General features: G+C 42.0%; 5 protein-coding genes across 5 annotated transcripts; all 5 read left to right on the top strand.

Moving 5' to 3' along the window:
- Positions 1-2,059: 2,059 nt before the first annotated feature.
- Positions 2,060-3,281, top strand: LOC149982733 (uncharacterized). Its single transcript, XM_090236910.1, has 2 exons — positions 2,060-2,142; positions 2,468-3,281. Exons 1-2 carry the CDS (start codon positions 2,060-2,062, stop codon positions 3,279-3,281), a joined length of 897 nt encoding a protein of 298 aa, XP_090093036.1.
- Positions 3,282-3,730: 449 nt separating this feature from the next.
- Positions 3,731-8,013, top strand: LOC110525206 (uncharacterized). The gene is made up of 3 exons (XM_090236909.1): positions 3,731-6,658; positions 7,242-7,523; positions 7,560-8,013. Exons 1-3 carry the CDS (start codon positions 3,772-3,774, stop codon positions 7,790-7,792), a joined length of 3,402 nt encoding a protein of 1,133 aa, XP_090093035.1. The 5' UTR covers positions 3,731-3,771; the 3' UTR covers positions 7,793-8,013.
- A 12,951-nt stretch (positions 8,014-20,964) lies between these two features.
- Positions 20,965-23,125, top strand: LOC149982732 (uncharacterized). The gene has a single exon (XM_090236908.1). It carries the CDS (start codon positions 20,977-20,979, stop codon positions 21,646-21,648), a length of 672 nt encoding a protein of 223 aa, XP_090093034.1. The 5' UTR covers positions 20,965-20,976; the 3' UTR covers positions 21,649-23,125.
- Positions 22,263-26,455, top strand: LOC149982731 (uncharacterized). Its single transcript, XM_090239242.1, has 4 exons — positions 22,263-23,250; positions 24,241-25,320; positions 25,905-26,186; positions 26,223-26,455. The coding sequence occupies exons 1-4, from the start codon at positions 22,263-22,265 to the stop codon at positions 26,453-26,455; spliced, it is 2,583 nt and encodes an 860-aa protein (XP_090095368.1).
- A 19,030-nt stretch (positions 26,456-45,485) lies between these two features.
- Positions 45,486-46,749, top strand: LOC149982730 (uncharacterized). Its single transcript, XM_090236904.1, has 2 exons — positions 45,486-45,568; positions 45,864-46,749. The coding sequence occupies exons 1-2, from the start codon at positions 45,486-45,488 to the stop codon at positions 46,747-46,749; spliced, it is 969 nt and encodes a 322-aa protein (XP_090093030.1).
- Positions 46,750-60,948: the final 14,199 nt, after the last annotated feature.

Raw genomic sequence — 60,948 nt, 5'->3', positions numbered from 1 at the left:
AGAAAAGTCCATTTAGTCTTTCCCTTCTCAAACCTGTCCTCCCCCTAACCAGCTCATATCATGTATTCCACCACCAGCACACCTGATTCACTAATCAGAGGTTTGGATGATTAGTTGACCAGTGGTACAAAGTGGACTGGATCTAGGTGAACTATGTGGAGAGTCTTCCAGGGACAGTACAGTACAGACTGAGAAGCTAACAACAGTGTAGTTTACTCAACTCATTCAAACTATCATGACTATTGTTTAGAGAGAAGATCTGCACAAGGGCATAAAGTTTAAGATATAGCAAGAGAGGACAATATGGTGCAAGGTAGCCAAAGTGGAATCAAAAGTTATAGGCCTAATCATCAATCAAATATGAAATATAAAACCAAAATATAATCTACATATAAAGACAACATGTCATCTACATGTGTTATAGAATAGCTCCCTTCTCACATCCCAGGTCATGTTTGGACTGGAACGTGACAACTCAACGGGCTATGCGCATCTCCCCAATAGCCTACAGAAAACTTTCCTGAGTGCAATGTCATTAATGTGACCGATATGTACAGTATAATAAGCATAGTGAAGAAGGAAAAGATCCCACCTCTGACGCACAGCAGAGACATCACTGCTGAGATTTCCCCTGGAGCAAGAGTCCCTGAAGAATTTAAAAACAGTCATTGCGTTACAATGAATGTCCTCCCCAAACGCTTGTTGCATCGTAAACTATCCTCCCAGTCCCTTGGGAGTTCATCGGATGGATGATGCGCCGCTGCCATTTACTTGGATGAGAAGTTGGACGAACGCTCCTCCAGCTCACGATACGAAATGGTGGAGAACTACAGTGTGGTGATGTGTCGTTCACGAACGAACGGCTCTTTTTGAACGGATCTTTTTGTTGATCCTCGGGAACCGAATGGCATCGGTGAAAGAGCTATTCATCTGGCTCTATGATTTGCAAACTGCTACTACTGCTTGTTGAGATCAGAACAACGTTTTTCTGTAGATAAATTACAACATCATTATCTAAAGGGGGTGAATCCTCACTGCAGAAACAATAAATAGTGGGGAGAGAGTTGTGATTGTATGTTTGTTTGTACAGTTATGGCTGTAATGTTATTATTTTGTGTTCTCACTAAACACCCACATTTGTATTTGTGTGGGAAATGTTTGTAGGCTATGGTTGCTGTTTGTATTTCATTGAACTTTAGGCCCATACAAAGACAAATCACACAACATAGAATTCAAAACAACCTTAGGCAAAAATACACGAAATAAAAGTCAAGTGAAAATAGTTATAAATGTCTTCATAATTATGAGTAGCTAAACATTATCGACCTTTGGACACTGATGCGCAGGAGAACCCCTAGCTGTCAATCAAGCAGGCGCGGTGAACGGATTATGACGCTCAAGCGTTCCAAATGACGCAACAATACAGCTCCAGACCAGAGAAAGTTAATGCCGAGGATATTATTCGGTTCAACACTAAAACTGAGGTTTGACACGTGTGATTTGAGGTGAGTCAAATATTTACAAAAGTTTACAATACATTAACCATCCGCTTCGTTATTTCTGTTGCTATCAATCACTCCATCTGTATCTACTCTTCTTTCTGTCTGTCGGACTATCTGAATTGTCTGTGTACTGTCTAGCCAGCATATGCCAGAAAGGTTCTTTCACATAGGCTCATATTCACAAAGTCTCATAGAAGGAGTGCTGATCAATAATCAGTTTGGTCTTTTAAATTAAACTGAATACATTTTGATGGACAGGAGGCGACCTGATCCTAGATCAGCACTCCTACCCTGAAACACTTTGTGAACACAATCCAGGTGTACTGTGATGAGATATTATTATATTAGTTGTGCTGATGCATGATGGGTTGTAGGCTAGAGCTTGAGGACTCAACTCTGAAGACTGTTTCTGAATTCACTGACCTGGTGAGTAAATGTTGTGTACAATGGCACCATCTAGTGACAGAAACATAGAAACACACATTGTTGCTGAACGAAGGCATCTCTTTATTTTCCAGAAATAAAACGTGTAGACCTTTCCTGCAGTCTCTGACGAGATGGACACCTCTTCTTCTTCTGGACGATCTCCGTCTCCTACTGGGACTGTCTTCTTACCCCCTCCTATCATGTGGAACAGTCTGTAAGTCATTCATCACATAACCTAGCTCTGGTCCAGGGCATTATGTGCGGCTTGCTGAAGGAAGGCTCAGTGTCTGCAAGCTGTACGTAACGCCCTGGACCAGAGTGACACATTACCCACCTCTGGCCATCATGGACAGTCAACTCATCACATTCACGTACTGTAAGTCACAGTTGTGTGATTTGTGTTATTAAAGTATTAATTGATTATTATTAAAGTATTAAAGTATTATTAATTGAGCAGAAGTTAAATTATTATTTTAATATTGTAGTAAATTGTCTGAGTTCACTTCCTAAATAATGTGTTGACATTCCTTTGCTCCCAGCTACAAGCAGGCAGAGATGGAGGTTTACTTCCCGAGAGAAGAGAAGAAGACCTGTACAGAGAAGGAAGCCCACATGCTTGAGTTGATGGGGAAGGATCGAACGATCCGAAATCAGAAGAAGGAGATGGGCAGACTTCAAGTGTGCCTCTGGGAGGAGGAAAAGAAGAAGAGGAATGGTGAAACGGAGAAGGACAAGATCATTGAACAATTACAGTCTGAGACAGACCATCTCCAAGCCCTTTTAAAAGATGAAAGGAGGAGAAGAAGAGCAGAAAGGGGTATCATGAAAGAGTGGAAGGCTGAGATCCTGAGACTGAGGGAGGCAGAGAGCCAGAGGGAGGCAGAGAGCCAGAGGGAGGCAGAGAGTCAGAGAGAGGCGGAGAGCCAGAGAGAGGCAGAGAGCCAGAGAGAGGCAGAGAGCCAGAGGGAGGCAGAGAGACAGAGAGAAGCAGAGAGACAGAGAGAAGCAGAGAGACAGAGAGAAGCAGAGAGAGCCACAGAAGCAATGGAGCACCAGAGAAAACTGCAGGAGATCCACAGACTCAAACGACTGCTGGATCTACTGATGGTGGACCTACAACTGGCCCACGTAAGACATGTCATTGTTATTATTAAAAGGCAGTGTATATTTACCCAGCTGAAAATGAATAGTGGCAGACAGCGGTACGCTAACCCAATGTTAACTTTTATTCCTTTCCTTAACCCTTACCTTAACCTCACTGAAACTATACCTAACCTTTACCTTAACCCAACCCTAGGTCCTGAACCTAACCTTCATTTATCTCAACCCCTATGCCTTTCTTCTGCCGGTTGAATATCCACTTCCTTATTAACGTCATTACTGTTGTTGTTGATAACTGTATCTGTGTAGGTTGTAAATAGTTGCATTAGTGAAACATCATTTGTAGGAGTAATTTCTACAAGCATAAACATCAGAGGCAACATTGTTGTAACATCACACAAATTGTAACAGGAATTTCTCAAACCCCTAACTGAATGGGCAAGAAGGTTGTGTGTTTGTATTTGAACACATTTTGGACATAATTGATTCCATAAAATGTCTCATAATTCTTTCAAACCATGATAATACATTAATTGACAATGACTTGTCCAGATGAATTGATCAACATGACCCTGCTATTGATGTTGTCCAGTGTTTGATTCAATTACCTAGCTCTAGGTTGTATTTCTGTGTATCGTTCTCTGCAAATCCTTTGAAAGTATGTCTTGGTAATAGATTATCACTAATTTAACCTTTTAAAATGAAGCAAGAGATTGAGAGATTGAGGCTATGGCAGAAAGTCATGGAGGATCAGCGACCAAGACTGGCCTGGAACAACAAACCTATTGAAACAGGAAGAGAGAGGGAAAGAGAGAGGGAAAAAGAGAGAGAAAGGGAGATGGAAAGGAAGAGAAAAGCAGAATTGGAAAGACAAGAAATGAAGAAGAAAGTGGAACAGGCAGAAGAAACGATAAAAGCGTTAGAACGAGAGATTGAGAGATTGAAAGAGATTGAGAAGGAAATCATATTTGAAAGAGAAAGAGACATGCGTATTGCAGAGAATGAGAAAGTCAAACTGGTTAACGAAAAGGTAAAAGAGTTAGAGAGAGAGGTTGAGAAACTGAAAGAAGATATGACAACAAAAGAGATTCAATACAAAATCAAATTTGAAAGAGCGAAAGAAGCGTTTAGAAGACAGAATGAGAGAGTGAAACAGGTTAACCAAAATGTACTAGTGTTAGACAGAGAGGTTGTGAGAATGAAAGAAGAGATTAGATTGAAAGACGAGACTGAACCAGAGAGAACATTTGATAGAGACAGAGAGAGAGAAAATGATTGGAGACGAAGTGAAGAGGAGTTGAAAAATAGAGTGGAGAGAGAGATGGAGATGGAGACAGCCCTCATCAATGACAAAAAGACGTCTGAATTGGAGGAAGTCTTCAAGAAAATCAAGGAACAGCAGATAGAATTAGAAAATATGGAAACAGACAAATATAAATGGAAAGAGAACCAAATGGACATGGAGGAGAAGATGGAGGGTGAGCACAACAAACAGAAAGAGGTAGAAAGAAAGAGAATGGAGAAAATACCAAAACAGAGACAAGAAGAAGATGAGAAGAAGAAGGAGATGGAGAGAGAAGAAGAAGAGGAGAGACGCAAACAGAAGCACATAGAGATGGAAGAGGAAGAAAGAGAGAGGGAGAAAGAGAGACAGAGACAGATCAAAAGGAAGAGAATGGAGAAGAGACAGAAAATTATGGAAAGAGAAGAAGAGAGACAGAGAGAGATTGAAAGAGAGATTGAAGAAGAAAGATGTAAACAGAAGCAAATAGAGATGGAAGAGGAAGAACGAGAAAGGGAGAAAGAGAGACAGAGAGAGATCAAAAGGAAGAGAATGGAGAAGAGACAGAAAATTATGGAAAGAGAAGAAGAGAGACAGAGAGAGATTGAAAGAGAGATTGAAGAAGAAAGATGTAAACAGAAGCAAATAGAGATGGAAGAGGAAGAACGAGAGAGGGAGAAAGAGAGACAGAGAGAGATCAAAAGAAAGAGAATGGAGAAGAGACAGAAAAACATGGAAAGAGAAGTGAGACAGAAAGAGATTGAAAGAGAGAATGAAGAACAACTATTTAAACAGAAGCAAATAGAGATGGAAGTGGAAGAAAGAGAAGAAGAGAGACAGAGAGAGATTGAAAGAGAGAATGATGAAGAAATATGTAAACAGAAGCAAATAGAGATGGAAGAGGAAGTACAAGAGAAGGAGAAAGAGAGACAGAGAGAGATCAAAAGAAAGAGAATGGAGAAGAGACAAAAACATATCGAAAGAGAAGAAGAGAGACAGAAAGAGATTGAAAGAGAGAATGAAGAAGAAAGATGTAAACAGAAGAAAATAGAGATGGAAGAGAAAGAAAGAGAAGAAGAGAGACAGAAAGAGATTGAAAGAGAGAATGAAGAACAACTATTTAAACAGAAGCAAATAGAGATGGAAGAGGAAGAAAGAGAAGAAGAGAGACAGAGAGAGATCAAAAGAGAGAATGATGAAGAAAGATGTCAACAGAAGCAAATAGAGATGGAAGAGGAAGAAAGAGAAGAAGAGAGACAGAGAGCGATCGAAGAGAAAGAGAGACAGAGAGAGATTGGAGAGAAAGAAAGACGACAACAACAAGTGGAGAGAAAGATAATGTTTGAGAGAGATCAAGAAGAAGAAAATATATGGAAACAGAAGCAAATTGACATGGAGGAGGGAAGAGAGAGGGAGAACAAGAGACAGAGAGAGATAGAAGAGATACACAGACGACAACAACAAGAGGAGAGACAGAAACAAAAGGAGAAGGAGAAAGAAAGGGAGAAAGACAATGACAATCAGAGAGAGATGGAATTAAAAGATCAGCAACAGAAAGAGATGGAGAAAGAAAAGATGATTATGAGAGAAAGGGAGGAAGCAGGAAGAAGAAAGGAAGGGCAGAAAAATATTTTGGGGGAAATTGAGGGACAGAATGAACTGGAGATAGAACAGGAGAGAGAGATGGAAGAAAAGCAGGAAGTGATTAAGGAAGCAGAGGAAGAGTACAGGGAAAGAGAAGAGAGAGGAAAGGAAGTAAGCATGAAGAAACATGTAGTAGTTAATGTTAAAGCAAAAGCACGGGAAGTCTTCAATAGGCGTAAAGAGAGGAGGTTAGAAGTGTTGAAGGGGGAACGAGAACACATAGAAAGAGGACAACAAATCAGGAGGGAGAAGGAGGAAAGACGGCTGGAGATGGAAAGAAAACAGGAGAGGGCAAGACAACAAGAGGAGCAGGATAAAAAACAAGAGATTGAAATTGCTAGACAGAAAGAAATGTTGAGACTAAGAGAGGAGGAGAGGCAGAGAGAGGAAGAGAGAGAGGAGGAGAGAAAGAAAGCCATTAAATGCCTTTTATCTTTAATCAGAGAGAGAGAAGAAATAATACAGGCAAAAAAAAGAGAGGAGATGGTGGAAGAGGAAAGAAGGGAGATCCTTGAGTACAAGAGGGGTGACTTAGAGGAGGAGGAGAAGGAAGATGACAAGGAGGACATTCTCTCACCCGATAAAAGTATCCGAAGGAGAGCCGTGGGCTGGGTAAACAAGAAGTGGGAGAAGAGGAACCTCAGAAAGATAGAGAGAACGTATCAGAGAGAGGCTGAGGAGGGCCATAAGATCGTCCACATAGGTAAGACCTGTTTTCCCTCTACTTATGACATTATCCTCTTTAGTCTCCTCTACACACATACGTTCCACACCAGTCATCATGTTGCATCATTGTTTCAATATAAAACTACTGTCCAAAGAATATGTTAGCTGACATGGCTCATTGAGTGACTGACTGACATAACAAGAAAAATACTGCTGATAACAACCACGTTTTTAAATGGTACCTTGTGTCATCTACTAGTCTAACTCTCAAGACTAAGTAGAGACCCAGAAAGAGTTCGTAAAAAACACACACAAAAACGTGTTTTGGGGGGATCCGGGGGCTACTAGTGGCCATGGGGCCCTAAGCGATCACATATGCCCTGGCACTATACAAAGAATAGGTGCCATTCTGGACTCATGTTCAACTTAGGGCCAGGTCAATTCGGGATGGGAATTATTGCACTTTATTGACAAATTCCATGCCTTGCTCAACTGAAAAGAGTAAAGAATCATTGAGATCCAATTGTGTTTTCTATTCTTCATTCCCTGTGTCCATTACATTTAAGTTGATACCAGATCCACTAAGATGAATGTGAACTCTACTTCTTCTCCCCTCCCAGCCATCCCTGGACACACAAGGCTAACATCCACCATGACCCGGGCAGAGAGAGAGAGGGAGAAGAGGAAGGAGCTGCTGAAGGCTGAGGAGAGAAGGAAGAAGATGGAGGATTTCAATAAGCAGTGGAGAGAGCGGTCCCTGCTTAAAAAACAGACTCATCAACAACTGAAGGAGGAGAGGGAGAGGATGAAGGAAAACTACCTGGATCAGATGAATCTGGAGGCTGATGCTCAAATCAACACCCGGTGTCTAACCACCCAACACAGCCACGATTACAACCACGGTCAAGAGTTGCCCGGGTGGGCCAATGGCCAACAAGTAAGCCAAGAGCCCACTGGATCTGCTGATGGCCACCAGGAAAGGCCAAGGAGACAACAGGCATGGGCAGAGAACCAGGAGGGGAGTTCAGAGAACCAGCAGGAGGGGCCAGAGAACCATCAGGGGGGGCCAGACAGCCAGCAGCTAGAAGCTCCAGAAGAGGTTGAAAAATCAGAGCGAATCTCCAAGACAAAGAAAAAGCCAAGCATCTGGAAGAAAATTAGGATGAGGTAAAGAATGTTTAAATATCTATTCATGTTTTACACTGTTAATATACATGTCATCACTTTAAAAAGTGACATTATCCAAATGTGAGGGTTTAGTGTACATGCAACACACATGTAAATATATAGATACTTACCTGTCTCTGTGATGTCTTACAGCATTCTGCCTAGAGCTGGAACTCGATGAAGCCACAGTTCCACTGAGGTTACGTTGGTAATTAAAAGTGTCGCCCAATAATTCCTCCTCCTCTTTAAGTCATCGAGCCACATTTCTTCCTCAAAACATTATAGTCTCCTCAAGCCAGCAAGTATCCTCTTTATCAGGCAACAAACCATCGAAGGTCAGTGACCCTCCTCCCAAGAACAGAGACTCTCATCTGTATCCTAGTTAAATTAATCTCTGCTTACCACCTCTACAGTCCTAGAAAATATCCCAAAAATGGAAATGGTTTCAACAGAAGTCCTCCCCTCAGACCAGTGGCTCCACAGACCAGAGTTTCTCATCTTTATTCAAGTTGAATGCAACTCTGATCATTTCCACCACCTCTCCTGTTAAGGGGAGGTGCTGAAAAGGAGGTCTGGGAGGAGGTCTGCAGGTAGCCTGGACCAGACCGGTAGCAGCTAAGTTGCTGGCTCCATCCCCGGGCAGAGCTGCTCAAGTCAGGCCAGTGATGTTTGATGATGTCATTTTTGTTAGCAAAGTTTTACTCTTTAATAAAAACATTTAGTAAAAAAGCAATATTGTTGTTACGGTGTGGATTGTTTTGTTATTTATTAGAATTGAAACATCCAGTAGTCATGGTAGATGTTAGACTTTCAATGAGACACCTAACATTCCATCAGTTTGATACAATGTGTGACATGTTATATTAGAGAGGAGTCCTCTATACACATCTATTTTAGACCATAAGAGAAATATCAGATTGAAATAGCTTCTCTAAGAATCTGAGGAGAGAGCAACAGTAGATGCATCGTTAGCTCTCCCACCTCCAGTTCAGTACTCGGGTCATTCCACCAATTGAGTACCTTTTGGGGGATGTAACTTTATATTTCACCTAATTCTAACATTCTGTCATAAGGAGCACATGTTCAACTTAATATAAAACATGTTTTCCATCTCAAAGTAACAAATACATACTATAGTAAGTGCCTATTAAGTGCCAAATAAAGTGACAGGGTTGACTGTAACAGAGTTGACTATTTCATCTAGAATCAACCATAGATCCCCATGTGACAGGGGGAATGGAATGCAAGCTTACCAAACACATGTAAATAGTTTCAACATGTCTAGACTGTCTATCTATAGGTAACAGGGTTGGTGTGTTATAATTCACCCACCCAGTGGTGATTGCAGCATGTACATCTTGGTGGGGAAAACTCCCCCAAAATGTTTTAGATGAATGCCAGCAAAGCCACTACACAACACAACACTAAACAATACATTAATTGCACTATAAATTTAACAAACGGTGCCCACAAACTGTTAGGGTCGACATAAAGCTGTCCCAACAGCAGAGCTATCTTTTCAGCACCATGGAGAGAATCATTTTTAAAAAACATAGCTGATATGGCTGACTTGTTTCAACAAATGTGGTTTCTACTGACAATTGAGATGTACAAACTATGGCATAAGGGGACAACGAGTGGACTACAGGATATCTGTAATTTAGATTAAGACAATGAGAGACCTAGGATGAACGTCGTCAATATAACCATTTGTTCAGCACTTTTGAAATGTACAGCGACAGAATTTTGAACATGGGCCATTCTTACAGTATTCTCCCTGTACACCAAGTCATAACTGCATATAAGCAGACAATGAAAGCTCGTACAATATTCGATGATTACATTTCTCTAAAACAGGCTATAGTCTACATGTGCACCACCAAGTCAGAGCAGTAGGCTAAGTTATGAGAGGGGAAAGGGACAAAGTTATTAGGGTGAGGCACATGGGCTACTAACAGCTTACTACACAACATACACTTAGTATTACTTTCTTATCTACAGTATACATGTCTCCCTGTAACGATATTCGTCTTCCTCTGACGAGGAGTATGAAGGATCGGACCAATATGCAGCGTGATACGTGTCCATGTGATCATTTATTAACATTGAACACAAAAAACAAAATAACAAGGACAACGAACGAAAACAAAACAGATCTGTCTGGTGAAGACACAGAGACAGAAAACAATCACCCACCTCTAAAATGGGAATAACAGGCTACCTAAGTATGATTCTCAATCAGAGACAACGAACGACATCTGCCTCTGATTGAGAACCATACCAGGCCAAACACATAAATACTACATAGAAAAAATAACATAGACTACCCACCCCAACTCACGCCCTGACCAAACTAACACAAAGACATAATAAAGGAACTAAGGTCAGAACATGACACTCCCAGGCATATTACATCATTTATAGAGAAGCTTCCAACCACTCAGGAGTCATGCTGAATAGCAGGCTAGTGATTGCTTTGTTAAGCTTTAGCTTAGCTTGCAGTTAGCCACTGATTCCTTCCAAACCACTCATTGTTGAATTTGCGATTTCAACTTTTTGTGTTTATTTGGAAAGGTTGATGAGCACTGATACTTTTTATCTATAATTTCTCTTCATATGACAAGGATTGAAAAGGATTTGCCAGTAGATTGTTGACTGGATGCATGATGATGACTGCTAGCTTGGTAGCTATGATTTTGAAAACATGATGTTGAACCAATCACGGCGCAACCAGAGAACATTACCAACCCCTACGCTCCGTATTTCTCACTGGCTGCCCCACCACCACAGAAAGCACTAAGCTGGGCTGAAACACCTGCATTTATGAGCTGCCTTCCTCAAGAAAGCAAAAAAGAGAAGGTGTCTGTATGCAGATTTATTAACTCAATGATTTTTTAAAAAAGTAGACATTGTTTGCAAACTGATATGTGACACTTATTAATGCCAAAATAACATGCAAAGCAGGCAACATATATATATATATATATTGTTGTTAAACACGTAGGGCTCAAAACGGGTGTGGCTCCGCCCCACCTGCCCTAAATGACGGCTCGCCACTGACAACACTATAATCAAAGATGATTCTATGATGAATACATTATTATTAAAAGATGAGCTCAACGTTTTTATTGGTCAATCAATATTGAATGATTTAATCATACAGTGTTTTACAGTGGTGAAGTTAGCTTTATATTAAAGATTCAGACTTTGCTCTTCAAACCTCTTCAACGGAACATGCAAGGTTGACTAGGCTACCGGGGGCGGCAGGTATCCTAGTGGTTAGAGTGTTGGGTCAGTAACCGAAAGGTTGCTGGATTGAATCCCCGAGCTGACAAGGTAAAAATCTGTCATTCCTCCCCTGAACACGGCAGTTAACCTACTGTTCGTAGGCCGTCGTTGTAAATACGAATTTGTTCTTAACTGAATTGCCTAGTTAAATAAAGGTTAAATGAAAAATATATATATATTAATGTAATATTTTAAATTGGCTGATGATAGTGAATAAGTTAAACCCCTTGTTTTTACCATTCGGTGTCATATTCACTTTTTGGAGGTGAAATGTAGCTAAAAATGTGCCATTCTCTGCTCAGAGGGTTAAGGAACCGTCTTAAAACTGCATCGCATACAATTGCCTGTAAATGAAAAATATCAATACCTTCTCAACGACATGACATAGAGATCTCAAACAAATTTGACACTGATAAGAGACCTCTTTTCTCGAATGCAATTAGTTACATTATTTTAAAGTTCTATAAAATCTACTAAAAGTAAAACAAGTTACTTTACATAAAAATACTTTTAAAAAATCAATATCTTCCACCCCATTAGGCTTTCATGAAAACAACCAACTGTTATTGGTTGAGGGACGTCATCCCTCCAATCAACAGCAATTTGTGTTTGTATTTGTTGGCTTTGGATACTTTTTGACAAACATTCATTACATTTGCATGAATAATACTTTAACATGTCAATAGATTCCAACCCATGTGACATTCATGACTGTGATTGGTTCAGGGACGTCATCCCTGTAATCAATAGCAATTACTTTTGTATTTCTTGACTTTGGTGATATTCTACCAACTTAAATTGACTTTACAGTAAAGATACTTTCTTAAAACGCCAATAGCTTCCACCCCATATTACTTTAATGAATACAAACAACTATCATTGGTTCAGGAACCTCATCCCACTAATAAATATAAATAACTTTTTGTATTTTTAATGAATTTGAATGGACTTTACCTGAAAAATGCTTCCCTAAAACTTCAGTAGCTTCCACGTTTATGAATACAACAAACTGATATTGGTTCACAGACATCTTCCCTCCAATCCACGGTAATTACGTTTGGACTTTTGGACATTACAAATGAAGTCAAATTGAAAACATTATTGGTGTTGTTGAATTAGGTTTTCATAATAGCAAGCTAGGACTGATGGTTTGGTTATCTAAACTAGCAAGTATGTTGGTTTGTTACCAAGGCAACTACTGTTGCTATCTAGTAAACTTGCTAGCTACTTCAATGGATGTTGAACACATTTCTACCGGCAAATGTGTTAAATTATAGCCATGGTATAAAAGGGATAATCAACTCAGGGCTTTATGGTTCTCTGGAAAATAATGCAAGTCCATGTAAGGTCAGTTCCACAGTGTTCATTATTTACCATAGAACTCATAGTCCCTCGTTGATTATCCCTTACATCACTTTATGAGCTGGATTTGCCTTTCTTTGCAACAGTGGAAGCTGCTGAGGAGACGACGGCTCATAATAATGGTTGGAATGGAGTCAATGGAGTGGTATCAACCACATTAAAGATGTTTCCATGTGTTTGATACCACTCAATTGACTTCATTCCAGACATTATTATGAGCTGTCTTCCCCTCAGCAGCCTCCACTGCTTTGCAATTAGTTTGTTCGTTTTCAGTTGTTAGCATTTAGCTAACAGTGTCTTTGGGAATTTACTATCAGTTTGTGCTAATTTGTTAGCATTCAGGAAATAGAGGGCAATAGGTTTTTCTTGTGTTTTTAGCACCCCCTCATGTGCTATGCCGGTAATACTGTAAATCTCGGTATGAGAGAAGGATGGTATGACAATATGAAAATATGGATACCTCCCAACCCTAATCACCACAACTACCACAGCTACCTACCACAACTACCACACCTACTTATCCCAACTACCACATCTACCTACCACAACTACCACCCCTATGTACCACAACCACCACACCAACCTACCAAAACTAACACAACTGCCACACCTATCATCACCACAACTACAAAACCTACCATCACCAAACCTACCTAACACAACCACCACACATATGTACCACAACTACCAAAACTGCCACACCTACCAAACACAACTACCAAACCTACCTACCACAACTACCACATCGACCTACCACAACTATCACACCTAACATTAACACATCTACAATCCACCAATACTACAACTATCACATCTATTATCATCAAACTGACCATCACCACACCTACCCACCACACCTACCACAACTACCTACCCAAACTACCACACCTATAATCACCATACCTACCATATCTATCATCACCAAACCTACCAAACTTACCTACCATCACCACTTCTCTCACACCTACATCACAAAACCTAACACACCTACCATACCTACCTTCACCAAACCATCCATCACCCCACCTACCATCACCACACCTACCATAACCACAGCTACCTCATGTACCATCACCAAACCTACCTACCTACCAAAACTATCACACCTAACATAAATACCCTTACCATCACCATACCTACCATTACACCTACCATCACCACACCCACCATACCTACCATCCATACACCTACCATCACCACACCTATCTCACCACAAAAACCATACCATAATTACTTCACCACACCTACCATCATCACATCTACCATAACCACACCTACCATACCTACCTTCACAACACCTACCGTCACCACACCTACAATCACCACACCTACCATCACTACACTTACCATCACCTCACCTACCATCATCACATCTACCATAATCACACCTCCCATACCTACCGTCACCACACCTACCATCACCACACCTACAACCACTCCACTTACCATTACACCTACCATCGCTACCATCCCCACACCTATCACACCTACCATCCCTACCACCACCACACCTCCTTCATTCATTGAATACTGGATGTCTTTCTATCTCTGGGAGTATGTTAATGAAGGCTTTTCAGCTGTTGAACTATGGCAATGTCCAACAAATGTCTAAATCTTTCTTTCTTTTAGTCAACAAGTGATGAGCCAGAACAACCAATCAACGTCACTACAGTTGTTCTACCCACCACCCCCACTGCTCTTCCTCCACCACCAACCTCATCCTCTTCTCCTGTTCAACTCATTTGCCGCCACACTAGAAAGGACTGGACATACAGTTGAAGTCGCAAGTTTACATACACTTAGGTTGGAGTCATTAAAACAAATTTTTCAACCACTCCACACATTTCTTGTTAACAAACTATAGGTTTGGCAAGTCGTTTAGGACATCTACTTTGTGCATGAAACAAGTTATTTTTCCCTAAAAATTATTTCACTTATGATTAACTGTTTCACAATTTCAGTGGGTCAGAAGTTTACATAAACTAAGTTGAATGTGTATTTAGACAGCTTGGAAAATTCCAGAAAAAGATGTCATGGCTTTAGAAGCTTCCGATAGGCTAATTGACATAATTTGAGGCAATTGGATGTGTACCTGTGGATGTATTTCAAGGCCTACCTTAAAACTCAGTGCCTCTTTGCTTGACGTCATGGGAAAATCAAATTAAATCAGCCAAGACCTCAGAAAAAAATTGTAGACCTCCACAAGTCTGGTTCATCCTTGGGAGCAAGTTCCAAACGCCTGAAGGTACCACAATCATCTGTACAAACAATAGTACACAAGTATAAACACCATGGCACCACGCAGCTGTCATACCGCTCAGGAAGGAGACGTGCTCTGTCTCCTAGAGATGAACGTACTTTGGTGCAAAAAGTGCAAATCAATCCCAGAACAACAGCAAAGGACCTTGTGAAGTAGCTGGAGGAACCAGGTACAACAATATCTTTATCCACAGTAAAACGAGTCGAGATAACCTGAAAGGCCCTCAGCAAGGAAGAAGCCACTGCTCCAAAACCACCATAGAAAAGCCAGACAACGGTTTGCAACTGCACATGTAGACAAAGATCGTACTTTTTGGAGAAATGTCCTCTGGTCTGATGAAACAAACATTGTTCTAAAATTCACCAAATTTATTGCGGGAAGCTTGTGGAAGGCTACCCGAAACGTTTGACCCAAGTTAAACAATTTAAAGGGAATGCTACCAAATACTAATTGAGTGTATTTAAACTTATGACCCACTAGGAATGTGATGAAAGAAATAAAAGCTGAAATAAATCATTCTCTGTCCTATTATTCTGACAATTCACATTCTTAAAAGAAAGATCTTAACTGACCTAAGACAGGGAAATCTTTACTTGGATGAAATGTCAGGAATTGTGAAAAACTCTGTTTAAATGTATTTGGCTAAGGTGTGTGTAAACTCCCGTCATCAACTGTACATACCCCTGTGCCCATCTCATTGCAAGATGGTCCATCCAGGGCCTCAGCTGGACGCCTACAATGTGAGAAATGTAAACAAGATGCTATAATAGTGTGTGTGTGTGTGTGTGTGGTTTGAGTTCCAAAAAAAGACATGAGTGTGATGTGCCCCTCTGTTTTAATGTTGAAATGCCATGAATGGAAGATGACAAAGGAGATAGTGATGAGGTTGAGAACATCCAGTATGAAAATAAAGACCCCTTGGGATCTAAAATGAGTGTGGGGGCCTCTTGTGTCTCCTTTCTGTCCGTTTGAGGATACTACAGTCACCCCTGGTGGAGGATCTTGGAACACTGCTATTTAAGAGGTTGATGAAAACCTTCAACGGTGGTGGTGCTATGTTGCATGTTATCTTGAATACCAATCAGCAGTTTGAGGACAGAATGAAATGGTGTAAACTTAACAGGTTGAACTTGTTGAGGACACTCTTCTAAAAAGGGGTTCCAACAGGGTTCTTGGCTGTCACCGAAGGAACATCCTTTTTGGTTCCAGGTAGAACACTCTGTGGAATGGTGCCCAAAAGTGTTCTACCTCGGCACAGAAGGGGTTCTACCTGGAACCAAAAAGGGTTCTCCTATGGGGACAGCGGAATAATCCTTTTAGGTTGTAGAAAGCACCTTGTTCTTAGTGTAGGTCTATATTGCAGTGGTGGTTCAGTGGTTTTCTGTAATAAAATAAATGGTTCATTGGTGGTGGGGAGTTAAGATGATCTGAAATAATATGAAACACTTTTAGCACTGCCTCTGATCTGGCGGACTCACTAAACACAGAAGCTTCGTTTGTAAATTATATCTGAGTGTTGGAGTGTGCCTCTGGCTATCAGCAAATACATTTTAAAAAAAGAAAATTGTACCGTCTGGTTTGATTAATATAAGGATTTTTAAATGTACTTTTACTTTTGATACTTCAGTATATTTAAAATGAAATACTTTTAGACTTTTACTCAAGTAGTATTTCACTGGGGGACTCTCACTTTTACTTGGGTCATTTTCTATTAAGGTATCTTTACTTTTACTCAAGTAGTATTTCACTGGGTGACTCTCACTTTTACTTGGGTCATTTTCTATTAAGGTATCTTTACTTTTACTCAAGTATGACAATTGAGTACTTTTTCCACCACTGAGGCAAGCAGATCAGAGATGTCAAGGTGGCACCCAAGCATATGCCATGTGTATATGTGCCACACACAAATATGTACGGTCATATTCTTTATGTTTTACTTCATTTGTTATCTGATGGATCCATCCCTTGTATCATTTTCTAGGCCTCCCAGGTATTTTCATTTAAAGTAATGTATATGATTACTGCTGCTAGGGGGAGCTGTGACGTCAATGGGGGGCGTTAGTGAGATCGTGAGGTCTTAGAGGTTTCTTCTTCAATCTTGGAGAATGCCTACTACTGAAAACTAATAACATTTCTCCGTCTCATCATTTTACCCTATTAATTCAGTTACGAAATGTGCAAAAGTCCAATATGACTATCAGTACATTGAGGTAACATGGTTAACTACATAGTCCATGAGTTTGGTCACATTTGAAGGCAATTGAAGGGAGTTTTAACAGAGTGATAAACCGGTTGGTATTTCCCCATTGTAAGTAATGGAGGTTGGCTAGGTTGCTAATGGTTTACATGTAAGAGAAGGGAACAAGATGGCGTCTGAACTTTCTGTACTTTGTTTCAACAAAGTTTTAGATCCTATTTGTTTTATTTTCTATCAAAGACTCAGTTTAGTTCAGGTAATATATGTAAATATGTGATGTCTCGATAAAATGTGTTGATATTTCTACAAAAATAGCATTTAACAGTTCTCTAGCTTGATGCTAACCATATTTAGCGTGGCTAAGCGCTAGCTAGCTCTAGGTTAGTTGATTTCAGTCAACATCAGCTTACATGTTAGTGGTTTATAATATAATGGTTGTATCACCGTTTAGCACAGGTCTCCAGTAATGTATAGCTTTTTCCAAATTGACACTGATAGTACAGTGAGTTATATATAATGTCAATGTGTAGATGTGTGGTGATAGTATTTTAACCTCAGACCTTTTATTTTTTTGATACTGGAATATGAAATGTGGAGATGTAATGCAACAATAGAGTTGTAATGGATACTTGGTTTTGATGCAGCGACCAATTTGGCAACGGAATTATGAGTTGTAATCACTTAATAATTCACAAACAAAATACACATCAGAAAAATCACTAGAACTAATTATTAGCTCCACCACTACTTGTTACTTCTGTGAACTTTCATTATCCCCCCTCCTCACAAAGACAAATGTGAAAATATCTTGAAGTTATGTGGGGTTTTGGTAACAGAATTACAAGGCACAAGACAATATTACCAAAACGATTTCTCCAAACCCAAATGTAAGTGTTGATATTAGTAGTCAGGGGTCTTTATGTCAACATGATTCTGTTTTTATGTAGTTCTGATATTGGACCTCTTAAGACTTTTTCTGCTAATCTTTTCTAAGATCCCTTTTCCATCTGTTGACCCAGAAATCAAAGCCTTCACTGGTTGAAAAATGTTTCTAGAATTACATTTACCAAAAATATACACTCTTAGATTTAATTTCACACCCAATTACACATGCTCTTATGAACATTATAATTGGTGCTTAAATCAAATCAAATTTTACTCGTCACAACACATGGTTAGTAGATGTTATTGTGACTGTAGCGAAATGCTTGTGCTTCTAGTTCCGACAGTGCAGTATTATCTAACAAGTAATATCTAACCATTTCACAACAAATACCTAATAGACAATCCTTTTACATGGAAATGCCCTACTGTACCTCTAGAGATACTATCCATCCCCAACTAGTAATAAAGTGGTCGGGCTGGTTGCTACTGGCCTCTCCAGCTTCAGGCTGAATCACACCCATGATGAGAGGAGGTTTACTGGACACACAGGGAGAAACTACAGTCTGAATCCCACCCATGATGAGAGGAGGTTTACTGGACATACAGGGAGAAACTACAGTCTGAATCCCACCCATGATGAGAGGAGGTTTACTGGACATACAGGGAGAAACTACAGTCTGAATCCCACCCATGATGAGAGGAGGTTTACTGGACATACAGGGAGAAACTACAGTCTGAATCCCACCCATGATGAGAGGAGGTTTACTGGACACACAGGGAGAAACTACAGTCTGAATCACACCCATGATGAGATTACCTTTAAGGCATAAGGGTTTGGTTATTGTTAGGGTTAATGTTAGGGTTAAGGTTAGGGTTAGGGTTAAGGTTAGAGTCCGTTTTATGTTTTGGCCAGACGGGCTGTCAATGGGATGTTGGTCAGAAAAGTCCATTTAAAAACAGTCATTGCGTCATGTTTATAGAGAAGATCTGCACAAGGGCATAAAGTTTAAGATATAGCAAGAGAGGACAATATGGTGCAAGGTTGCCAAAGTGGAATCAAAAGTCATAGGCCTAATCATCAATCAAATATGAAATATAAAACCAAAATATAATCTACATATAAAGACAACATGTCATCTACATGTGTTATAGAATAGCTCCCTTCTCACATCCCAGGTCATGTTTGGACTGGAACGTGACAACTCAACGGGCTATGCGCATCTCCCCAATAGCCTACAGACAACTTTCCTGAGTGCAATGTCATTAATGTGACCGATATGTACAGTAAAATAAGCATAGTGAAGAAGGAAAAGATCCCACCTCTGACGCACAGCAGAGACATCACTGCTGAGATTTCCCCTGGAGCAAGAGTCCCTCAAGAATTTAAAAACAGTCATTGCGTTACAATGAATGTCCTCCCCAAACGCTTGTTGCATCGTGAACTATCCTTCCAGTCCCTTGGGAGTTCATCGGATGGATGATGCGCCGCTGCCATTTACTTGGATGAGAAGTTGGACGAACGCTCCTCCAGCTCACGATACGAAATGGTGGAGAACTACAGTGTGGTGATGTGTCGTTCACGAACGAACGGCTCTTTTTGAACGGATCTTTTTGTTGAACCTCGGGAACCGAATTGCATCGGTGAAAGAGCCATTCATCTGGCTCTATGATTTGCAAACTGCTACTACTGCTTGTTGAGCTCAGAACAACGTTTTTCTGTAGATAAATTACAACATCATTATCTAAAGGGGGTGAATTCTCACTGCAGAAACAATAAATAGTGGGGAGAGAGTTGTGATTGTATGTTTGTTTGTACAGTTATGGCTGTAATGTTATTATTTTGTGTTCTCACTAAACACCCACATTTGTATTTGTGTGGGAAATGTTTGTAGGCTATGGTTGCTGTTTGTATTTCATTGAACTTTAGGCCCATACAAAGACAAATCACACAACATAGAATTCCAAATAACTTTTGGCAAAAATACACGAAATAAAAGTCAAGTGAAAATAGTTATAAATGTCTTCATAATTATGAGTAGCTAAACATTATCGACCTTTGGACACTGATGCGCAGGAGAACCCCTAGCTGTCAATCAAGCAGGCGCGGTGAACGGATTATGACGCTCAAGCGTTCCAAATGACGCAACAATACAGCTCCAGACCAGAGAAAGTTAATGCCGAGGATATTATTCGGTTCAACACTAAAACTGAGGTTTGACACGTGTGATTTGAGGTGAGTCAAATATTTACAAAAGTTTACAATACATTAACCATCCGCTTCGTTATTTCTGTTGCTATCAATCACTCCATCTGTATCTACTCTTCTTTCTGTCTGTCGGACTATCTGAATTGTCTGTGTACTGTCTAGCCAGCATATGCCAGAAAGGTTCTTTCACAAAGGCTCATATTCACAAAGTCTCATAGAAGGAGTGCTGATCAATAATCAGTTAGGTCTTTTAAATTAAACTGAATACGTTTTGATGGACAGGAGGTCGACCTGATCCTAGATCAGCACTCCTACCCTGAAACACTTTGTGAACACAATCCAGGTGTACTGTGATTATGAAGTTGTGATGAGGTATTATTATATTAGTTGTGCTGATGCATGATGGGTTGTAGGCTAGAGCTTGAGGACTCAACTCTGAAGACTGTTTCTGAATTCACTGACCTGGTGAGTAAATGTTGTGTACAATGGCATCATCTAGTGACAGAAACATAGAAACACAGATTGTTGCTAAATGAAGGCATCTCTTTATTTTCCAGAAATAAAACTTGTAGACCTTTCCTGCAGTCTCTGAGGAGATGGACACCTCTTCTTCTTCTGGACGATCTCCGTCTCCTACTGGGACTGTCTTCTTACCCCCTCCTATCATGTGGAACAGTCTGTAAGTCATTCATCACATAACCTAGCTCTGGTCCAGGGCATTATGTGCGGCTTGCTGAAGGAAGGCTCAGTGTCTGCAAGCTGTACGTAACGCCCTGGACCAGAGTGACACATTACCCACCTCTGGCCATCATGGACAGTCAACTCATCACATTCACGTACTGTAAGTCACAGTTGTGTGATTTGTGTTATTAAAGACAGTTAAATTGAGCAGAAGTTGAATTATTATTTTAATATTGTAGTAAATTGTCTGAGTTCACTTCCTAAATAATGTGTTGACATTCCTTTGCTCCCAGCTACAAGCAGGCAGAGATGGAGGTTCACTTCCCGAGAGAAGAGAAGAAGACCTATACAGAGAAGGAAGCCCACATGCTTGAGTTGAGGGGGAAGAATCGAACAATCCGAAATCAGAAGAAGGAGATGGACAGACTCCAAGTGTGCCTCTGGGAGGAGGAAAAGAAGAAGAGGAATGGTGCAACGGAGAAGGACAAGATCATTGAACAATTACAGTTTGAGACAGACCATCTCCGAGCCCTTTTAAAAGATGAAAGGAGGAGAAGTAGAGTAGAAAGGGGTATCATGGAAGAGTGGAAGGCTGAGATCCTGAGACTGAGGGAGGCAGAGAGCCAGAGGGAGGCAGAGAGCCAGAGGGAGGCAGAGAGTCAGAGGGAGGCAGAGAGCCAGAGAGATGCAGAAAGACAGAGAGAAGCAGAGAGACAGAGAGAAGCAGAGAGACAGAGAGAAGCAGAGAGACAGAGAGAAGCAGAGAGACAGAGGGAGGCAGAGAGAGAGAGGGAAGCAGCGAGACAGAGGGAAGCAGAGAGAGCCACAGAAGCAATGGAGCACCAGAGAAAACTGCAGGAGATCCACAGACTCAAACAACTGCTGGATCTACTGATGGTGGACCTACAACTGGCCCACGTAAGACATGTCATTGTTATTAGTTATAAGGCAGTGTATATTTACCCAGCTGAAAATGAATAGTGGCAGACAGCGGTACGCTAACCCAGTGTTAACTTTTATTCCTTTCCTTAACCCTTACCTTAACCTCACTGAAACTATACCTAACCTTTACCTTAACCCAACCCTAGGTCCTGAACCTAACCTTCATTTATCTCAACCCCTATGCCTTTCTTCTGCCGGTTGAATATCCACTTCCTTATTAACGTCATTACTGTTGTTGTTGTTGATAACTGTATCTGTGAAGGTTGTAAATAGCTGCATTAGTGAAGCATCATTTGTAGGAGTAATTTCTACAAGCATAAACATCAGAGGCAACATCGTTGTAACATCACACAAATTGTAACAGGAATTTCTCAAACCCCTAACTGAATGGGCAAGAAGGTTGTGTGTTTGTATTTGAACACATTTTGGACATTATTGATTCCATAAAATGTCTCATAATTTTTTCAAACCATGATAATACATTAATTGACAATGAATTGTCCAGATGAATTGATCAAAATGACCCTGCTATTGATGTTGTCCAGTGTTTGATTCAATTACCTAGCTCTAGGTTGTATTTCTGTGTATCATTCTCTGCAAATCCTTTGAAAGTATGTCTTGGTAATAGATTATCACTAATTTAACCTTTTAAAATGAAGCAAGAGATTGAGAGATTGAGGCTATGGCAGAAAGTCATGGAGGATCAGCGACCAAGACTGGCCTGGAAGAACAAACCTATTGAAACAGGAAGAGAGAGGGAAAGAGAGAGGGAAAAAGAGAGAGAAAGGGAGATGGAAAGGAAGAGAAAAGCAGAATTGGAAAGTCAAGAAATGAAGAAGAAAGTGGAACAGGCAGAAGAAACGATAAAAGCGTTAGAACGAGAGATTGAGAGATTGAAAGAGATTGAGAAGGAAATCATATTTGAAAGAGAAAGAGACATGCGTATTGCAGAGAATGAGAAAGTCAAACTGGTCAACGAAAAGGTAAAAGAGTTGGAGAGAGAGGTTGAGAGACTGAAAGAAGATATGACAACAAAAGAGATTCAATACAAAATCAAATTTGAAAGAGCGAAAGAAGCGTTTAGAAGACAGAATGAGAGAGTGAAACAGGTTAACCAAAATGTACTAGTGTTAGACAGAGAGGTTGTGAGAATGAAAGAAGAGATTAGATTGAAAGACGAGACTGAACCAGAGAGAACATTTGATAGAGACAGAGAGAGAGAAAATGATTGGAGACGAAGTGAAGAGGAGTTGAAAAATAGAGTGGAGAGAGAGATGGAGATGGAGACAGCCCTCATCAATGACAAAAATACGTCTGAATTGGAGGAAGTCTTCAAGAAAATCAAGGAACAGCAGATAGAATTAGAAAATATGGAAACAGACAAATATAAATGGAAACAGAACCAAATGGACATGGAGGAGAAGATGGAGGGTGAGCACAACAAACAGAAAGAGGTAGAAAGAAAGAGAATGGAGAAAATACCAAAACAGAGACAAGAAGAAGATGAGAAGAAGAAGGAGATGGAGAGAGAAGAAGAAGAGGAGAGACGCAAACAGAAGCACATAGAGATGGAAGAGGAAGAAAGAGAGAGGGAGAAAGAGAGACAGAGACAGATCAAAAGGAAGAGAATGGAGAAGAGACAGAAAATTATGGAAAGAGAAGAAGAGAGACAGAGAGAGATTGAAAGAGAGATTGAAGAAGAAAGATGTAAACAGAAGCAAATAGAGATGGAAGAGGAAGAACGAGAAAGGGAGAAAGAGAGACAGAGAGAGATCAAAAGGAAGAGAATGGAGAAGAGACAGAAAATTATGGAAAGAGAAGAAGAGAGACAGAGAGAGATTGAAGAAGAAAGATGTAAACAGAAGCAAATAGAGATGGAAGAGGAAGAAAGAGAGAGGGAGAAAGAGAGACAGAGAGAGATCAAAAGGAAGAGAATGGAGAAGAGACAGAAAATTATGGAAAGAGAAGAAGAGAGACAGAGAGAGATTGAAAGAGAGCACGAAGAAGAAAGATGTAAACAGAAGCAAATAGAGATGGAAGAGGAAGAACGAGAGAGGGAGAAAGAGAGACAGAGAGAGATCAAAAGAAAGATAATGGAAAGGAGACAAAAACATATCGAAAGAGAAGAAGAGAGACAGAAAGAGATTGAAAGAGAGCATGAAGAAGAAAGATGTAAACAGAAGAAAATAGAGATGGAAGAGAAAGAAAGAGAAGAAGAGAGACAGAGAGAGATTGAAAGAAAGAGAATGGAGAAGAGACAGAAAAACATGGAAAGAGAAGTGAGACAGAAAGAAATTGAAAGAGAGAATGAAGAACAACTATTTAAACAGAAGCAAATAGAGATGGAAGAGGAAGAAAGAGAAGAAGAGAGACAGAGAGAGATCAAAAGAGAGAATGATGAAGAAATATGTAAACAGAAGCAAAAAGAGATGGAAGAGGAAGTACAAGAGAAGGAGAAAGAGAGACAGAGAGAGATCAAAAGAAAGATAATGGAAAAGAGACAAAAACATATCGGAAGAGAAGAAGAGAGACAGAAAGAGATTGAAAGAGAGAATGAAGAAGAAAGATGTCAACAGAAGCAAATAGAGATGGAAGAGGAAGAAAGAGAAGAAGAGAGACAGAGAGCGATCGAAGAGAAAGAGAGACAGAGAGAGATGGGAGAGAAAGAAAGACGACAACAACAAGAGGAGAGAAAGATAATGTTTGAGAGAGATCAAGAAGAAGAAAATATATGGAAACAGAAGCAAATTGACATGGAGAAGGAGGGAAGAGAGAGGGAGAACAAGAGACAGAGAGAGATAGAAGAGATACACAGACGACAACAACAAGAGGAGAGACAGAAACAAATGGAGAAGGAGAAAGAAAGGGAGAAAGACAATGACAATCAGAGAGAGATGGAATTAAAAGATCTGCAACAGAAAGAGATGGAGAAAGAAAAGATGATTATGAGAGAAAGGGAGGAAGCAGGAAGAAGAAAGGAAGGGCAGAAAAATATTTTGGGGGAAATTGAGGGACAGAATGAACTGGAGATAGAACAGGAGAGAGAGATGGAAGAAAAGCAGGAAGTGATTAAGGAAGCAGAGGAAGAGTACAGGGAAAGAGAAGAGAGAGGAAAGGAAGTAAGCATGAAGAAACATGTAGTAGTTAATGTTAAAGCAAAAGCACGGGAAGTCTTCAATAGGCGTAAAGAGAGGAGGTTAGAAGTGTTGAAGGGGGAGCGAGAACACATAGAAAGAGGACAACAAATCAGGAGGGAGAAGGAGGAAAGACGGCTGGAGATGGAAAGAAAACAGGAGAGGGCAAGACAACAAGAGGAGCAGGATAAAAAACGAGAGATTGAAATTGCTAGACAGAAAGAAATGTTGAGACTAAGAGAGGAGGAGAGGCAGAGAGAGGAAGAGAGAGAGGAGGAGAGAAAGAAAGCCATTAAATGCCTTTTATCTTTAATCAGAGAGAGAGAAGAAATAATACAGGCAAAAAAAAGAGAGGAGATGGTGGAAGAGGAAAGAAGGGAGATCCTTGAGTACAAGAGGGGTGACTTAGAGGAGGAGGAAAAAGAAGATGACAAGGAGGACATGCTCTCACCTGATAAAAGTATCCGAAGGAGAGCTGTGGGCTGGGTAAACAAGAAGTGGGAGAAGAGGAACCTCAGAAAGATAGAGAGAACGTATCAGAGAGAGGCTGAGGAGGGCCATAAGATCGTCCACATAGGTAAGACCTGTTTTCCCTCTACTTATGACATTATCCTCTTTAGTCTCCTCTACACACATTTGTTCCACACCAGTCATCATGTTGCATCATTGTTTCAATATAAAACTACTGTCCAAAGAATATGTTAGCTGACATGGCTCATTGAGTGACTGACTGACATAACAAGAAAAATACTGCTGATAACAACCACGTTTTTAAATGGTACCTTGTGTCATCTACTAGTCTAACTCTCAAGACTAAGTAGAGACCCAGAAAGAGTTCCTAAAAACACACACACAAAAACGTGTTTTGGGGGGATCCGGGGGCTACTAGTGGCCATGCGGCGCTAAGCGATCACATATGCCCTGGCACTATACAAAGAATAGGTGCCATTCTGGACTCATGTTCAACTTAGGGCCAGGTCAATTCGGGATGGGAATTATGGCACTTTATTGACAAATTCCATGCCTTGCTCAACTGAAAAGAGTAAAGAATCATTGAGATCCAATTGTGTTTTCTATTCTTCATTCCCTGTGTCCATTACATTTAAGTTGATACCAGATCCACTAAGTTGAATGTAAACTCTACTTCTTCTCCCCTCCCAGCCATCCCTGGACACACAAGGCTAACATCCACCATGACCCGGGCAGAGAGAGAGAGGGAGAAGAGGAAGGAGCTGCTGAAGGCTGAGGAGAGAAGGAAGAAGATGGAGGATTTCAATAAGCAGTGGAGAGAGCGGTCCCTGCTTAAAAAACAGACTCATCAACAACTGAAGGAGGAGAGGGAGAGGATGAAGGAAAACTACCTGGAGCAGATGAATCTGGAGGCTGATGCTCAAATCAACAACCGGTGTCTAACCACCCAACACAGCCACGATTACAACCACGGTCAGGAGTTGCCCTGCTGGGCCACAGGCCAACAAGTAAGCCAAGAGCCCACTGGATCTGCTGATGGCCACCAGGAAAGGCCAAGGAGGCAACAGGCATGGGCAGAGCATCAGGAGGGGAGTTCAGAGAACCAGCAGGAGGGGCCAGAGAACCATCAGGGGGGGCCAGACAGCCAGCAGCTAGAAGCTCCAGAAGAGGCTGAAACATCAGAGCGAATATCCAAGACAAAGAAAAAGCCAAGCATCTGGAAGAAAATTAAGATGAGGTAAAGAATGTTTAAACATCTATTCATGTTTTACACTGTTAATATACATGTCATCACTTTAAAAAGTGACATTATCCAAATGTGAGGGTTTAGTGTACATGCATCACACATGTAAATATATAGATACTTACCTGTCTCTGTGATGTCTTACAGCCTTCCTGACGTGCTGTCTGCCTAGAGCTGGAACTCGATGAAGCCACAGTTCCACTGAGGTTACGTTGGTAATTAAAAGTGTCGCCCAATAATTCCTCCTCCTCTTTAAGTCATCGAGCCACATTTCCTCCTCAAAACATTATAGTCTCCTCAAGCCAGCAAGTATCCTCTTTATCAGGCAACAAACCATCGAAGGTCAGTGACCCTCCTCCCAAGAACAGAGACTCTCATCTGTATCCTAGTTAAATTCATCTCTGCTTACCACCTCTACAGTCCTAGAAAATATCCCAAAAATGGAAATGGTTTCAACAGAAGTCCTCCCCTCAGACCAGTGGCTCCACAGACCAGAGTTTCTCATCTTTATTCAAGTTGAATGCAACTCTGATCATTTCCACCACCTCTCCTGTTAAGGGGAGGTGCTGAAAAGGAGGTCTGGGAGGAGGTCTGCAGGTAGCCTGGACCGGACCGGTAGCAGCTAAGTTGCTGGCTCCATCCCCGGGCAGAGCTGCTCAAGTCAGGCCAGTGATGTTTGATGATGTCATTTTTGTTAGCAAAGTTTTATTCTTTAATAAAAGCATTTAGTAAAAAAGCAATATTGTTGTTACGGTGTGGATTGTTTTGTTATTTATTAGAATTGAAACATCCAGTAGTCATGGTAGATGTTAGACTTTCAATGAGACACCTAACATTCCATCAGTTTGATACAATGTGTGACATGTTATATTAGAGAGGAGTCCTCTATACACATCTATTTTAGACCATAGGAGAAATATCAGATTGAAATAGCTTCTCTAAGAATCTGAGGAGAGAGCAACAGTAGACGCATCGTTAGCTCTCCCACCTCCAGTTCAGTACTCGGGTCATTCCACCAATTGAGTACCTTTTGGGGAGTGTAACTTTATATTTCACCTAATTCTAACATTCTGTCATAAAGAGCACATGTTCAACTTAATATAAAACATGTTTCCCATCTCAAAGTAACAAATACATACTATAGTAAGTGCCTATTAAGTGCCAAATAAAGTGACAGGGTTGACTGTAACAGAGTTGACTATTTCATCTAGAATCAACCATAGATCCCCATGTGACAGGTGTCAATGATTAGTTATAGGAGAAACAAGACCAAGATGAGACTCTGGACAAGGCGGATACGGTATATTCGAGGCCTTTTAATCAAGCATAGTGATATCTGGCAAACGTGCAGCACGGCTCCTATCGTCCACTCTTAGGGAGCTTTCGGAAAAAGAGGGCGTAACACATATTTGGGCAGTACATTTATACATTGAAATGACGTAGGTAGATTCTAGTAGTCCTGGCTCCTGGTTGGTTGTTCGTAGGTGATAGACAGTCCTCTCCAGCCTGTTGTCAGTATCCCATTGGTTCTTGACAGAGTTCTTTGTCTTTGTCGCCCATCCCAAAGGGTTTGGAGCAGTGTATATTCATGGGTTATCAGTGTGTTTAACAACAGTCCGTGAATGCGTCATTACATGTTTTAATATGTTATTACAACACCCCCTCTTCACGTCTATTAGACGTGACAAAAACTAAAAGTAAGAAAAATAGAATAGGACATTTTAGGAAATTTGTAGTCCCCCTCTTCACGTCTCCAAAGAGACGTGAAAATTACTCATATGTGCATGTTTCAAACTCCACCAGAGGATCCTCCTGTTGTAGGAGGGGGAACATCAGTGCAGGGTCATTATTTGGTGCAATAGCAGAAGTAATGACTCGAGAAAACAGGGAGCGGGCACATGGGATGCAACAACAGCCACAGAGGGTTAATATTGCAACAAACACAGAGATAGAGACCAGAATAGAAGAGACCAGGACCTTATATTTACCAAATGCATCCATCCAGGAGTCCCACGTGCTGGTATCAACCCCAGAGTGGGATTTCATTTTACCATTCAGGGTACGTAGTCCTTCTAACGCAACAGTGAGACTGCCATCAGAGGCTGTGTTATTGGGGATAAATGTGCAACATTGCTCCCCAAACATAAAACATATCCCACCCTTCTCAGCCAGCAACATGTCAACGGCAATGCGATTTTGAAAAGCCATAAGGGAGGTAGCCGCCAGTTGACCATGTACGGCCTCAAAACCTTGTTGAGTCCAGTTCCCTAATTTTTGGACATTGAAATGTATATAGTTAATGCGGTCAACATTTTTATTCACAGTGCACCACCAGCAGAGAGATGATTCAAAACCTGCGGCGACCTGGTCCACCAGCTTGTACTCATCAGGGACCCCACTAGGAACACCTATAGCATCAATATACGTGGGATCCCCAACAGTCAGGGCTGCTTCCCGCTTGGTTCTGGTAGGCAGAAACTGTGGGTCCACAGCCTGTATCCGGGTCACCAAATCACCCACACCTATAGGGTAAACAGAGATAGGCAGTAGAAGTGTTACAAGCGCACAAGTACCCGTAGCCTTATTGGGAGGTCTGTCAAAAAGCCGAGGTCCCCCACACCACCACCAGATGTCAGCCCTGATCACTGGCTTAAAAACACCAACTACTACGATAGTATTTGTACACCAACCAACAGGGAGCAAACCTAACTGTAGTATACCCCCTGTCATGTTAATACAGGAGAATTCGGCCCTGGCAACATCAGAGGAAAATACTGGTGCCCTGTCCGTAGCGGAGACAACAGGGTAAACTGCATCCCACAAGAAACAATTACCAGTCGGATTGTCTTGGTCCATAAGGGGCATTAAACATCCGATCTCGACAGTAGCCGGGACAATGCGGAGCAATGGTCGGGCACCCATGCAAACTACACAACTAGTGGGGGTTGTATTGGCTGCTTGTTCGGTCAATAATAGCCAATTGTTAGACAAACCTGAGATACCTGTAGCAACCCGAATGTTCTCATCTGGGGTAGGGGTGGTGACCACTAAAACAGCAGAACCCCACCCATCCCTGTGCTGGGGCAGGGTATGTGGCTTTGCCATATCGTCACGCACCGTCACAGAAGTAGGCTGTGGTTCTGGCGTAACACAGATATATAGTGTGAAATGGACTTCAGCCCTGTCGGTATATACATATGGGGCCAACGTAAAAACCTGACACCCCATAGTGGTCCCAGGTCGTACAATCAGCTTTAGTTGAAAACCAGTGCGTGAAAATGTAAGCCGTTTGCGCCAGGCAAGAACAACCCGTCCCTTGGAATAGCTGGACCAGTCATGCCCTGTTTCTGCCACCAAGTTTTTTCAAGACCACTCACCATATCCCCCTTTGGTTATATACCAGTTAAAACTGGAATAGGTCCATGCAGGTAGCCCCAAACTATTTTTCGCATGACCCAAAAGGCCCCAAGGCAGGTAAACGGTGGTGGTGGCATTGAAAGGCAAACACAAGGTGGTGCTCTTCAACTCCTGGGGGGTGCACTTAGTGACTCCCACCTCACGCCTAGAAACGGTATGGTCTTGTGGTAGATAAGAGGGAAAAGAGAGAGAGTTAGTTTCACCTGGCAGAGTAGAATTCAGTGTGTGAGTCTGTAGTGGGTGCATCTGTTGGTTTATAAGCCATGTGAGTGTACATACAGTGACTCCTCCCATGAGAAGAAAAATAACAAACAGGGGTCCGGAGATCCCCAACCGTTCCCAAGGAGTACGGTGTGACTTAGTCAGTGAATATGGGGCTGAACCTCCCATTTTCCCTGACTAAGGAGGTGCAAGATTTGGGGCCGAATGTAGACCACTTAGGTCGGTTCTGACTTCCGTCAGTGTGCGGGAAGGGGTTGGAGCTGGTGTACAATGTGTGAGGTGGTGCCAAGGTGCGCCCAATTTACCTTTGACCTGGACTGAGTGTGAAGTAACCTCCTTCACTTCGTACAGACCAGTCCACCTGGGTTCCAGCCACTTTCTCTTGTGGACCTTTCCCCTTACCCAGTCTCCAAGTTTTACCTTCAGTGGTGGCGTGTCCCCCGGCAGCTCCCCCTCCGGGACCTTTTGAACCTGGGTAGAGAGTGCTGCAGAGAGAACCGTCAGTTTTTTCACATAATTAGACATTACAATTTATTGCACATCAAGGGCGGGCATATGACCTCCCTCCCTTGGTGGGCCAGGCATGACTCTACCAGTCATTATCTCATGAGGAGAGAGATGGGTGCCTGATCCTGGTGAGGCTCTCATGGCCATCAACGCCAGGGGCAGGGCTTCGACCCATTTCAACTTCGACCCGGCACATACGTTTGACTTGCGCGTTCCATGAGATCTTGGGATTGTGGCCTATAACTGACCTCACATCCTCCCCCGCCGTTGGAGTTGCCTCTACCCATTTGGAAAACCTATCCACCATCACTAATAGGTATTGTTTCCCATTAACCACCTTATCCGCCCCCATGTCTGTGTATTCTATGCTAATAACCTGAAATCATGCATTAGGTAATGGGTATGAGCCCATTGGTGTTCGATATGGTTTCTTTGGGTTGTGTCTGTCACAAATATTGCATTCGTCACAAAATAAATCATAAAATAAATAAGTCAGTCATATTTTTTATGTGAGGGTCTTTTGGAGGGTCTTTAGTTTGCCTTCGTGTGTGGGGCCATGTGCTTCTCATAAAAGTTCTGGGTCCATCAGTGTGGACTGCTTCATGGGCATGGGCTGAGTCTCTATAGATATTCAGTCTTTCCTTTTCCTCTGATGAGGGCCTGCGTCAATCCGATGATTTCAGCTAATTTGGCCGATGCTGGTTGAGGGATGATGGCTGATTGAAGGGTGACATCACGAGGTGAGCTGTTTTTTCAATAGCTTTTGCTACTGCAGCAACGTATCTGGAGCATGTTGACTGTCCTACCTCAATGTGGTCAAGTTTGAAGAGTAGTACATCAAGACCCTTCTCTCCCCCTCTTGTTTCTGGAATAGGACGGATGAGGTAAATCCTTCCCTTTCAGAAACATCCAAATGGAACTTGTTCTTGTAGTCAGGTGCAGTCAGAGCTGCTGCCGCTGATAGATCTGTTTTCAGGAGTGCTATGGCTGTTGATGCTTCAGCCGTCCAGGCCAGGGGTGCATGGAGGTTCCTTGATCGTAGGATGACCGGTGCTGCCACCCCCTCTGGGCCACACACAATGGTACAACACCTGATAGGAGGGGTCAGGTGCATCCTGTCTTCGTCCCAGTCTGCAGTGTAGAGGCAGTCATCGGTTTCTGTTGCATTGAGTGTGCAATGGATCTCAGCTTGGGGAGTCTTATATGGGTGCAGTGTAGATTTGAGCTTTCAGTTGGTTGAACTTAAACTGGATGTGAGGGGTGGCAGGCCCTGTTGGGTAGGCATTTTGGCCAGTACACTTCTGGGGTTTCAGACAGTGTGGGCATCTTTTATGGCCAGGGCATGGTGTTCCCTGCCATACCTTGAAACTGTGGTTGGTTGTAATCTTGCTGTTGCTGCTGCATGTGGCTGGGCCCTGGGTGGTTGTATTGTAGAGGAGGGGGTCCTCTTCCTCCTCCTCCTCATCCTGTGTTCGTGGCTTTGGGTAGTAGTATTTTCATTGCAGTTAGTGTATCCATGTAGAGGCTCCTCCATGTAGGCTGGGCATCTGTCCCATCAAGGCGGTCTTCCCAGGCTGGTACTCAACGAAGCGTGGATCAACTGCTGGGCGTAGGGGAAGTTGGTAGGCCCCTTCCTTCTCCTTTCAGTGCTTGTGTCAAGCCTATGAATTCAGCTAATTGTCTGTGTTTGGAGTAGAGGAGAACTGAATAAGATCGTGGCCTTCTCTCTTTAGGAGGCCCGGTTGAGATCCACCTTCCCTTCCTTGTGGGTAGTTCAGCAGGGACCCACCTGGGCCTTGTAGTGCTGTGGGGCTTGAGCAATCGGGCCTTTCTTCACAGACGAGGTGGCCTTCTTGAATCCCCACAGTCATGTTCCCTTTTAGCTGTCCTCCCTTCACCATGAAGACCGGGGCCTGTATGGCTGCTGGTGTGGTGTGGGTTTTTAAATGGGTTGTGTGGGAGGTATGCGAATGGATTTTGTGAATAGGGAGGTGGCACTTCAGTCTTCTCTTCCTGTGGCAGTTGCGGGTATAGAGAGAGCGGGGCCGATGGGGTGGTCACGGTGGGTGGTGGTGTGTTGTGGTTGTTGTTTGTGCCTTCTCTGACGTCATCTAAGGCCCCAGCAAGCACCCCCATCATATCAGGTTTCTTTTGTGGGCGTGTCCTTTTTGTCTCCTCTATTGCCCATGTCCCTATTCTCAGCTCCGCCTCCGCTCTCTCTCTCTCCTTCGTTCCTTTTTTCTTGAAAAAAAATGGCTGCTATTCTTTTCTGCCTCACTCTCTCTCCCGTGCCTGACTGCCTCCTCTAATTCTCTTTCCATAGTGCTGAGTTGTTCCCTGGATGGGGCAACTCCACCAATGTAACCTGCCTGGGTCCATCTTAGCCTAATTTCCCCCCATATCTTCTTTATTGTTTTATATTCCTGTTTTCCTCCTGCCCTTTCCTGTATTTTCTGATCTAAATATTCATTGAATTTGAGTTTGGGAACGGTAATTGAGGCCATATTGACGATTCACTATGTCTGGGTCCGATAAAAAATTATGTAAAACAATTAAAAACAACTAAATGTTGCACATTGCACTATGGCCCTCCGCAACTATGTGCACTTAGCCCGTCACTTGGTCGAAACCAGCGATGTATCCCTGGTGCCCACACAGACTTATCTCTCGTGTCTCACCCTCGTGCACACAGAGTTTTGTAGAATTGCTGTACTAGAATATCGCAAAGGGATATTCGCGAGATAATTATGCGTCTAGGGTATTTTACTGGAGTAATTTTACAGGTTCACACATTTCTACTGCCTGGCGAAATGTTAGTGTCCCAAACACCTACTTTTGGGTCAATGTCAATGCATTCAAATGCCTTCTATAATATTTGTCAAATTAATTCTAGGCAACCCCAACAGCACAAAGAGAACAGAAATCAATTCGTTACACGGCACGGCGGCCGCACAGCCCCGCCCAAGCTTTTGACTCGGCGGTCAAATTTAGAGCCGGTGGTCAGTATCCCTCGGTCTCATGGAACGGTGAATCAGTGACATTAATCTGGAGAGATCAGGTTTAATTCCTTCACTCCTAGTCCAATTATTTAGCTTGTTAACTGTTGCTCCTAGTGGGATGCTACTCCACTAGTTACAGTCTTAAATATACGTCTCGATCAATTAACAAAACATTTCATCATCTCATTCATATTTCATTTCACTGAGTTATCGAATCCCTCACCGTAACACCTAAACGATTGCCACATCGAAAATTGCCAGACTATCTGGACCCGATTAAAACAGTGCATCACATTCCATCAAATTCTGTTATCAAATCCTTCACCGTAACACCTAGTCGATTTACATATCAACTACTGCCAGCCTATTTGGATTAAATTTTAAACAATATATCACATCATATCACATTCTGTCCTCCAATTCCTCACCACGACACCCAGTAATTTTATTACTGTTGCAGGACTATTTGAATCAGATTTGAACAATATATTTACACAGATATCATTATGCAAATGCCTTTGGTTATCGGAACAATTTTCATAAATTTAACGGCAATTCATACTCACGCACTCAGTACTTCTGACCATAATTTGGATATTGATTATACTATAATATGCAGAATTCGATTAAACCGGTTCTGCGTACCTTTATAATGTCGAGCTCTTTGGTCAGTTTCCTGAGGCGAGTTGAATCCCCGATGGCTCCTGTAGACAGGTCGCCCGTCCTTCTAGAATCTGTCGTCAACTTGTCTTTTCTCTCATCAAATCTATGGACCGAATTCATGGATTTCAACCATCCTCTGCTACCAATTTGTCAATGATTAGTTATAGGAGAAACAAGACCAAGATGAGACTCTGGACAAGGCGGATACGGTATATTTGAGGCACTTTAATCTAGCATAAGCACGGCTCCTATCGTCCACTCTTAGGGAGGTTTCGGAAAAAGAGGGCGTAACACATATTTGGGCAGTACATTTATACATTGAAATGACGTAGGTAGATTCTAGTAGTCCTGGCTCCTGGTTGGTTGTTCGTAGGTGATAGACAGTCCTCTCCAGCCTGTTGTCAGTATCCCATTGGTTCTTGACAGAGTTCTTTGTCTTTGTAGCCCATCCCAAAGGGTTTGGAGCAGTGTATATTCATGGGTTATCAGTGTGTTTAACAACAGTCCGTGAATGCGTCATTACATGTTTTAATATGTTATTACAACACAGGGGGAATGGAATGCAAGCTTACCAAACACATGTAAATAGTTTAAACATTTCTAGACTGTCTATCTATAGGTAACAGGGTTGGTGTGTTATAATTCACCCACCCAGTGGTGATTGCAGCATGTACATCTTGGTGGGGAAAACTCCCCCAAAATGTTTTAGATTAATGCCAGCAAAGCCACTACACAACACAACACTAAACAATACATTAATTGCACTATAACTTTAACAAACGGTGCCCACAAACTGTTAGGGTCGACATAAAGCTGTCCCAAAAGCAGAGCTTTCTTTTCAGCACCATGGAGATAATCATTTTTTAAAACCATAGCTGATATGGCTGACTTGCTTAAACAAACGTGGATTCTGCTGATAATTGAGATGTACAAACTATGGCATAAGGGGACAACGAGTGGACTACAGGATATCTGTAATTTAGATTAAGACAATGAGAGACCTAGGATGGACGTCGTCAATATAACCATTTGTTCAGCACTTTTGAAATGTACAGCGACAGAATTTTGAACATGGGCCATTCTTACAGTATTCTCCCTGTACACCAAGTCATAACTGCATATAAGCAGACAATGAAAGCTCGTACAATATTCAATGATTACATTTCTCTTAAACAGGCTATAGTCTACATGTGCATCATCAAGTCAGAGCAGTAGGCTAAGTTATGAGAGGGGAAAGGGACAAAATTATTAGGGTGAGGCACATGGGCTACTAACAGCTTACTACACAACATACACTTAGTATTACTTTCTTAGATACAGTATACATATTTCCCTGTAACGATATTCGTCTTCCTCTGATGAGGAGTATGAAGGATCGGACCAATATGCAGCGTGATACGTGTCCATGTTGATCATTTATTAACATTGAACACAAAAAACAAAATAACAAGGACAACGAACGAAAACAAAACAGATCTGTCTGGTGAATACACAGAGACAGAAAACAATCACCCACCTCTAAAATGGGGAAAACAGTATGATTCTCAATCAGAGACAACGAACGACATCTGTCTCTGATTGAGAACCATACCAGGCCAAACACATAAATACTACATAGAAAAAATAACATAGACTCCCCACCCCAACTCACGCCCTGACCAAACTAACAATATGACATAATAAAGGAACTAAGGTCAGAACATGACACTCCCTGGCATATTACATCATTTATAGAGAAGCTTCCAACCACTCAGGAATCATGCTGAATAGCAGGCTAGTGATTGCTTTGTTAAGCTTTAGCTTAGCTTGCAGTTAGCCACTGATTCCTTCCAAACCACTCATTGTTGAATTTGCGATTTTCAACTTTTTGTGTTTATTTGGAAAGGTTGATGACCACTGATACTTTTTATCTATAATTTATCTTCATATGACAAGGATTGAAAAGGATTTGCCAGTAGATTGTTGACTGGATGCATGATGATGACTGCTAGCTTGGTAGCTATGATTTTGAAAATATGATGTTGAACCAATCACGGCGCAACCAGAGAACATTGTGCAGCTTTATTAACTCAATGATTTTTTAAAAAGTAGACATTGCCAAAATAACATGCAAAGCAGGCAACATATAAATATTTATATTGTTGTTAAACACGTGGGGCTCAAAACGGGTGTGGCTCCGCCCCACCTGCCCTAAATGACGGCTCGCCACTGACAACACTATAATCAAAGATGATTCTATGATGAATACATTATTATTAAAAGATGAGCTCAACGTTTTTATTGGTCAATCAATATTGAATGATTTAATCATACAGTGTTTTACAGTGGTGAAGTTAGCTTTATATTAAAGATTCAGACTTTGCTCTTCAAACCTCTTCAACGGAACATGCAAGGTTGACTAGGCTACCGGGGGCGGCAGGTATCCTAGTGGTTAGAGTGTTGGGTCAGTAACCGAAAGGTTGCTAGATAGAATCCCCGAGCTGACAAGGTAAAAATCTGTCATTCCTCCCCTGAACACGGCAGTTAACCTACTGTTCCTAGGCCGTCTTTGTAAATACGAATTTATTCTTAACTTAATTGCCTAGTCAAATAAAGGTTAAATGAAAAAAAATATATATATTAATGTAATATTCTAAATTGGCTGATGATAGTGAATAAGTTAAACCCCTTGTTTTTACCATTCGGTGTCATATTTACCTTTTTGGAGGTGAAATGTAGCTAAAAATGTGCCATCCTCTGCTCAGAGGGTCAAGGAACCGTCTTAAAACTGCATCGCATACAATTGCCTGTAAATGAAAAATATCAATACCTTCTCAACGACATGACAGAGATCTCAAACAAATTTGACACTGATAAGAGACCTCTTTTCTCGAATGCAATTAGTTACATTTTTTTTTACTTCTATAAAATCTACTAAAAGTAAAACAAGTTACTTTACATAAAAATACTTTTAAAAAATCTATATCTTCCACCCCATTAGACTTTCATGAAAACAACACACTGTTATTGGTTGAGGGACGTCATCCCTCCAATCAACAGCAATTTGTGTTTGTATTTGTTGGCTTTGGATACTTTTTTACAAACATTCTTTAAATTTGCATGAATAATACTTTAACATGTCAATAGATTCCACCCTGTAGTGTCTTAACACTTAGTACTTATTTATGTAATAAGAAAGACTCAGAATACAAGAAATTGAACTGGAGCTTCACATTTACTCAAACTAGTTAGTACCAGAATAACATAGAACAATACTGCGCATGACCAAGGGTGCTCCATCCTTAAAGGGGACATCAGTAATTAACAGAACATAACATTCCTTCTCTTAGTCCTTCTCTTAGAGTTACTTTTACCAAACCACAACTGAAACATTTCCCAGAACTTGTTGTAGTTATTTTGCATCTTTTAATTTGAACTTGAACAGTTTGTTTTTGTTTGTTTGTTTATAAGTCTAGTCTGTCTGGTGGACGGTGCCTTCGTTCTGGGTAGCGCCTCAGATTGTCTGGAGGCTCCTGAACATCCTCAGTGTGTGCTTGTTCCATTATAGCGTCTGCTATAGCAGCACCTTCATCAACACGTTCCCTTCTTTCAGCCTGGGGTCTCTCTACTGCCCCACCGTCCTCTACAGTTCCCTGTGTGTCACTCTCAGGAGCTCTCTGTGCCTGTTCTCTCTTGATTGTTGTGCTGTTTTCCCTGGAATGCATTTGGTTAATGTGACGCCGCCACATTATGTCTGGGCTCACTTGAACCTGGTAAGTTCTGGGTCCCGTTTGTGTGTGTACGGCCCCTCTTGTCCATTTCCCTCCTCTTCTGTATTCTCGCACCATCACTTCCTGTCCTGTTTGGAGATGGCGCTCCCGGCCACCGGAGAGCATCTTGGCTTGTTTGTTCAGCACTTCATTACGCCTGTTTGGCTTCATGATGTCCAGCTGTGTGCGGAGAGGCCTCCCGAACATCAGTGCGGCTGGGCTTTCATTTGTCGTGGCATGTGGGGTGTTTCGGTAGGAGGCCAGGAACTTGGCCAGTTTTGTTTGCACGAAGTCCCTTCGTCTCGTTTTGCTGCACTGAGTCCTTGCTTTAGGGTTTGCACAAAGCGTTCTGCCAGCCCATTGGTGGCAGGGTGGTACGGAGCTGAGGTTGAGTGTTTGATTCCATTTACTGACATGAATCTTGTAAACTCGTCACTTACAAAAGCTTGCGCGTTGTCACTTACCAGCTGCAGTGGCAAACCGAAGCGTGCAAACGTTGTTCTGAGACACTCTATCGTCTGAGCTGAGGTGGAGGAGTCAGTGCAAAACACCTCTGGCCATTTGGAATGGGCATCAACTATAACCAGAAACACAACAACTACCAACGTAGTCCACATGAATTCTCTGCCATGGCTCTGCGGGCCATTCCCATGGGTGGACTGGGACAGGACCAGGCATGTGAAGGGTTTCCAAACATCCACTACAGTTCTTTGCCATATTTTCTATCTGTTGGTCCAGACCTGGCCACCAGAAGTGGCTCCTTGCGAGCAGCTTCATTTTGACAATTCCAACATGACCTTCATGTAGTTGCTGCAAGACTAGATGTTGGCATTTCTGGGGTATCATGACTCTCATTCCCCACATCAAACATCCTTGGTACGTTGTAATTTCGTTTCTCCGCTGGAAATACGGAGTCAGCTCCTTTCTGCCAGTAGCTGGCCATCCTGACATGGTGTAGGTGTACACTTTTGACAAGGTCACATCTTTCCTTGTCTCCTGTTTGATAACTGTGCTTGTGACCGGTAGGGCCTCGAGCTGAGCGGTATGGAACATGTCCACTGCATCCACCCTCCTTTGTCTTTCTCTTGTACACGGCAGTCTGGATAATCCATCTGCATTTGTGTGGAGGGATGACGGCTTAAACTCAATGTCATACATATGACTGGCAAGGAACAGGGCATATCGCTGTAACCTGGCTGCTGTCATTGCCGGAATGCCTTTCTTTGGACTGAAAATGGAAAGCAACGGCTGGTGATCTGTAACCAGTGTGAAACGCTTGCCATATAGGTATGGGTGGAATTTCTTGCCGCCCCACACTAGTGCCAGTGCTTCTTTGTCGATTTGTGAGTAGTTTTTCTCTGCATCATTCAATGTTCGTGACGCAAATGCAACTGGCCTCTCTGACCCATCTTTCAGTGTGTGTGAAAGGACTGCCCCTAATCCATAAGGGGACGCATCACAAGCCAACTTCACTGGCATTTCAGGGTCGTAATGCATCAGGACCTGTTCAGATGTTATGAGCCGTTTTGCCTCCAGAAATGCATTTTCACACTGCTCTGTCCACCGCCATGTCCTATTCTTTTCCAGGAGCTGATTTAGAGGCTGGAGTACTGCTGAAAGGTTTGGGAGGAATCTTCTGTAGTAATTGATCAGTCCCGTGAAAGATCTTACTTCTGTGATATTTTGTGGTCGTGGTACCTGTACCACTGCCTCGATTTTGTCCTGTGTTTTGTGCAATCCATTGCAGTCAATCTCATGTCCACAGAAGACAATCTTGTCTTTGAAGAACTCACACTTCTTTAAGTTTGCCTGTAGACCATACTCTTTCAGTCTTTTCAGGACCTCTTCCAGGTTAGCCAGGTGCTCTTTGTCGGTGCGTCCTGTTATGATCATGTCATCCAGGATACACTGGGTTCCTGGGATTCCTTGCAAAATCTGGTCAATAGTTCGTTGCCAAATGGCTGGGGCTGATGCAATGCCAAAAACCAGGCGGTTATACCTGTATAGACCTTTGTGTGTGTTTATTGTCAGGTACTGTTTGGAACTCTCTTCAACCGGTAGCTGCAGGTAAGCCTGTTTCAGATCGATTTTACTGAAGTGTTTCCCACCAGCTAGTGCAGCAAAGATGTCATCCAGACGTGGTAGGGGGTATTGGTCCACATGCAACATTGAATTCACAGTTACCTTGAAGTCAACAACACATTCTAACAGACCCGTCTTTCTTCACAATAGGAACTATGGGTGTGGCCCATTCGCTTCTGTCCACTTTCGTCAGGATCCCTGTATCCTGCAAGCGATCGATTTCCGCTTCCACCTTTGGTCTCAGGGAGTATGGAACAGATCTGGCTTTGCAGAATTTGGGGGTTGCGTCATCTCTTAGTACAAGGTTGGCTGTGAAGCCTTTTACTGTTCCCATCTGATCACTGAAAACTGTGTTGTATTTCTTCCACAAGTGCTCCAGTGTTTGGTCTGTACCTTTCTCTCTGGACTGGAACGTGTGGAGCATTTTCAAGTCACACCAGTTCAGCTTTATTTTTGAAAGCCATTCCCTGCCAAATAATGGGGGGCCAGTTCCAGGCACCACATACAGCTGTAACTGCTGTGTTTGCCCCTCCCCCCCATAATGCACTCTGACCTGCAACGCCCCCGTTGGGCTCAATCTCTCTCCTGAGTATGTCTTCAGCAACACATTTGTGTTCTTCAGCTTGATAGCCTTAAAGTGCTCATTGTAGACAGTAGTGGAAATTATAGACACTGCAGATCCTGTGTCCAGCTCCATTTTGAGGGGTTTGCCTTCGATATCTGGTGTCACCCATATTATGCTACTGCTGGGAGAAGTCACTGTGTTTAACTCCATTGTACCAATTAATCGTTCATCTGAATCACTGCCACTGTTCTCTGCTAGTGCATTCACCAACCCTTTAATTTTCTCAGTTTTACTGTTGTGACTGAATTTAGCTTTGCATGCTCTTTGAATGTGCCCCCTTCTACTGCATTTGTGACAAATTTCGTCTTTGAAACGGCAGTCCTCTGCTCTGTGACCATCTCTGTCACACCTGTTGCATTTGTCGGCCACACGGGGGCGCTGTCGACTGCGTGAATTTGTGACAGGTCAGTACTTCTTTTACTTTGCAACTCAAATGCATCTTTAGTCGCGATTTCCATAGCCACAGCAATTTCAACAGCCTTTGCAAACGTGAGCTCTGATTCTGTGAGCAAATGTTTCTGAATGTGTTCATGTTTCAGTCCACACACAAATCTATCCCTTAATGTGTCATTTAGGTTCTCTCCCAACAGGCAATTTTTTCAGACAGTTTCTTCAACACTGCTACATATGTACTAACACCCTCCCCCTCATTCTGATCTCTCTTGTGGAAACGAAAACGTTCCGCGATGAGGAGTGGTTTAGGTGATAGGTGATTTTGCAATATCTCCACAATCTCTGTGAATGTTTTATTTGAGGGCTTCAGAGGGGCAGTCAGATCTCTTAGCAAACTGTATGTTTTTGGCCAATTAAACTCAACAACGCTGGTACTCTTTTGTTATCAGCTATTATTGTCGTTTGCAATGAAGTACTGTTCCAGTCGTTCAATGTAAGTTGCCCAGTTTTCTTGCGTGTCATCAAACACATCTATTTTCCCGATGCTAGCCATTCTCTTCCCACAGCTGAGGTGGGAGACTCTGTCCATAGGACAACAATCAGTCGTATATTGCACAAATCTGGCCTTTATGGAAGAGTGGCAAGAAAGCCATTTCTTAAAGATATCCATAAAAAGTGTCGTTTAAAGTTTGCCACAAGCCACCTGGGAGACACACCAAACATGTGGAAGAAGGTGCTCTGGTCAGATGAAACCAAAATTGAACTTTTTGGCAACAATGCAAAACATTATGTTTGGCGTAAAAGCAACACAGCTGAACACACCATCCCCACTGTCAAACATGGTGGTGGCAGCATCATGGTTTGGGCCTGCTTTTCTTCAGCAGGGACAGGGAAGATGGTTAAAATTGATGGGAAGATGGATGGAGCCAAATACAGGACCATTCTGGAAGAAAACCTGATGGAGTCTGCAAAAGACATGAGACTGGGATGGAGATTTGTCTTCCAACAAGACAATGATCCAAAACATAAAGCAACATCTACAATGGAATGGTTCAAAAATAAACATATCCAGGTGTTAGAATGGCCAAGTCAAAGTCCAGACCTGAATCCAATCGAGAATCTGTGGAAAGAACTGAAAACTGCTGTTCACAAATGCTCTCCATCCAACCTCACTGAGCTCGAGCTGTTTTGCAAGGAGGAATGGGAAAAAATTTCAGTCTCTCGATGTGCAAAACTGATTGACACATACCCCAAGCGACTTACAGCTGTAATCGCAGCAAAAGGTGGCGCTACAAAGTATTAACTTAAGGGGGCTGAATAATTTTGCAAGCCCAATTTTTCAGTTTTTGATTTGTTAAAAAAGTTTGAAATATCCAATAAATGTCGTTCCACTTCATGATTGTGTCCCACTTGTTGTTGATTCTTCACAAAAAAATACAGTTTTCTATCTTTATGTTTGAAGCCTGAAATGTGGCAAAAGGTCGCAAAGTTCAAGGGGGCCGAATACTTTCGCAAGGCACTGTAGTTCTGATATTGGACCTCTTTAGACTTTTTCTGGTGATGTTTTCTAAGATCCCTTTTCCATCTGTTTACCCAGAAATCAAAGCCTTCACTGGTTGAAAAATGTATCTATAATTACATTTACCAAAAATATACACTCTTAGATTTCATTTCACACCCAATTACACATGCTCCCATGCTCCTATGGTGCTCAAATCAAAATCTAATTTTATTGGTCACAACACATGGTTAGTAGATGTTATTGCGAGTCTAGCGAAATGCTTGTGCTTCTAGTTCCGACAGTGCAGTATTATCTAACAAGTAATATCTAACAATTTCACAACAAATACCTAATAGACAATCCTTTCACATGGAAATGCCCTACTGTAACTCTAGAGATACTATCCAGCCCCAACTAGTAATAAAGTGGTCGGGCTGGTTGCTACTGGCCTCTCCAGCTTCAGGCTGAATCCCACCCATGATGAGAGGAGGTTTTACTGGACACACAGGGAGAAACTACAGTCTGAATCACACCCATGATGAGAGGAGGTTTACTGGACACATAGGGAGAAACTACAGTCTGAATCACACCCATGATGAGAGGAGGTTTACTGGACACACAGGGAGAAACTACAGTCTGAATCACACCCATGATGAGAGGAGGTTTACTGGACATACAGGGAGAAACTACAGGCTGAATCACACCCATGATGAGAGGAGGTTTACTGGACACATAGGGAGAAACTACAGTCTGATGACTGATGAGACTAACTTGAATACTTAAGGGTTTGGTTATTGTTAGTGTTTAGGTTAGAGTCCGTTTTAAGTTTTGGCCAGACAGGCTGTCAATGGGATGTTGGTCAGAAAAGTCAATTTCGTCTTTCCCTTCTCAAACCTGTCCTCCCCCTAACCAGCTCATATCATGAATTCCACAACCAGCACACCTGATTCACTAATCAGAGGTTTGGATGATTAGTTGACCAGTGGTACAAAGTGGACTGGATCTAGGTGAACTATGTGGAGAGTCTTCCAGGGACAGTACAGTACAGACTGAGAAGCTAACAACAGTGTAGTTTACTCAACTCATTCAAACTATCATGACTATTGTTTAGAGAGAAGATCTGCACAAGGACATAACGTTTAAGATATAGCAAGAGAGGACAATATGGTGCAAGGTAGCCAAAGTGGAATCAAAAGTCATAGGCCTAATCATCAATCAAATATGAAATATAAAACCAAAATATAATCTACATATAAAGACAACATGTCATCTACATGTGTTATAGAATAGCTCCCTTCTCACATCCCAGGTCATGTTTAGACTGGAACGTGACAACTCAACGGGCTATGCGCATCTCCCCAATAGCCTACAGACAACTTTCCTGAGTGCAATGTCATTAATGTGACCGATATGTACAGTATAATAAGCATAGTGAAGAAGGAAAAGATCCCACCTCTGACGCACAGCAGAGACATCACTGCTGAGATTTCCCCTGGAGCAAGAGTCCCTCAAGAATTTAAAAACAGGCATTGCGTTACAATGAATGTCCTCCCCAAACGCTTGTTGCATCGTGAACTATCCTCCCAGTCCCTTGGGAGTTCATCGGATGGATGATGCGCCGCTGCCATTTACTTGGATGAGAAGTTGGACGAACGCTCCTCCAGCTCACGATACGAAATGGTGGAGAACTACAGTGTGGTGATGTGTCGTTCACGAACGAACGGCTGTTTTTGAACGGATCTTTTTGTTGAACCTCGGGAACCGAATTGCATCGGTGAAAGAGCCATTCATCTGGCTCTATGATTTGCAAACTGCTACTACTGCTTGTTGAGATCAGAACAACGTTTTTCTGTAGATAAATTACAACATCATTATCTAAAGGGGGTGAATACTCACTGCAGAAACAATAAATAGTGGGGAGAGAGTTGTGGTTGTATGTTTGTTTGTACAGTTATGGCTGTAATGTTATTATTTTGTGTTCTCACTAAACACCCACATTTGTATTTGTGGGAAATGTTTGTAGGCTATGGTTGCTGTTTGTATTTCATTGAACTTTAGGCCCATACAAAGACAAATCACACAACATAGAATTCAAAATAACCTTAGGCAAAAATACACGAAATAAAAGTCAAGTGAAAATAGTTATAAATGACTTTATCAATTATGAGTAGCTAAACATTATCGACCTTTGGACACTGGTGCGCAGGAGAACCCCTAGCTGTCAATCAAGCAGGCGCGGTGAACGGATTATGACGCTCAAGCGTTCCAAATGACGCAACAATACAGCTCCAGACCAGAGAAAGTTAATGCCGAGGATATTATTCGGTTCAACACTAAAACGGAGGTTTGACACGTGTGATTTGAGGTGAGTCAAATATTTACAAAAGTTTACAATACATTAACTATCCGCTTCGTTATTTCTGTTGCTATCAATCACTCCATCTGTATCTACTCTTCTGTCTGTCGGACTATCTGAATTGTCTGTGTACTGTCTAGCCAGCATATGCCAGAAAGGTTGATCAATAATCAGTTTGGTCTTTTAAATTAAACTGAATACGTTTTGATGGACAGGAGGCGACCTGATCCTAGATCAGCACTCTTTGTGAACACAATCCAGGTGTACTGTGATTATGAAGTTGTGATGAGGTATTATTATATTAGTTGTGCTGATGCATGATGGGTTGTAGGCTAGAGCTTGAGGACTCAACTCTGAAGACTGTTTCTGAATTCACTGACCTGGTGAGTAAATGTTGTGTACAATGGCACCATCTAGTGACAGAAACATAGAAACACACATTGTTGCTGAACGAAGGCATCTCTTTATTTTCCAGAAATAAAACTTGTAGACCTTTCCTGCAGTCTCTGAGGAGATGGACACCTCTTCTTCTTCTGGACGATCTCCGTCTCCTACTGGGACTGTCTTCTTACCCCCTCCTATCATGTGGAACAGTCTGTAAGTCATTCATCACATAACCTAGCTCTGGTCCAGGGCATTATGTACGGCTTGCTGAAGGAAGGCTCAGTGTCTGCAAGCTGTACGTAACGCCCTGGACCAGAGTGACACATTACCCACCTCTGGCCATCATGGACAGTCAACTCATCACATTCACGTACTGTAAGCCACAGTTGTGTGATTTGTGTTATTAAAGACAGTTAAATTGAGCAGAAGTTAAATTATTATTTTAATATTGTAGTAAATTGTCTGAGTTCACTTCCTAAATAATGTGTTGACATTCCTTTGCTCCCAGCTACAAGCAGGCAGAGATGGAGGTTTACTTCCCGAGAGAAGAGAAGAAGACCTGTACAGAGAAGGAAGCCCACATGCTTGAGTTGATGGGGAAGGATCAAACGATCCGAAATCAGAAGAAGGAGATGGGCAGACTTCAAGTGTGCCTCTGGGAGGAGGAAAAGAAGAAGAGGAATGGTGGAACGGAGAAGGACAAGATCATTGAACAATTACAGTCTGAGACAGACCACCTCAGAGCCCTTTTAAAAGATGAAAGGAGGAGAAGAAGAGTAGAAAGGGGTATACTGAAAGAGTGGAAGGCTGAGATCCTGAGACTGAGGGAGGCAGAGAGCCAGAGGGAGGCAGAGAGCCAGAGGGAGTCAGAGAGCCAGAGGGAGTCAGAGAGCCAGAGAGATGCAGAAAGACAGAGAGAAGCAGAGAGACAGAGAGAAGCAGAGAGACAGAGAGAAGCAAAGAGACAGAGAGAAGCAGAGAGACAGAGGGAGGCAGAGAGAGAGAGGGAAGCAGAGAGACAGAGGGAGGCAGAGAGACAGAGAGAAGCAGAGAGACAGAGGGAAGCAGAGAGAGCCACAGAAGCAATGGAGCACCAGAGAAAACTGCAGGAGATCCACAGACTCAACCAACTGCTGGATCTACTGATGGTGGACCTACAACTGGCCCACGTAAGACATGTCATTGTTATTATTAAAAGGCAGTGTATATTTACCCAGCTGAAAATGAATAGTGGCAGACAGCGGTACGCTAACCCAATGTTAACTTTCATTCCTTTCCTTAACCCTTACCTTAACCTCACTGAAACTATACCTAACCTTTACCTTAACCCAACCCTGGGTCCTGAACCTAACCATCATTTATCTCAACCCCTATGCCTTTCTTCTGCCGGTTGAATATCCACTTCCTTATTAACGTCATTCCTGTTGTTGTTGTTGACTGTATCTGTGCAGGTTGTAAATAGCTGCATTAGTGAAACATCATCTGTAGGAGTAATTTCTACAAGCATAAACATCAGAGGCAACATTGTTGTAACATCACACAAATTGTAACAGGAATTTCTCAAACCCCTAACTGAATGGGCAAGAAGGTTGTGTGTTTGTATTTGAACACATTTTGGACATAATTGATTCCATAAAATGTCTCATAATTTTTTCAAGCCATGTCAATACATTAATTGACAATGAATTGTCCAGATGAATTGATCAACATGACCCTGCTATTGATGTTGTCCAGTGTTTGATTCAATTACCTAGCTCTAGGTTATATTTCTGTGTATCGTTCTCTGCAAATCCTTTGAAAGTATGTCTTGGTAATAGATTATCACTAATTTTACCTTTTAAAATGAAGCAAGAGATTGAGAGATTGAGGCTATGGCAGAAAGTCATGGAGGATCAGCGACCAAGACTGGCCTGGAACAACAAACCTATTGAGACAGGAAGCGAGAGGGAAAGAGAGAGGGAACAAGAGAGAGAAAGGGAGATGGAAAGTGAGAGAAAAGCAGAATTGGAAAGTCAAGAAATGAAGAAGAAAGTGGAACAGGCAGAAGAAACGATAAAAGCGTTAGAACGAGAGATTGAGAGATTGAAAGAGATTGAGAAGGAAATCATATTTGAAAGAGAAAGAGACATGCGTATTGCAGAGAATGAGAAAGTCAAACTGGTCAACGAAAAGGTAAAAGAGTTAGAGAGAGAGGTTGAGAGACTGAAAGAAGATATGACAACAAAAGAGATTCAATACAAAATCAAATTTGAAAGAGCGAAAGAAGCGTTTAGAAGACAGAATGAGAGAGTGAAACAGGTTAACCAAAATGTACTAGTGTTAGACAGAGAGGTTGTGAGAATGAAAGAAGAGATTAGATTGAAAGACGAGACTGAACCAGAGAGACCATTTGATAGAGACAGAGAGAGAGAAAATGATTGGAGACGAAGTGAAGAGGAGATGAAAAATAGAGTGGAGAGAGAGATGGAGATGGAGACAGCCCTCATCAATGACAAAAAGACGTCTGAATTGGAGGAAGTCTTCAAGAAAATCAAGGAACAGCAGATAGAATTAGAAAATATGGAAACAGACAAATATAAATGGAAACAGAACCAAATGGACATGGAGGAGAAGATGGAGGGTGAGCACAACAAACAGAAAGAGGTAGAAAGAAAGAGAATGGAGAAAATACCAAAACAGAGACAAGAAGAAGATGAGAAGAAGGAGCTAGAGAAAGAAGAAGAAGAGGAGAGACGCAAACAGAAGCACATAGAGATGGAAGATGAAGAAAGAGAGAGGGAGAAAGAGAGACAGAGACAGATAAAAAGGAAGAGAATGGAGAAGAGACAGAAAATTATGGAAAGAGAAGAAGAGAGACAGAGAGAGATTGAAAGAGAGATTGAAGAAGAAAGATGTAAACAGAAGCAAATAGAGATGGAAGAGGAAGAACGAGAAAGGGAGAAAGAGAGACAGAGAGAGATCAAAAGAAGGAGAATGGAGAAGAGACAGAAAATTATGGAAAGAGAAGAAGAGAGACAGAGAGAGATTGAAAGAGAGATTGAAGAAGAAAGATGTAAACAGAAGCAAATAGAGATGGAAGAGGAAGAAAGAGAGAGGGAGAAAGAGAGACAGAGAGAGATCAAAAGAAAGATAATGGAAAAGAGACAAAAACATATCGAAAGAGAAGAAGAGAGACAGAAAGAGATTGAAAGAGAGAATGAAGAAGAAAGATGTAAACAGAAGAAAATAGAGATGGAAGAGAAAGAAAGAGAAGAGAGACAGAGAGAGATTGAAAGAGAGTATGAAGAAGAAAGATGTAAACAGAAGCAAATAGAGATGGAAGAGGAAGAAAGAGAAGAAGAGAGACAGAGAGCGATCGAAGAGAAAGAGAGACAGAGAGAGATGGGAGAGAAAGAAAGACGACAACAACAAGAGGAGAGAAAGATAATGTTTGAGAGAGATCAAGAAGAAGAAAATATATGGAAACAGAAGCAAATTGACATGGAGAAGGAGGGAAGAGAGAGGGAGAACAAGAGACAGAGAGAGATAGAAGAGATACACAGACGACAACAACAAGAGGAGAGACAGAAACAAATGGAGAAGGAGAAAGAAAGGGAGAAAGACAATGACAATCAGAGAGAGATGGAATTAAAAGATCAGCAACAGAAAGAGATGGAGAAAGAAAAGATGATTATGAGAGAAAGGGAGGAAGCAGGAAGAAGAAAGGAAGGGCAGAAAAATATTTTGAGGGAAATTGAGGGACAGAATGAACTGGAGATAGAACAGGAGAGAGAGATGGAAGAAAAGCAGGAAGTGATTAAGGAAGCAGAGGAAGAGTACAGGGAAAGAGAAGAGAGAGGAAAGGAAGTAAGCATGAAGAAACATGTAGTAGTTAATGTTAAAGCAAAAGCACGGGAAGTCTTCAATAGGCGTAAAGAGAGGAGGTTAGAAGTGTTGAAGGGGGAACGAGAACACATAGAAAGAGGACAACAAATCAGGAGGGAGAAGGAGGAAAGACGGCTGGAGATGGAAAGAAAACAGGAGAGGGCAAGACAACAAGAGGAGCAGGATAAAAAACGAGAGATTGAAATTGCTACACAGAAAGAAATGTTGAGACTAAGAGAGGAGGAGAGGCAGAGAGAGGAAGAGAGAGAGGAGCAGAGAAAGAGAGCCATTGAAGGCCATTTAGCTTTAATCAGAGAGAGAGAGAAGATTTTAGAGGTAAAGAAAAAAGAGGAGATGGGGGGGTCAGACTGCCAGCAGCTAGACGCTCCAGAAGAGGTTGAAACATCAGAGCCAATCTCCAAGAACAAGAAAAAGCCAAGCATCTGGAAGAAAATAAGGATTGGGTAAAGAATGTTTAAACATCTATTCATGTTTTACACTGTTAATATACATGTCATCACTTTAAAAAGTGACATTATCCAACTGTGAGGGTTTAGTGTACATGCATCACACATGTAAATATATAGATACTTACCTGTCTCTGTGATGTCTTACAGCCTTCCTGACGTGCTGTCTGCCTAGAGCTGGAACTCGATGAAGCCACAGTTCCACTGAGGTTACGTTGGTAATTAAAAGTGTCGCCCAATAATTCCTCCTCCTCTTTAAGTCATCGAGCCACATTTCTTCCTCAAAACATTATAGTCTCCTCAAGCCAGCAAGTATCCTCTTTATCAGGCAACAAACCATCGAAGGTCAGTGACCCTCCTCCCAAGAACAGAGACTCTCATCTGTATCCTAGTTAAATTCATCTCTGCTTACCACCTCTACAGTCCTAGAAAATATCCCAAAAATGGAAATGGTTTCAACAGAAGTCCTCCCCTCAGACCAGTGGCTCCACAGACCAGAGTTTCTCATCTTTATTCAAGTTGAATGCAACTCTCATCATTTCCACCACCTCTCCTGTTAAGGGGAGGTGCTGAAAAGGAGGTCTGGGAGGAGGTCTGCAGGTAGCCTGGACCGGACCGGTAGCAGCTAAGTTGCTGGCTCCATCCCCGGGCAGAGCTGCTCAAGTCAGGCCAGTGATGTTTGATGATGTCATTTTTGTTTGCAAAGTTTTATTCTTTAATTAAAGCATTTAGTAAAAAAGCAATATTGTTGTTACGGTGTGGATTGTTTTGTTATTTATTAGAATTGAAACATCCAGTAGTCATGGTAGATGTTAGACTTTCAATGAGACACCTAACATTCCATCAGTTTGATACAATGTGTGACATGTTATATTAGAGAGGAGTCCTCTATACACATCTATTTTAGACCATAGGAGAAATATCAGATTGAAATAGCTTCTCTAAGAGTCTGAGGAGAGAGCAACAGTAGACGCATCGTTAGCTCTCCCACCTCCAGTTCAGTACTCGGGTCATTCCACCAATTGAGTACCTTTTGGGGAGTGTAACTTTATATTTCACCTAATTCTAACATTCTGTCATAAAAAGCACATGTTCAACTTAATATAAAACATGTTTTCCATCTCAAAGTAACAAATACATACTATAGTAAGTGCCTATTAAGTGCCAAATAAAGTGACAGGGTTGACTGTAACAGAGTTGACTATTTCATCTAGAATCAACCATAGATCCCCATGTGACAGGGGGAATGGAATGCAAGCTTACCAAACACATGTAAATAGTTTAAACATGTCTAGACTGTCTATCTATAGGTAACAGGGTTGGTGTGTTATAATTCACCCACCCAGTGGTGATTGCAGCATGTACATCTTGGTGGGGAAAACTCCCCCAAAATGTTTTAGATGAATGCCAGCAAAGCCACTACACAACACAACACTAAACAATACATTAATTGCACTATAACTTTAACAAACGGTGCCCACAAACTGTTAGGGTCGACATGAAGCTGTCCCAATAGCAGAGCTTTCTTTTCAGCACCATGGAGAGAATCCTTTTTAAAAAACATAGCTGATATGGCTGACTTGCTTAAACAAATATGGTTTCTACTGACAATTGAGATGTACAAACTATGGCACAAGGGGACAACGAGTGGACTACAGGATATCTGTAATTTAGATTAAGACAATGAGAGAGCTAGGATGAACGTCGTCAATATAACTATTTGTTCAGCACTTTTGAAATGTACAGCGACAGAATTTTGAACATGGGCCATTCTTACAGTATTCTCCCTGTACACCAAGTCATAACTGCATATAAGCAGACAATGAAAGCTCTTACAATATTTGATGATTACATTTCTCTAAAACAGGCTATAGTCTACATGTGCACCACCAAGTCAGAGCAGTAGGCTAAGTTATGAGAGGGGAAAGGGACAACATTATTAGGGTGAGGCACATGGGCTACTAACAGCTTACTACACAAAATACACTTAGTATTACTTTCTTAGATACAGTATACATATCTCCCTGGCATATTACATCATTTATAGAGCAGCATTCAATACATTTTTGGACACCTTGTTGTGCTGTGCTCACTTGAACAGGAAGGTGTAGTGGCGGTTTGGCATCAAAGTCTGTCATTCTCTGGATTTATGCTGCTTTCAAGACAACTGGATAAGGCAGTTAACCTACTGTTCCTAGGTAGTTGTTGTAAATAAGAATTTGTTCTTAACTGACTGAACTAGTTAAATAAATTAAAAAACATATATAAATCTAATATTCTAAATCAGCTGATGATAGTGAATAAGTTAAACCCCTTGTTTTTACCATTCGGTGTCATAATCACTTTTTGGAGGTGAAATGTAGCTAAAAATGTGCCATCCTCTGCTCAGAGGGTTAAGGAACCGTCTTAAAACTGCATCGCATACAATTGCCTGTAAATGAAAAATATCAATACCTTCTCAACGACATGACATAGAGATCTCAAACAAATTTGACACTGTTAAGAGACCTCTTTTCTCAAATGCAATTAGTTACATTTTCTTTTACTTCTCTAAAATCTACAAAATGTAAAATAAATCACTTTACATAAAAGTTCTTCAAAAAAACATCAATATCTTCCCCTCCATATAACTTTCATGAATACAATCAACTGTGATTGGTTCAGGGACCTCATCCCTCCAATCAATATCAATTGCTTTTGTATTTCTTGACTTTGGTGATATTCTACCAACTTAAATTGACTTTACATTAAAGATACTTTCTTAAAACGCCAATAGCTTCCACCCCATATTACTTTAATGAATACAAACAACTGTCATTGGTTCAGGAACCTCATCCCACTATAAAACTTACTTTCAATTTTTATTAAATTAATTTGAATTGACTTTACCTGAAAAATGCTTCCCTAAAACTTCAGTATCTTCCACCCCATATTACTTTTATGAATACAACAAACTGATATTGGTTCACAGACCTCTTCCCTCCAATCCACGGTAATTACGTTTGGACATGTCAAATTGAAAACATTATTGGTGTTGTTGAATTAGGTTTTCATTATAGCAAGCTAGGACTGATGGTTTGGTTATCTAAACTAGCAAGTATGTCTGTTTGTTACCAAGGCAACTACTGTTGCTATCTAGTAAACTTGCTAGCTACTTCAATGGATGTTGAACACATTTCTACCGGCAAATGTGTTAAATTATATCCATGGTATAAAAGGGATAATCAACTCAGGGCTTTTTGGTTCTCTGGAAAATAATGCAAGTCCATGGAAGGTCAGTTCCACAGTGTTCATTATTTACCATAGAACTCATAGTCCCTCGTTGATTATCCCTTACATCACTTTATGAGCTGGATTTGCCTTTCTTTGCAACAGTGGAAGCTGCTGAGGAGACGACGGCTCATAGTCAATGGAGTGGGTTCAACCACATTAAAGATGTGGTTTCCATGTGTTTGATACCACTCAATTGACTTCATTCCAGACATTATTATGAGCTGTCTTCCCCTCAGCAGCCTCCACTGCTTTGCAATTAGTGTGTTTGTTTTCAGTTGTTAGCATTTAGCTAACAGCGTCTATGGGAATTTGCTATCAGTTTGTGCTAATTTGTTAGCATTCTGGAAATAGAGGGCAATAGGTTTTTCTTGTGTTTTTAGCACCCCCTCATGTGCTATGCCGGTAATACTGTAAATCCCGGTATGAGAGAAGGATGGTATGACAATATGAAAATCTGGATACCGCCCAAGCCTAATCACCACAACTACCACACCTAACTACCACAACTACCACACCTACCTACCATAACTACCAGGCCTACGTACCAAATCTACCAAACCTACCTACCACAACACCTACCTACCACAAATACCACCCCTATGTATCACAACTACCACACTTACCTACCAAAACTACCACACGTACGTACCACAACTACTACACCAACCTATCACAACTACCACACCCACCATCACCACACCTACCGCAACTACCATCACCACAACTACAAAACCTACCATCACCAAACCTACCTAACACAACTTCCACACCTACGTACCATAACATCCATACCTATCTACCACAACTACCACACCAACCTACCACAACTACCACATCGACCTACCACAACTATCACACCTACCATCAACACATCTACAATCAACAAATACCACAACTATCACATCTACTTTCACCAAACATACCACAGCTACCATCACCACACCTACCATCACCAAACCTACCTACCACATCTACCACAACTACCTACCACAACCACCACACCTATCATCACCACACCTACCACCACAAGTAACATACCTACCATCACCTCATCTCTCACACCTACCATCACCAAACCTACCACACCTACCATCATCACACCTACCATACCTACCTTCACCAAACCAACCATCACCACAGCTACCTCACCTACCATTACCACACCCTCCAAACCCACCTACCTACCTACCTACCACATCTACTACACCTACTTACCACAACTATCACACTTACCTAACACAGCTGTTACACCCAATAGTTTTCCGGAGCCGACAGAGATGGCCGCCTCGCTTCGCGTTCCTAGGAAACTATGCAGTTTTTTTTTTTTTTTACGTGTTATTTCTTACATTAGTACCCCAGGTCATCTTAGGTTTCATTACATACAGTCGAGAAGAACTACTGAACATAAGAGCAGCGTCAACTAACCATCAGTACGACCAAGAATATGACTTTCGCGAAGCGGATCCTGTGTTCTGCCTTTCACCCAGGACAACGGAATGGATCCCAGCCGGCGACCCAAAAAAAACAACTTCGTAAAAGAGGGAAACGAGGCGGTCTTCTGATCAGACTCCGGAGACGGGCACATCGTGCACCACTCCCTAGCATTCTTCTCGCCAATGTCCAGTCTCTTGACAACAAGGTTGATGAAATCCGAGCAACGGTAGCATTCCAGAGGGACATCAGAGACTGTAACGTTCTTCGCTTCACGGAAACATGGCTCACTGGAGAGACGCTATCGGAGTCGGTGCAGCCAGCTGGTTTCTCCACGCATCGCGCCGACAGAAACAAACATCTTTCTGGTAAGAAGAGGGGCGGGGGCGTATGCTTCATGGTTAACGTGACGTGGTGTGGCCACAACAACATACAGGAACTCAAGTCCTTCTGTTCACCTGATTTAGAATTCCTCACAATCAAATGTCGACCGCATTATCTACCAAGGGAATTCTCTTCGATTATAATCACAGTATATATTCCCCCTCAAGCAGACACATCGATGGCTTTGAACAAACTTTATTTGACTCTTTGCAAACTGGAATCCATATATCCGGAGGCTGCATTCATTGTAGCTGGGGATTTTAACAAGGCTAATCTGAAAAAACAAGACTCCCTAAATGTTATCAGCATATCGATTGCGCAACCAGGGCTGGAAAAACCTTGGATCATTACTATTCTAACTTCCGCGACGCATATAAGGCCCTGCCCCGCTCTCCTTTCGGAAAAGCTGACCACGACTCTGTTGATCCCTGCCTACAGACAGAAACTAAAACAAGAAGCTCCCGCGCTGAGGTCTGTTCAACGCTGGTCCGACCAATCTGATTCCACACTCCAAGACTGCTTCCATCACGTGGACTGGGATATGTTTCGTATTGCGTCAGACAACAACATTGACGAATACGCTGATTCGGTGAGCGAGTTCATTAGAACGTGCGTTGAAGATGTCGTTCCCATAGCAACGATTAAAACATTCCCAAACCAGAAACCGTGGATTGATGGCAGCATTCGCGTGAAACTGAAAGCGCGAACCACTGCTTTTAATCAGGGCAAGGTGACCGGAAACATGACCGAATACAAACAGTGTAACTATTCCCTCTGCAAGGCAATCAAACAAGCTAAGCGTCAGTATAGAGACAAGGTAGAATCTCAATTCAACGGCTCAGACACAAGAGGTAAGTGGCAGGGTCTACAGTCAATCACGGATTACAAAAAGAAAACCAGCCCCGTCACGGACCAGGATGTCTTGCTCCCAGGCAGACTAAATAACTTTTTTGCCCGCTTTGACGACAATACAGTGCCACTGACACGGCCCGCAACTAAAACATGCGGACTCTCCTTCACTGCAGCCGACGTGAGGAAAACATTTAAACGTGTCAACCCTCGCAAGGCTGCAGGCCCAGACGGCATCCCCAGCCGCACCCTCAGAGCATGCGCAGACCAGCTGGCTGATGTGTTTACGGACATATTCAATCAATCCCTATCCCAGTCTGTTGTTCCCACATGCTTCAAGAGGGCCACCATTGTTCCTGTTCCCAAGAAAGCTAAGGTAACTGAGCTAAACGACTACCGCCCCGTAGCACTCACTTCCGTCATCATGAAGTGCTTTGAGAGACTAGTCAAGGACCATATCACCTCCACCCTACCTGACACCCTAGACCCACTCCAATTTGCTTACCGCCCAAATAGGTCCATAGATGATGCAATCTCAACCACACTGCACACTTCCCTAACCCATCTGGACAAGAGGAATACCTATGTGAGAATGCTGTTCATCGACTACAGCTCGGCATTTAACACCATAGTGCCCTCCAAACCCTGGGTCTCGACCCCGCCCTGTGCAACTGGGTACTGGACTTCCTGACGGGCCGCCCCCAGGTGGTGAGGGTAGGCAACAACATCTCCACCCCGCTGATCCTCAACACTGGGGCCCCACAAGGGTGCGTTCTGAGCCCTCTCCTGTACTCCCTGTTCACCCACGACTGCGTGGCCACGCACGCCTCCAACTCAATCATCAAGTTTGCGGACGACACAACAGTGGTAGGCTTGATTACCAACAACGACGAGACGGCCTACAGGGAGGAGGTGAGTGCCCTCGGAGTGTGGTGTCAGGAAAATAACCTCACACTCAACGTCAACAAAACTAAGGAGATGATTGTGGACTTCAGGAAACAGCAGAGGGAACACCCCCGTATCCACATCGATGGAACAGTAGTGGAGAGGGTAGTAAGTTTTAAGTTCCTTGGCGTACACATCACAGACAAACTGAATTGGTCCACCCACACAGACAGCATCGTGATGAAGGCGCAGCAGCGCCTCTTCAACCTCAGGAGGCTGAAGAAATTCGGCTTGTCACCAAAAGCACTCACAAACTTCTACAGATGCACAATCGAGAGCATCCTGTCGGGCTGTATCACCGCCTGGTACGGCAACTGCTCCGCCCACAACCGTAAGGCTCTCCAGAGGGTAGTGAGGTCTGCACAACGCATCACCGGGGGCAAACTACCTGCCCTCCAGGACACCTACACCACCCGATGTCACAGGAAGGCCATAAAGATCATCAAGGACAACAACCACCCGAGCCACTGCCTATTCACCCCGCTATCATCCAGAAGGCGAGGTCAGTACAAGTGCATCAAAGCTGGGACCGAGAGACTGAAAAACAGCTTCTATCTCAAGGCCATCAGACTGTTAAACAGCCACCACTAACATTGAGTGGCTGCTGCCAACACACTGACTCAACTCCAGCCACTTTAATAATGGGAAATTATGTAAAATATATCACTAGCCACTTTAAACAATGCTACCTAATATAATGTTTACATACCCTACACTATTCATCTCATATGTATGTGTATATACTGTACTCTATATAATCTACTGCATCTTTATGTAATACATGTATCACTAGCCACTTTAACTATGCCACTTTGTTTACATACTCATCTCATATGTATATACTGCACTCAATACCATCTACTGTATCTTGCTTATGCCGCTCTGTACCATCACTCATTCATATATCTTTATGTCCATATTCTTTATCCCCTTACACTTGTGTCTATAAGGTAGTAGTTTTGGAATTGTTAGCTAGATTACTTGTTGGTTATTGCTGCATTGTCGGAACTAGAAGCACAAGCATTTCGCTACACTCGCATTAACATCTGCTAACCATGTGTATGTGACAAATAAATTGGATTTGATTAGATTTTTACATCACACCTACCATCACCACACCTACCATCATTACACCTACTATCTCACCTACCATACCTACCTTCACCACACCTACCATCCTTACCATCATTACACCTACCATCACCCCACCCACCATACCTACCATCCACACACCTACCATCACCACACCTGTCACACCTACAATCACCACACTTACAATACCTACAACCACCACACCTATCACACCTACCATCACCACAAATACCATACCATAATTACTTCACCACACCTACCATCTATACACCTGCCATCACCACACCTTCCATCACCTAACATTATCACATCTACCATAACCACACCTACCATATCTACCTTCACCACACCTACCATCACCACACCTACAATCACTACACTTACCATCACCAAACCTACCATCATTACACCTACCATCCCTACGATCACCACACCTACAATCACTACACTTACAATCACCATCCCTACCATCACCACACCTACCTTCCCTACCATCACACCTACCATCATCATACCTACCATCCCTACCATCACCACACCTACCTTCCCTACCATCACCACACCTACCATCATCATACCTACCATCCCTACCACACCACCTACAACACCTACCATCACCTACCATCATCACATCTACCATTATAAATGGGGATAGGTATGCTGCTTCATTCAATGATAAGGGTATTGTAGAAGGTAGATACAGGAGTAGCCTATAGTCCACAATAATAACGTCATTGAATGTACTATAGTATCATTTATTTAATTGATGAATGAAATTGTAAATAGGCTCCTTCATTCAGTGAATACTGGATGTCTTTCTATCTCTGGGAGTATGTTAATGAAGGCTTTTCAGCTGTTGAACTATGGCAATGTCCAACAAATGTCTAAATCTTTCTTTCTTTTAGTCGACAAGTGATGAGCCAGATCAACCAATCAACGTCACTGCAGCTGTTCTACCCACCACCCCCACTGCTCTTCCTCCACCACCAACCTCATCCTCTTCTCCTGTTCAATTCATTTGCCGCCACACTAGAAAGGACTGGACATACAGTTGAAGTCGCAAGTTTACATACACTTAGGTTGGAGTCATTAAAACTCATTTTTCAACCACTCCACACATTTCTTGTTAACAAACTATAGTTTTGGCAAGTCGTTTAGGACATCTACTTTGTTCATGAAACAAGTTATTTTTCCCCAAAAAGTGTACCGACAGATTATTTCACTTATGATTAACTGTATCACAATTTCAGTGGGTCAGAAGTTTACATAAACTAAGTTGAATGTGTATTTAAACAGCTTGGAAAATTCCAGAAAAAGATGTCATGGCTTTAGAAGCTTCCGATAGGCTAATTGACATAATTTGAGGCAATTGGATGTGTACCTGTGGATGTATTTCAAGGCCTACCTTAAAACTCAGTGCCTCTTTGCTTGACGTCATGGGAAAATTGAAAGAAATCAGCCAAGACCTCAGAAAAAAAATTGTAGACCTCCACAAGTCTGGTCCATCCTTAGGAGCAAGTTCCAAATGCCTGAAGGTACCACATTCACCTGTACAAACAATAGTACACAAGTATAAACACCATGGGACCACGCAGCTGTCATACCACTCAGGAAGGAGACGTGCTCTGTCTCCTAGAGATGAACATACGTTGGTGCAAAACAAAAAGTGCAAATCAATCCCAGAACAACAGCAAAGGACCTTGTGACGTAGCTGGAGGAAACAGGTACAGAAATATCTTTATCCACAGTAAAACGAGTCCTATATCGACATAACCTGAAAGGCCCTCAGCAAGGAAGAAGCCACTGCTCCAAAACCACCATAGAAAAGCCAGACAACGGTTTGCAACTGCACATGTAGACAAAGATTGTACTTTTTGGAGAAATGTCCTCTGGTCTGATAAAACATAAAGAGAACTGTTCTAAAATTCACCACATGTATTGTGGGAAGCTTGTGGAAGGCTACCTGAAACGTTTGACCCAAGTTAAACAATTTAAAGGGAATGCTACCAAATACTAATTGAGTGTATGTAAACTTATGACCCACTAGGAATGTGATGAAATAAATAAAAGCTGAAATAAATCATTCTCTGTCCTATTATTCGGACATTTCACATTCTTAAAAGAAAGTGGTGATCCTAACTGACCCAAGACAGGGAATCTTTACTTGGATTAAATGTCAGGAATTGTGAAAAACTCTGTTTAAATGTATTTGGCTAAGGTGTATGTAAACTCCCGTCATCAACTGTACATACCCCTGTGCCCATCTCATTGCAATATGGTCCATCCAGGGCCTCAGCTGGGTGCCTACAATGTGAGAAATGTAAACAAGATGCTATAATTGTGTGTGTGTGTGGTTTGAGTTCCAAAAAAATACATGAGTGTGATGTGCCCCTCTGTTTTAATGTTGAAATGCCATGAATGGAAGATGACAAAGGAGATAGTGATGAGGTTGAGAACATCCAGTATGAAAATAAAGACCCCTTGGGATCTAAAATGAGTGTGGGGGCCCTCTAGTGTCTCCTTTCTGTCCGTTTGAGGATACTACAGTCACCCCTGGTGGAGGATCTTGGAACACTGCTATTTAAGAGGTTGATGAAAACCTTCAACGGTGGTGGTGCTATGTTGCATGTTATCTTGAATACCAATCAGCAGTTTGAGGACAGAATGAAATGGTGTAAACTTAACAGGTTGAACTTGTTGAGGACACTCTTCTAAAAAGGGGTTCCAACAGGGTTCTTGGCTGTCACCAAAGGAAAATCTTTTTTGGTTCCAGGTAGAACCCTCTGTGGAATGGAGCCCAAAAGTGTTCTACCTCGGCACAGAAGGGGTTCTACCTGGAACCAAAAAGGGTTCTCCTATGGGGACAGCGGAATAATCCTTTTAGGTTGTAGAAAGCACCTTGTTCTTAGTGTAGGTCTATATTGCAGTGGTGGTTCAGTGGTTTTCTGTAATAAAATAAATGGTTCATTGGTGGTGGGGAGTTAAGATGATCTGAAATAATATGAAACATCCCCACTTTTAGCCCACATTTACAAGCAGGCAAAGTAACCTCCTATGTGTGCTGAGGCATGTGTGATCACTCAACATTGACAGGACCGACAGAAAAAGACATGCTCACATGTAAACAAAAGACAACATGTGTCTAACTTGCACCGTTATGCAATTATTAAGAGACTAGATACAAACAGCTAATCCTGGCTACCAATGTTCTAGCATTCATTTATTGAAGATAGCCAGTGGTGTAAAGTACTTAAGTAAAACTACTTTAAAGTACTTCTTAAGTCGTTT

The sequence above is a fragment of the Oncorhynchus mykiss genome, chromosome 6 (assembly GCF_057628025.1).
Source record: "Oncorhynchus mykiss isolate SJ-2025 chromosome 6, ASM5762802v1, whole genome shotgun sequence".
Classification (NCBI taxonomy): Eukaryota; Metazoa; Chordata; class Actinopteri; order Salmoniformes; family Salmonidae; genus Oncorhynchus; species Oncorhynchus mykiss.
The sequence above is the reverse complement of the archived record's forward strand: the minus strand, read 5'-3'. Positions and strand labels throughout refer to the sequence as shown.

Coding starts and splice junctions, on each gene's coding strand:
- LOC149982733 (XM_090236910.1), top strand. CDS start 2,060: ATGGACACCTCTTCTTCTTCTGGACGATCTCCGTCTCCTACTGGGACT. Junction 2,143..2,467: donor CCTATCATGTGGAACAGTCT/GTAAGTCATTCA, acceptor CTTTGCTCCCAG/CTACAAGCAGGCAGAGATGG.
- LOC110525206 (XM_090236909.1), top strand. CDS start 3,772: ATGGAGGATCAGCGACCAAGACTGGCCTGGAACAACAAACCTATTGAA. Junction 6,659..7,241: donor CCATAAGATCGTCCACATAG/GTAAGACCTGTT, acceptor CTCCCCTCCCAG/CCATCCCTGGACACACAAGG. Junction 7,524..7,559: donor CAGCCACGATTACAACCACG/GTCAAGAGTTGC, acceptor ATGGCCAACAAG/TAAGCCAAGAGCCCACTGGA.
- LOC149982732 (XM_090236908.1), top strand. CDS start 20,977: ATGGAGGTTCACTTCCCGAGAGAAGAGAAGAAGACCTATACAGAGAAG.
- LOC149982731 (XM_090239242.1), top strand. CDS start 22,263: ATGAAGCAAGAGATTGAGAGATTGAGGCTATGGCAGAAAGTCATGGAG. Junction 25,321..25,904: donor CCATAAGATCGTCCACATAG/GTAAGACCTGTT, acceptor CTCCCCTCCCAG/CCATCCCTGGACACACAAGG. Junction 26,187..26,222: donor CAGCCACGATTACAACCACG/GTCAGGAGTTGC, acceptor CAGGCCAACAAG/TAAGCCAAGAGCCCACTGGA.
- LOC149982730 (XM_090236904.1), top strand. CDS start 45,486: ATGGACACCTCTTCTTCTTCTGGACGATCTCCGTCTCCTACTGGGACT. Junction 45,569..45,863: donor CCTATCATGTGGAACAGTCT/GTAAGTCATTCA, acceptor CTTTGCTCCCAG/CTACAAGCAGGCAGAGATGG.